General features: G+C 36.8%; 1 protein-coding gene across 2 annotated transcripts; it reads left to right on the plus strand.

The window, feature by feature from the left end:
* Nucleotides 1–25,333: 25,333 nt before the first annotated feature.
* Nucleotides 25,334–35,356, plus strand: LOC127790215 (uncharacterized). 2 transcript variants are annotated; one of them, XM_052319537.1, is made up of 10 exons: nucleotides 25,335–25,821; nucleotides 30,783–30,848; nucleotides 31,053–31,233; nucleotides 31,337–31,533; nucleotides 32,036–32,086; nucleotides 32,187–32,278; nucleotides 32,478–32,578; nucleotides 33,702–33,796; nucleotides 33,961–34,065; nucleotides 34,901–35,356. In XM_052319537.1, exons 1-10 carry the CDS (start codon nucleotides 25,501–25,503, stop codon nucleotides 35,036–35,038), a joined length of 1,347 nt encoding a protein of 448 aa, XP_052175497.1. In that variant the 5' UTR covers nucleotides 25,335–25,500; the 3' UTR covers nucleotides 35,039–35,356. The 2 variants fall into 2 exon arrangements, with proteins under 2 accessions (XP_052175499.1, XP_052175497.1); XM_052319539.1 differs by lacking the exon at nucleotides 30,783–30,848 and having other exon boundaries at nucleotides 25,334–25,821.
* The last annotated feature ends 36,733 nt before the right edge of the window (nucleotides 35,357–72,089 follow it).

Genomic DNA, 72,089 nt, shown 5'->3' on the forward strand with positions numbered 1-72,089 from the left:
GTACATATTTTCCGTGTTTTGGATTCAAAATGGCTGAAAACAACCAAAACGCAATTTGAGCATTTTGAGTTTTGTGTGTAATTTCTTTTTTGTCTTTTTTTTTTGTGTGTTTTGGAAAATGCATTTTTTAAAATGAGTAAGGAAACACATTTTGAGTGTTTTGAAAAACTGAAAACAGAAAGCAACCCGAAAACAACAAAGAGAACAGGCACTTAGGGTTTCATAAGAAAAAATGAAAAAGTTAAAGGAAAAAAATATGCATTTAGCTAAAATTTATTGTTGGGACAAAAATGCCCTTTTGTATGTAAACTCCCTCAGCACACACACACACGCGTGCACTCTCTCTCATCTTTTCCTTTTACCACCCACCATTAACACTGAAAGAAAACACAAACCTGAGGCTAAAAACCAACCTCTTGTGGATCAATGCAAGGATTAACAGGTTTTAAAATATTTTTCAAAACCAAAACAATACATTAAAGTAGCGCATAGCAGAAGCAAAAACAATCCTTACAAGACCTGTTATTCATCACCCATATGCAAAAACATAAAGCCCATGCTATATAGGGTTTATCATTATACCTTTCATGCGTGAAATTCGGTGCTAGTTGTTCAACGCAGTAGCCGTTTCTTACTATCTAGATAGCTCCCACAAACTTGCAATGCTGGGTGACTAGCCCACTTCCCCAAACGCAAAGGACCTAGTCGGTTCACGCCTGAGATGCCACAAAACCCTAGAATGGAGTCGTGCTAGAACCCTTTCAATTGAAGTAACCCAAAGCTATATCGCGGTCCCTTCTTGATTGCACCATGGCTATCCAGTAGCCTATCTATGTGGGAGAAGATGAAGATGAAGCTGCACCAGCCAATCTAGGAGTAAGAAGAAGTAATGACCATAGCTATGGGAGGAAAAAGAAGAAGCAACCAATAAGAACAAAAGAAGAACAAGAAGAAGGAAGCAACTCATGTGGGTTAGCCTTCTCAAACCTTCTCAATCTCTCATTTTCAATTGCTGCCCCATGTCTATGCTTGCTCATTCCTATTCCCACTTTCATCAGAGCATTTATTAATACTCTGATGCAAATGCTCTGATGCGACCCAGTGGCATACCATTAATGAGGCAAAAAGTCAATTGCATGAAGCACTCGATTGACTGCTTTAGGTAGTCAACCTTCGTTGTGCGCCAGTTGACAGCATATGACTGATCGACAACATGACAGCATTAGTCGAAATGCACCAGTCGATCGATTCCTGCCAACAACTCTCCAGCTTGGTCATATTACACATTAGTCCCCTTATTATCCTATAATAGCCTTTCCACTAACTCTTAATGGAACCAAGGCCCCGTTAACTCTTAACAGCGTGTCTCGCTAACTATTAGCAGCCTCACATATCCATAGATTTATGTGCCTAACACTCAATGGAAACCAACATCATTGACTCTTAATGATGAGGAACACATTAATAGTAACAGATCATTAATCCAATACATCACTCAGTATGCGTGTGACTTTCTAGGTTTACAATCATGTAACAATCAAGACACGTCAACTCCTTGACGCTTACCAAACCATTCGACCTATTAAGAGGATCTCTCTAAATCCTCATAGCACCCTAAAACGATTCTGAATATCCTCCAGCTAGGATTCAAGACGATCTTAATGGCAATGAAATCTCAACTTTGAATTAACCTATTATGCCTTTTCGATTATCGTGCACTATAGTCATTCTACTAACTAACATCCCAATTGAGGGAGAGCCATAAACTGATTAAACTCACAAGACTCGATAATTATGCCAAATCTAGTACGGTGTGATTGAGGTAGCACATTAGAACTCTTCTAACACTAGAACTCTTTCCAATCTCATGCCCATCCTGGCTAAAAGATTTCCAATCATCACCAATATGGACCACATAGGATGTTTGCCCCTATCTAATAGAGGTCAATGGATCCCATCAATGAACATTTACCTCCATACACCACTGCACAAAGACCACACACAGAGCATCATCACCTCTTATACTAAATGGTTCCGCTCAACGACATATCCCTAACACTAGTAAACAAGACAACTCTGTCACCTCTAGTCAAAGGACCAGATACATAATCAGAAGCCATCAACAAATTACTAATCCTTAAGCATGTGATCTATCGCAGACATCACATTCAGCGAATGTTCAACTAACACCTGTTAGTGTAGGTGCTCTAGACCCAATCAGATTGGACATGTAGTACACTGACAATTACAATCATATTTATTATTGAATAATGAGTTATTCAATTACTTAATAAGTCATTCTATTAGTTTCTTATTATTATTGTAATAACCAAATGAAACTAGATAGAAATCCATATGATGTATACTATGATTAATCTATTAAGATGTGAGATAATGCATCACAATTTCTAAAACTCATTAAATGTCCCAAACCGTAGCAATGTCAATAATGGACATTAACAATTGCGGTAAGACTTGTATGTGCTATGTTTTTACTATGTGATAGCAATAGGGGTCTCACACCCACAAGTATGGAGATGCCTAGCTAGATAAGTACATAGGTGACTGATGTTGGAGAACGTGTCACTGGACATGACTCACCATAAGAATCAATTTTGATTATATGTTGATTGAATTCTCATATGAGATAGGTGTAACTAATCCTTGGATCTGAAGTTGTCACGGTCATCTTATAAGAGGACTGATTTAACATCGTTTCGATAGGCCTAAACAAAGGCTGCATGTAGGCGATCGTTGGGTATATTGTGAGGTTTATGGAGATTGGTGTATAACCAAGATGGGACTTGTATATCCCTTGATAGAGGATGATGTATCTAAGACACATTTGGTAGAGATTCACTTTAAATCCATGGCCATGGTGAAAGAGATCAATAAGGAGTTATTGATTCACTTTCTATTAAGTGGGGATATCTAGAGGATCGAAGAGAATTCATGTGATCGTAATCAAGCAACACATAGCTAGACTTGAGATCATAGAAGATACATTGACGAGATGATCGAATTACATGGTAGCCATGCTCATGAAATGTTATTTGCGGATTATGAATCATTTTGAATAATTGGATAGGCATGATGCCTTGCTAGAGGCCAATCTTGTTTTATGTGTTCATACCGACACATTGCCAATATATTTGGAAGACTAATGAGTCATATGCAATAGGTTCGGTCTGTAGCTTAAATCAGGAGAGCAGATGTATGGTTAAGTGAGACACTTTAGCAAGAAGTTGTGTTATCATAGGTTCTCGAGGAAAAAGAAAAAATAGATGTAATCACGTCGATATGACGATGGGTCGTCATAAAGAAAAGAGTTTCCTAAGATGACAATTGATTAAATTAGGAAGGAATTTCTAATTTAATAATTTTTTATTTGTTAGAGTGGAAAATAAGAAATAAAATATATTTGGACTTAAATTAATATTTGGACTAAATTAGATTTGGGCCAAATATTAAATTAAATATTATATTTGGGCTAAATTAAATTTGAACTAAATATTTTATTTAAATTTATAATTAGATTTGGGTCATTTAATTTAGTTTCTAGTTGGACTAAGATAAATGGGTCGGCTCATATCCATTAGGGTTTAGGAAACCTTAGGAGGCCTTTCTCCTCTATAAATACCCTTTTATGGGTTGGCTAAATTAACGAATGATTTTGTTGTTATTTTCAAGAGTTAAAAAATATATTACCATTCACTCTCTCCCGTTTCTTTTTCGGCATCGATTCGAAACGAGGAGATTCTTTTCGTCCATACACAAGCCATAAAAATGAGAGGGAGCTAGCACTCCAATTTCGCTCTCCTCACCAACGGATGCGTGCCACGTATCACAAGTTAGAAACTAGACGCTTGGATGACTCCAATTTGCAAATGACTCAAAAATTTAAAGGTTAGATTTATTTTATTATGTATGTGATTGTTTTGATTTCAACATTGATCCAATCATCAAGATCAGGGTAAGGTTCAAAATTTTTGAACTACGCTGTTTGCCCCCGTAACGATCTTACTTTACTTTTAGTGGTATCAAAGCCAACGTCGAAATCTTTAAATTCCTTATTTGTGGATTCGATTATATTAATATTTGCGAAATAAATAATATTGTTACGTTTGTATTTTTTTGGATTGCAAAACGTGTATTGTTAAAGGGCAAAAAGATCGTGTGTGACACTAAAAGGGCGAAACAGGGATGAGAGGTGCATACAGATGCACCGGAGGGTCGAAAGGCGCAACCATGCAGGGCCTGCACATGCAGGGCACGACAAGGGGCTGCCCACGCATGCGTAGGGCCCAACCTAGCGAGACAGTGCTTGACCAGGCACGGCCATGCGGGCGTAGGGTACGGACAGGAACGACCATGAGAGCGCAGGGTACGGACACCCCTTACTGCCTATGCGACCTGCGCGCCCTCGGTGGCCCTATGACTTGGTAGCCTGTGCGACAGGCGTGGCCAGCGGTCACGTGGCCCCCTGCTGCCTCAGGCAGTGGTTTGGTCATTCCTTGGGGTGCACAAAAAGTACCCTGGCTAACCCGTCAGTGGCCCAGTGCTTTCCATGCCCTCGGGTGATGCCCGACCAAATTGTTTGGCATTTTTTGGTCTTTTGAATTCAATCCATGAGTGTATGAAGCTTAAGGGCCATGATTGAAACTATTTTTTCACCATTGCTATCTTTGCCACCACCCACCTTTGGATCTATCACCACTATCTCCCCTATCACTCACTACTCTCAAATCCGTCCCCCACCAATCTCTGTTGATTTATTGTCCATCACTCTCCCACATTTCTATTTTTACTTTCCATTTTTGGCCTAGATCGATTGCCACCATAATTGCCTCTACAACCACGATCACTTTATTTCTCTTTTTTTCTCTCTTTGATCTCATTATTATGTTTTTTTTCCAATTTTTTGGTTTTTTTTTTTTTTGTTGAGGATATTTTTTTTATTTTAATATAAATGTAATATATAGTTTTGTATAAATTTATACTTCATGGAAGATTGTGGAGCAGTTTGGTCATTTGTTGTTTAGCTCCAACTAATACATCTTTCACATTTTAATAACCAAACATAGAATAATCATTACCTTAAGTAATATCTTTTTTATCAAATGCGATATAATATTAATTTATCTCATCATTATTTTATCCTATCAATAACTTAATCTCATCACTACTTAATTTGGATACCAAACATCCTATTAGGTGGTATTAACTCCTTTTTAATATCTTCGTACCAAACACCTCATAAGTTTATGGGTCTAATTCACAGTTATATACTTGTATTAATGTTTGGCTTATCTTACAATATTGTAAAATTCATTGATTTAAAAGAGAATGACTAATGATGTTGTCAACAATATCTTAAATTCTGAATAAGTTATAGGCAAAGTAATGTATTTTTTAGTACTTTTCAATTCATGATAAGGTAGTTATGGAATCAAATTCATGATAAGGTAGTGTGGATAAGGGAACATCTATGGTTTATTGATGTGACAAAGTGAATTAACTACCATGTTAGTCATGTGATAAGTTTCTCCACTCTCTAGATATATCAAAAGGCCAAAAATGGTATTAGTTTTGTTGTAGCTGTTGGAAAACATGATCTGATCATACGTAGCGGAAAACAAAATCTGATTTTATTGGTATCACATTTTTCAAATCTTACGGTTAAATTGAAGACATAAAACGAAAAGTTATCTCGAAACGAAATCTAGTTTCGTAGTCAATAACCCGCCTGAAATCTCCCACGTGTGAGATGTCGAGTTTGTCCACCCGAAACCGTCAAGACTTCAATAGACTTGAGAGAAAAAGGGACTCGAAAATTTTCTCTAAAATTTTCGTTTTGATTCAACTAATTGATTGATTGGATTCTGGGTTTAATGTTATATTTATAGACAAGAAATCCTAAAACCCTAAGTGCTATTGGGCCGGGCTTTAGGTGCTAGCAAAAAGCCCAATCCAAATTAATAATTAAATAAATAATCATATTACTTATTTAATTATTCTTATTTCTTAAATAATTACACTTATAATTTAGTAATTCCATAATTACTAAATTTACCCCCCTTTTCTTTTAAAACGATTTCTATTGGGTGGGACTTTCTGGGTTCACAATTAAATTGGCAACGAGAATTAATCAATTATTAATTCTCGTAAATCACGAGTGACATCTAGCAATATGTCATGATTACCCAATTTAATGTGAAGTGGGAATATGAACATTACACTACGGTGCCCTACAATACAATCCCTCTATCATACTATATCCTGATGAGATATGAGATCACGGTCAGCAAGTCAAATCTCTCGATCTCGTCGTATGACCAAATCCAATAATCACACTTGACTAATATGACACAACCTCTATGGAATCCAAATTTCGTCGTCATATTACCTCGGCCAAGGATTTATTGTCAAGTGACTACTGGATCGCATAGGATATCCTCCTCCTATATCTTGAGATGATAGATTCCATGTCTGATGCACACATACCTCGTGTGTCACTGAACTAGGCACATAGATACGTACGGCTATCCCTGATTAGGACAGCCATATAATATCGTTGATATCCTAATCCACTAACACACAGATATCCATGTCATCACAGGTCTAAGGACTAATGCAAATCCGTAGTTAATATTAAATCATTGACCCGTGAGATAAAATCCATGTGATTCAATATTAATAGTCCCGTTTAGTGAACTCGTTCCTATAACGAGCACCTACTCGTCTTCCTTCTGTATCTTATACAGAGTGGTACGAGACCCACCAATCTTGTCTTTCGGTATCTTATACCGAACAAGAAGGAAGATGATGTGCCGGCCTTTGCGAGTTACTAATTATCCAAGTTAGGAACTCTATGGCCAGGAACATATTTATAGTATAACGTATTGTGGATTATCCATCTCGATTATTCTTAATAATTAAGAATTGTATTCACTCCTTATTATACTAAAAGATATTTATATGTTCAATTCAAATCATATTGCAAATTAAATTAAACATAAAACTTGCCATTAAATAAGGTTTAAAAAATTACAAGATCAAGCCCTATTATGTCACTAGAACTGGTCTAAAGGGCTTATATCTAACAGTAGCATCGCCTCTAGGGGGAGTTTTCCCAAAGAAGGCATCAATCTTGAGAGGATAACTTTTTAAATAGCATATTCGGGACCATCTCTCTTGGAGAAATATCTTACATGTCGTAATTCACTTGGTCAAGCCAATTTATTGGGGAAGAACAAAGGAGAACCTTCTTTTGCACAACTAGGGCCCACGTTATCCCGCATAATGTGGTCTACCTAAAGTGGGCTCTCATTCATTTGAGGAACTATTCATCTGAGAGGAGCTTCTCATGAAAGCCCTCTTTCAAGCTTAACTCCAGGACAATCGTGTGCAGCCAAGACAGCACTGCATCTTACAATTACGAAAGCACCACGTCCTTTGTGTCATGAAGGCCATGTGTCCCAGTCACAAAGTCTAGAAATACCCCAAGACCCTTTATATGTAGAGACATTTCTTTTGGATCCTTTTTTTGACCCCTATTTTCAGCAAGTCTGAACTTTTACCTTTTAGAAAGCCTTATAATCACAGTCCTTTGAGAGAAATTCCTCTCTCGTGGATCTGTCACAACACTGCATAACATACTAGTGCATACTTTATGTTGTATCTAGACTTCACTTTCTAACTTAATATTAGAGAGCGTATGCAGGAGAAATCCTTGTGTGCCTTCTAACTTGATCCTATCTTGTGGGCCATTTTCACTTGAACAACTCTACTAGACAGTGGATGAAGCCTTTCCCAACACTTCCTTGGATGACCTTGTTCTTCTACTAGACCCTTTCGACTTCTTGCTGAGATTTCCCTAAAATAAATTTTAATTCTTGTATTCCATGCAACAATAATTTGGTGTCATTTAAGGGAAATTGATAAAAAGTCAAAGCATAGCAAGGACAAGGTCCACTTGTGCTAGATTATCATCATAGTAAAGAGAGGAAACCCCTAGAACCAGAACAAGTCCTCCTGGACAACTTGTGGCTTCTCCCAAAGAACACCTTTGTACAAGTTCTTTGGGAGAACCCTCAATAAACCACACTAGTCCTCCCAAACCCACACTTGAGGAATTGGGGGCTAATTTGTAACTCTTCTCGGACAATTCCCATGAACAAGTTCCCCTAGCATCTAGAAATCAAGGAGGTTGAAAACTTAATTGAGTATCAAGTGATTGATCAAGTGTTAATTGAGTATTGCCTATGAAAATCTGGCTTAGCCTTCATTTGAGGACATTACTTAAATATCAGAGTTTAGTACTTGAGTAATTACATTAAGAAGTTATGGTTACAAAGTATCAAGAAAAAGTTAATTGAGTAATGCTTTAATTACTTGAGTAACATGTAGAGAAACTAAGATCTTCAAAGTATTAGTCGAGTAACTTGCATAGGAACTGAGATCTTCAAAATATTAGTTGAATAATTTTGTACATTACTTAAGTAACCTGTAAAGTTACTGAGATGTTCAAACATTACTCGAGTAATGTGATATATTAACTATGTAATCTTGGCGCCAGTCTTAAAATTCAAAATGTGTTTAGAACATTACTCGAGTAACCCTCTCACATTACTTGAGTAAGACAACCTTTGAAACCTAAAATTCAAAATTTATAATGGTTGGGACATTTAATGCTTTCAAATCAAATCACCGATATATTTGCTTTTAACATACTTTTAATTTCTTAGAGATTATGAGTACTAATATGTTTTATTTGTAAAATATAATGTTTTCTCTATGATCATCTATAGATAAATAAGCTTCATTTGCAACTTGAAAAGTTGAAGGCCTGTATATATTTACTAGCGTATACCCGTGCCTAAAGGTACAGTGTAAATAATATTAAGATTAAAATGTAATTATAATTTAAACGTATTATATTAAAATTTGTGAAGAACTTGTAATAATTTTGTTTATATTAACTGCTCTACAAAACTAAAATAAGAAACAAAACATATAAGATTTATAATGTTCACTAATATTACAAATCAAAATATAAAAGCAAGTAAAAAAAATTGTAAACACTGAATAAAAAACAAAAATTAAAGTTATTATATACTTGTTAATGTTTTATAAAGCATATAAGTAAGTGCTCTATAATCTGAATAAATTAAATTAAAAATTAAATATCAAACAATACATACCAGCTATCGCCGACCGCCATGGTTGCAGGGAACCCCGGTTCGGGGTCGAAGAACCTTGGATTCCCTGACCATGTGTGGTTGAGAACACTTTGATTTTTATATTATTTTAATTTAAAAAAGATTTTATTGTGCCTAAAATAAAAAATAGAATTAATAAAATAAAAATAGAATTAAAAAAATAAATTATTTTTGAATATTTGCATTTTTAAGTAACTCGATAGGATACATTAACCAATTTCACATTTTTTTAAGTCTCAAATATTTAACACCTAAAGATAAAAATATTAAATTTCGAATTAAGCTTCCTACTTTGATATCATTATTTGAATAAAGTTTTATACTAAAAATAATATTTAATCATCAATGATTTAAAAAAAAAGTTTTTATTTCTTTTGAAATCGAATCATCCATGTTAAATTTTAAATATTAAATTCTTATACATTAAAACTTACACTGTTAATTTTGTTATTTAAAAAATCTTTATATATATTTTCATTTAGTAGTTATTGCATTAATAATTTAAATTTTTTAATTGTTTTAAAATAATAAGTACTAATTAATATAAAATTAATAATAAATTTTAAATACATAAGTTTTTCAATACTAATCACGGGTTTTACAATACATTATTATGTGAATATTAAATATTTAATTAATTTGTCAATTAATAAAAAATAAATACTATTTATAAGGAATATTAATAGACACTTGAAGTATTAATTAAGTCATAGAAAATTATCCATTAAATAAAATCTTATTTTTATATAATATAATAATATATAATATTTTTATATATATAAAAATAGGATAGTTAGCAAAAGAATTTTTTCTCTCAAAACTTGCATTAATTACTAACAGTAGTAGTAATTAAATGCTTGTGTTTTCCCATAAATTAAAGATAGTAATTAAATTAAAAAATTAAGCATGTGTTTCGAATTGTATTTATAATATTTCTTTATAACTTAATTTTAAACTCAATTAATCTTATCATCAATTAATTCCTCAATTAATTAAAAATAAGTATTATTTTCTATCAATATCATTAATTAAAAATATTTATAATATTATTTTTGATTAATTCCTCAATTAATCCCTCAATCAATCAAAAACAAATATTATTTTTGAAGAATATAAATAGACAAATTAAACTATTAATTAAGTCATAGAAAATTGTTCATTTATATAAAATAAAAATAATTTACATTTAGTACTTATTATTTCAAAACAATTGGAGATCTCCTATAAAGTATCTTAAAACTTTTCATTATCAATTAAAAAATATTATTAATAAAAAATTTGAATAGACAATTTAAATTATTAATTAAGTCATGTATAGATATATAATTTCTCAATGAATTAAAAATAATTTTTTTTATAAATATTATTAATAAAAAATATTTATAATATTATTATTAATTAATTCCTCAATTATTAAAAAATAAATATTAATGTATGGGTTTTTCAATGGTAATTAAGATTTAATAGATTAAATTTGCAAGACCATGCAAGAAAATTAATACATAGTAAAAAAAAAATAAGTGAAAATTCATATTTTCAAAGTTCTGTTATCATTGCAAAAATTAAATTTCAAGATAAAAAATTGTTGACACACATTTTTGTAACACCCCGCATCGAGTGATAGGAAGGTCCAGGACAACTTACCCTGATGGGCCTATGTGAACTTCCTATGGGGGTCACTCATTCTTGGATTACCCCAGGTTAAGCACGCTTAATTTGAGAGTTTTCTGCCTACATTCAGTCCAAAAGGTATCCACCTAGTGTTGTTTCCTTCCTTACTTATTCTCGATGTATACTACCCTTCTTTTGGCTCTTGGGGTATTACAAACATCGTGTCATTATCATGGGGCCCACAGTTGCGGGTTAGCTTTCAACTATCGCTTTTCAACGACCAGGAGGCATACCGCACTTATGAGCCCCTCAGTGGTTGCCCTCTGGGCAATCGATGTGGGATCGAGAACAGGTGCTTACAGCACCACCTCCAACCCTCCCCCCCTAAGTGTGGTGGCGCTCATGGGCGCGGACCATCTTAGGGGTGACATAGGGTGGTTAGGGTCAGGCCCCGTAGGGCTCAGGATTTCCCATAGATGGCGTCAAATGTTGACACACATTTTTGTAACACCCCGCATCGAGCGATAGGAAGGTCCGGGACAACTTACCCTGATGGGCCTACGCGAACTTCCCAAGGGGGTCACCCATCCTTGGATTACCCCAAGTCAAAATGTCGATGTTCAATTTCAGCCGACCGTGATTCGTTTTGGACAGCGATGAGTGAGTCCGAAAATGCCAAGAAGAATAAAACAAAGCTCTCGGATATGGGTGAACACAAGCAATTTTCACGTGATTCGATCAGAATGATGTCTACTCCACGACCGCACGCTGATCATTCTTTCAGAATGACGATATCTGATTATTCTCCTTACCCCCTTGTGATATATCCGACTCTTATTTATGATGAGGGGGCCTTTACAATTTAGATAAGATATAGAAATATAAAGATGATATAATGGGGGACGAACAGTCCTTATTATCTGCATAAAACTGGGAGTGGGATCCTCATTTCGAGGAGTATGGTTCATTTCAGATAAAGTAACTAGGCTCTTCTTCTGGCCGTTCGGCAGCTTTGTCTTCTATGCGAGCTAGATTTTTAGGCCAGCGAGTTGATCGATCCAGCGAACTAGTGGTTTTATTGAGAGCTCGTCAGGTCGATTGTTGAGTCCTCATTAGGAGTTTTGCCAGAAGCTCGTAAGGAGCTCGCTTTATGAGCTTCAGAATTCGGTAGTGTATGAGCTTTCTTTGACGAGGTTGCCTAGAATTTCTAGGCTCCGGGCGATTAGGCCGGCCTATTGGACTGAGTCTGGCCCATAATGAGTGGTGCGGGAAATACATATAACAGAAATTAAAATTTTCAAATAAATTTTTAATTAGCATTGAAAAATCCATATTTCCTTACATTTAGAAGTTTTAATTTATATTTATATTTAGAATTTATAAATAAATATATAATATAATAAATAATTTTATTTTAATAATTAATCAATCACTACTTTTAATTTAATGCAAGACCAATGCATGAGTTTTTCGATACTAATTAAGATTTAAGATATTGCATTTTCAAGACTAATATATAAAATTTTCAATATTAATTAAAATTTAATTTTTAAATTTATTGTGTTTACACCTCTCGTGCATCGCACGAGTGAACACTAGTTAAGTATTAAAACTTATATAATATTTCAAAAAATTACTTACACCGTTGATGTTTAGAATACTTAAAAATTAAGTATTAAATGATTTAAAAATTAAATTTTAAAAAAAATTAAAAATATCAAAGATTCAACACCTAAAGATAAAAATATTAAATTTCGAATTAAGTTTCCTACTTTGATATCATTATTTAAATAAAGTTTGACACTAAAAATAACATTTGATCATCAATGATTTAAAAAAGAGATTTTTATTTCTTTGGGAATTGAATCATCCATGTCAAATTCTTATACATTAAAACTTATACTTGTGGTATTTTTTTTTATTTAAAATTTACATGATATTTCAAAACTTATATGATATTTCAAAAAATTTCAAAAACTTACACTGTTGAATGCTTTAAAATTAAATTTTAAAAAAATTGAAAGAGTCCCCGACCTTGTATATTAATTTAAAAAAAAATAAAAATTTAAAAAAAATTGGAATCCCCGACTATTGCTTGTCAGGGGCCCTAAGGGTGAGCAGAAATGAAAATAATGTGAGAGAGAAACAAATCACCAGTTGTAATAATGAGTGATGACATGAAAATACCAACAACACCAAATCCCATGATGGTTAAGAAGTTTTTAAAGAATTGTTTCTTCTTGACTTTAAATTTGTTGAGAGAGACATAAATGTAACCCACAGACACAATCACTAAGCCCCCGTCGTCGCCGATTGGGGGTGATTGGTCGGTCGCTACCAGTGGCCAACCGATGCGAGCACCGTCGTTGCCCCCCACCATCGCGAGCAGCGTTTGCCGTCCGTTGCCCCCTACCCCAAGCACATCGCACGCGTGTATGTGTTTGTGTGTGTATATCCGTATGTGTGTGTGTATATATGTATGTGCATGTGTGTGTATATATATGTATGTATATGTGTGTGTGTGTATATGTATGTGTGTGGCTGGGGGCGATGGGAAGGGTGACAATGTGGGGCTGGGCCGAAATGGCGGAGAGGGGCGGCGCCGATGGCGAGGATGGGGCAAGAAAGGTGTAGCGAATGGTGGAGGGAGGGGTGTTAAGGAAGGGCCAACAATGGCGTGAGTGGGTCTATGAGAAAGAGAATGAGAGAGGGAGAAAGAGAGTGAGTGAAGGAGTGGGTGGGTGGGTGGGTCTGTGAGAGAGAGAAAGAAAGAGAAGCAGTGAGTGAGGAGTGGGAGAGAGAGAAAAGCTGGGTGGGAAGTGAAATTCATCTCAGCCATAGGATCAAAGTATATCTCTGATACATTTTAGATATTTTCAAAAATTATTTTGCTTTATTATATAGATATATATACATCCAAATTAATTGCATGAAAAAAATGATGAGAAGAAAAATAAGAGAGCAAGAAACGAGGTGAAAAAAGAACAAAAGCTTGAGTGAAAATCATCATTCTCATCTACAAAGAACAAGTTCTTTAATGTTGTTAATTTTTTATCTTTGTGAGAAAACTTAGAGTGTTCTCCTATTTGTGTTAAGCTAATTTTCTGAGGACCCCTAGTATTGAGAGTGTTTTCTCTTCATTTGTATTTCATTTTATCTTGTAAAATTATTGTTTCACCCTTTGAAAATGTATTGTAAGTGGGCTATTGTTTCAACCTTTAAAAAAGTATTATAAGAAGGTTAGTGCTTAAGTCTATGAAAAAACACACAGAATGTTAGTAATTGAATCTATGTAAAAAGTACATGATATGGGATGCCCTAAGAAATTCCTAAAATCTCAAAATCCTAGAAAATTTTTAAGTATTTTGCTTATCCTCCAATGACCTTGGAGTCTCTTGGAAAAGTGTCCCCCGGAGAGTCTCTAGGACGGTTGAGCCTCAACATTGCATAACCCGAAGACTTACCCAGAGTCTTCCGACCCTAGTTCACCATTGGGTGAGTCTTCGGATCCACCCGAAGAAAGCTCATCGAGGCACTCTCATCCTAGGGACTCTCCAAGCCCTCCGATCTCACCTAATGCATTTCTTCAAAAAGTTTGAAGACTCTCATTCGTGGACCCCACCAAGTGTCTAGAAATAGTCGTTTGCTCCAAGGCAAACAAATTCTTTTTGGATTCTTTGGAACCTTTTCAGACCTCTCGAATCTTTTTACAACTCTTTCTGGACTCGAAGACTTAAGACTCTAAACCCTACAAGACTTATCAAGAACTAACTCCCTCGAAGACCTACATTGGACATACTAAATACATTCATTCATGCATTTGTACTTCATTTTCTGGACATCAATGTCTAATTTAGGTATCAGAGGGCATATGTGGGGAAGATCCCCATGTGCCTTCTAATCATCCTTGTGTTGCAGTTAGCAGGAAAACCCCGAATAAAGTCACCCAAAAACCCTTTTGACCCATCCAAAGACCGCTCCCCGAAGACCCCTCGAGATCCTTTTGCCCTGAAGACTCCTAAGACCTTATGAGGACCCTCGAAGCCTCAAGGTGGATACTAATTTTCGTTGACCCCCGACAACCCTCTAGATTTTCTCAAAGACTATGCCTTGTCTATTCCCAAGATAAATAAATTTAACTATTGTAATTAGGTAACAACATTTTGGCGTCATCTGTGGGAAATGAATGAGAATTCATCAACCTTGAGACAATCTATGAAAACTAGTAGTATGAAAATGCCATTCCAGTATGGCAATCCTCAACAACACTTTCACCTCAGTATATAGTACTTTCTTGTGGCTTAGTTCCCAAATCCTCTTAAAAACCACTAGGGAGCTTCCGCAAGGTTTTTCTCCTACTATTATGGGCCTTCCAAGGATTTTACCCTACTATTATGTCAGCCCTCAGGGAAAAAGCATACCTCCTCACCTTGTGTCACGTATGTTCTTCAAAGTAAAGGACTGCTCGAGAAAGGTGGGGAGGTTAAGGAAATGCCCCATTTATTGCTCTTTTTAAATACCAAGGTTGGGAGGTTGTAGCTTCCTAAGCTTGAACTTAATGATGAAGGCCATTTTCCCAAGTGTTATTGGCTCTCACAAGAAGAGTGTTGCCCCAAAGTTTGGAATTAAAGTAACCTTTTTCTCTAGTGAAGTCCTCTTAGAGTTATTTCTGCAAGAGGGTCTTATGAACCCATGAGGCGATACCTCGAGCTTATCAGTTTCCTCAGATATAACTTTCCCCAAGCCTGAGGGTGTTCTGGAGTAAATAGGTGCCTCTTAGTTTAAGTGGAGGTAGGAGTTAGTGAGCTGCGATAGGTGCCGATGAGATGAGATTAATTATCAGCATTCTCTGTAACAACTTGTTCTATAACCACTCATGTCTCTCAATTGCTACACCTACTCCCTTGGTTGACATATGCCTTGCATTCAGAACTAGTCTCCTCAAGTCCTACGCAAGTGGGACCATGCAATCGATGGAAAAAAAGTCCATAAATGCTTCAAAGGCAAAAAATGACTAGAGTCATCAGTAGTGTTATGTTGATCACTTCAAAAAGGCCATATTTAAAATATCATAAGCATATTATTCAAGATTGTAAATCGAAGGTCACCAGTATGCAAGCAAAGCACTAGAGTAAAAACAATACTAACTAAAAACCAACTTGTTGTAATACGCTGATGTAGATGTATGTATCAAACCGCTTAAACAAAATACATTTGTATAGGAATATGGTAGTGATAGCGGGTGTGTACAATGGAAAAATGGTTTCATGTATTTTGTCATCATGATCAATCAAACTATATTTTTATACGTAAAGATTTGCACAAACAAGTATTATGATGAAATCTCCTAAATAATTTTCAAAAATTAGTCTTGAACCATTGGTCAAAATGAAGCTAAAGTTTTCCAAAGGTAAAAGACCATTTGTCAACCAGTTCTAGGAACCTATCGATCGACAAAATGTATGTTCTTGATAGATTGATGTTTTTACCTTTGATATGGATTTAATGATAAAAATCAACTATATTTTGATGATGAAATTATTGTGTCAATGGTTATTATTTTTGTGCTCTAAATTATTTTTATATGATCTATTAAGTACTAAAATAAAAATTAATTTCATCATGGAATTCAATGTGAAAAATCTTATGATAAAATTTCTTGATGATATTTGGAATATTATCTTTTTATTTGATTAAAAAATGTTGTATCAAAATACTTATAAAAATAATTTTGAAGTGGAGAAAAAGTTTTAAATTGATTTTTTGACGGTTGCTACAGTAATTTTCGTTTGCTATAATAACTTGCTACAGTGATTTTTCGTTATTGAAATTTGTCGATAGTTTCTTATAAACTATCATCCGTTTCTCTTAAAACGTCGACCGTTTTTGTAATATGTCGATCATTTTTATTTAGAAAGTCGATTAAATCTTATAAATTGTGACCATTCCAAAACTTGCTTTCAGTTTTTAAATGTCGACAGTCTCTGCTTAAACTAACTATCTACAACTTTGCTTAAACTATCAACCGTTGTTTGAATTTTTAAGCTACCTATCAACCATTTCTTTAAAACTAGCGACCGTTTTTGTTCCAGAATCTTCCAATGGTTAGTTTGACAGCTTGTTCAAGATGCTCCACCTTCCACCAACAGCTATATTCTTGAAAGAGCTCATGAAGCACTACAAATAGAGAGTAAAGGGATAAATCAAGATAACCAAGAGGACTGATTTCAAGCTTTCAAGTGTTTATTCTTTTAAGAGCTTAATTGTTTCATTTGTTCTTCATTTTTATCATTTGTATTATTTTGTTTAAGTCTTGTGTTTATTTTGAGAGATCTTATAACTAAGAGTGTCTATTCTTAAATCCTCTATTTTGTATCACTCTTGATTTTCCTAGCAAGATTGGTAGAAGGCCTAATTTGATTGTAGAATGTTGTATTTCCTAGCTTATTACAAGAGGGCTTACATTAATTGTAGGAGGTTGCATTTCCTAACTTGTTTCTAGAGAGTTTGTTTGTCTATGCGAGATGTTATAAATTGTTATCTTGTTGTTAGAGGGCCTATCTAGAGATATGTGAGGATTATAGTAGATTGATTGAAAAATCCTTAATGAGAACTTAAGGTAGTGCATTGGGTTTAGTTTAACTCGAATCACTATATATTGTTTGTATCTTTCTTGTTTTTGTTCTTGTTTTACTTATAGCTCTAAGCAATTCTCTTACAAGTATTAAAATCTCATCTTTCACTAAAAAGAATTTCAAACTTCAATCAAATTTTTAAATAACTCAATTCACCATCTTCTTGAGAATTAGTGCTATTACTATACAAACCTAACAAAGCAATCGACTAATTTGAAAACAAGCTAAGCATTTACTCAATTGGGCTTAAAGAATATTTGATTGAAAAATATTTTCAAAAGTTTCACTTGATTAAACCAAAAGCTTTATTTGATTTACTCTCACAAACACATATTTGACTATTCTGAAAATATACCCGAGTTATAATATTATCAAACTTAAGAGTGTTTCAAAATGTTTTAAAAATCATTAATAAACCAAATTTACTGAAAATATATTTTCCACAAACTATTTTTTCAATAAATCAAAACACAAATTTCTCAACACAACCTAATCTTAAGAGGCATCCTTTGGAATGTCATGAATTATTTCTCTCCTCTCGTGGACTGGACGAGATAAAAGCAGTGCAATATGGAGGTAGTAGGTTCTACCCCTCGCTCTTTGCACAGAGTAAAAAATTCTGCCAGCATAGCCTAGTCGTTCGGATGAAGCTGAGCCAGCACAAGCATTTCCTCATCCAAAAATTGCATCCCAAAAGTGTGTTGTAGAATCCTTAGTCTTGCCCTAAGGCTATTCAAATGAATCGCTCCCTTATCTCCCTTAACAGTAACCGTAAGCTCTGTTGCTCTAGGGCCGCTTGGGTTCCATGATTGTGGGATGCAGTAAACCCGTGCAAATCCGTCCACTATATTTCCTTTTAGAACTGAGGGTTGTATTCGTGGAGAAATGGTAGTTTCTGAAGGAGGTTGGGAAGAAGCCATTGGGGTTTTTACCACAGAAGTGTTTGATATTCGAAAGTGAAGATAGTTTTCAGGGGCAAGGAGTCTTCCGGAGACTTAGGGTCTTTAGGGCCTAAGAAAGCTAAGGGTATGGGAGAGTCAACAAACTTTTCGACTGCTCTAGATGACTCTAGCTCTTTGGGGAGAAAAAAAGTAAGGTTGGCCCATCCGGGACCACTATTTATTTATAGCCCAAGTCTTCGGAAGTTCTAAAGTTGTTAGGAATCCCCTGGTGACTCATAATTGACATCCAATCAAATATCAAATCATCCCTTATCCTAATTCTTGGGTATTGGGCACCCACTTTGTATTCTTCCATTTGCCTTTCAGCCAAAAGCAAGAGTGGGGAGTTTTTGTTGTGGGATGCCCTAAGAAATTCCTAAGATCTCAAAATCTTAAAAAATTCCTAAGTATTTTGCATACCCTCGGATAGCCCCAGAGTCTCCCGCACAAGTATCCCTAGAGTCATTAAAGAGTTTTCGGGATGATTGAGCCTCGACATTGCATAGCCCAAAAACTCACCTAGAGTCTTCTGGGGCTAATTTACTTGATGGCTTCGAAGAGTCTTTGGACTCACCCGGAGGAAACTCATTGCGGCACTCTCACCCCGAAGACCTTCAAGACTTTTCGGCCTCACCCGGTGCATCTCCTTGAAGAGTCTAAAGACTCTCATCCGTGAACCCCACCAATTGTCTATAAATACTCGCATATTCCAAACAAAATAGATTATTTTTGAATTCTTTGGAACCTTTTCAAACCTCTCGGATTTCTTTACGACTTTTTTTAGACCCGAAGACTTAAGACTCTAGACCCTACAAGACTTATTGGGAACCAACTCCCCCCAAAAGCTACACTGGACATACTACATACATTCATACATGCATCTCCACTTCATTTTCTAGACATTAGTATTTGACTTAGGCATCAAAAGACTCGTGTGGGGAAGATCCCCATGTGCTTTCTAATTGTCTTTGTGCTACAGTTACCCAAAAATCCCCAAAGACAATCACCCGAAGACCTTCCAAACCCATCCAAATACTATTCCCTAAAGACCCCCCGAGATCCTTTTGGCTGAAGACTTCTAAGACTCTCCGGGGACCCCGAAGCCTTGGCCTTTCTCAGGTCGGATCCCAGTTTTCGTTGACCCTTGATAATCTTCTGGATTTTCTCAAGGACTCTGCCTTGCCTATTCCTAAGACAAATAAATTTAATTGTTGTAATTAGGCAACAACAATACAAGATCTCTTAAAAGTGATTGTATAAAAGATAATGCTTGCCTTTTCAAAAAGCACTCCAATAATGGATTTAAAAATCTATGGTGATGAGTTCAAATAGTAGACGTAGATAAGTTACCGAACCATTATAAATACCTGTGTTATATTTGTTTGCTTTTTTCATTCTAATTCATCTTTGTTACAGACATTAATCTTGCAAAAATTTGTAAAACTCAATTCAGTCCATTCTTAAGTTTGAATACTTGACTATTTGTACTTGATTTTATTATTTTCATATTTCACTCACTAAACACAAAACTTACAATACTATTGAAGAGAAAAAACAAAATTTTCAAGTACCCAATTCAGCCCCTTCTCAAGCTACCTCATTACTTAGGCTAATATTATTAAAGCACCAAGATCACCTAATACCCTTTCTTTCTATTTATTCTTTCTTTTCCCATCAAAATAACTTAGAGTGTGTTTGATTGCACATATTTTCCATGAAAAATATGTAATTATTACACATTTTCTATGGAAAACAATCAAACACTCTTAATTTTTTCATGGAAAAATATGTATGGTACAACCATTTAAAGCTTCTTTTCATGGAATTCATTTTTCAAGGGGGTGAGGTGATTTTTGTTTTCTAGGCAATATTACCTAGAATTAAATTCTAGGTAATGCAATCAAACACACCTTTAGTTCCTTGAAAGGAACTCATGCAAAATGTTGATGAGTCCCTCCCTCCATGTAGAAACCTAGATCTGGGTTTCTCCAAGGAGGAATGTCAAGCACCACTTGTAATTTTTTTTTAATTACAATAACGAGAAAAAAAAGAGGCATTTTTTAAATTTAAGAAAAACTAATAGTAGCGTATTAGTTATTTGGATTATGAAATTGAAGAGAGGCATACGTTGCTTTAAAATATAAAAATAATTGATACTTTAAAATAAAAATAATTAATATTTCTTTTATCAATCTTAAAAAGTTATGTTTTAAAATTTATCCTACAAAATAAAAGGCAAATGGTCGAGTAAGATGGGAATGTGAATGGCAACGAGTCAATAAATGAATGTCGTTTATAATTTAAAATTAAAATATTTATAAAAAAATTATATTTCAAGTCAGAGATAAAATTTATTTGAATACTTAATTTTATAAAACCCAATTACTTATTTAAAATTAAAATAAATTGAAAAATGTAAATATAAAATATATTTTAAGCAATTATTAAATTAATATTGTTGTTGCATAGATATAATAATGAATTTGGTAGACTGAAAACGTTATCGTCAAGTCGCCTGAATCTACAAAAATAAGAAAACAATTAGAGGGCGCGGGAAAGTTCTCGCTCAAATACTCCGATACTTAAGTTAGGCATTGAGTATGATGAGAGAAATTATATTAAAATCAATATTAGAGACATCCTTGTTATTGTTGTTGTACCTTTTCAGGAATGAGTGCATGTTTATTTATGGAGAAATATGGAATGATCTAAAGTGTAACAGAATTAGAATTCTTATAGATAACGTTTATCTTGATTAATCATAGTCTGACTGAAAATATATTTGTTATAAATGACATCTATATTCTATAGATGATGTTTATCTTGCCCTTTTTTTGGGATGAAATTTCTTAGGGATGATATTTATCCCAGTATTTCGAAATCAGTTTAGAATTAGAATTATTTATAAATAATTAATTATCTTTCCAGAGAAATTTTTGAATATCAGAGTTATCTTGTTTGCGCGTATGTGTGGGACCCTTTCGCGTATAGGAAATTTATGTCTTTCAGCTCAAAATATCGTTTTGGGCTCTTGGACTTTTAATGGGCTTTCGCTTATAATACAACAATTTCTCTCTACTCTTTTATTCGAGTTTCACGAATGGAAGAGTAAACTGTCCCATGGCTTGTCGTTATTTTTTATGATAGATTATTATTTCACTTTTTGAGTTTTTGATTTATGAACCATTCACACTCTTTTTGCGTTTTTTTTAATCGTTCTTATGCCCTCATGCTTCGGTCTTTAAATCGTTCTTAAACGTTTGCACTTTGGTTTTTTGAACATCTGCATGTGTCTGGGGCGAGTCCTTCGTCCGTCGACACAAGTGACCCCCAAACATCTTGATGACCTTCAATATTCGTATGTGTTCAAGGTGAGTCTTTCATTTGTAGATGCAAGTGACCCCCAAACATCTTAACGGTTGCCACATGTGTTCGAGGCGAGTCTTGTATGTCCACTGACCTCCAGACATCTTAATGAACTTCAACATTGGCATGTGTTTGGGGCGAGTCATTTGTCCGTCGACGCAAGTGACCTTTATCTTAACGGTTGTCACGTGTGTCTAAGGCGAGTCTTGTTCATCTACTAACCCCCAAACATCTTAATAGACTTCAACATCCGCATGTGTTCGGGGTGAGTCCTTTGTCCATCGACATAAACGACCCCCAAACATCTTAACGGTTGCCATGTATATCCAAGGCGAGTCTTGTTCATCTATTGATCCCCGAATATCTTAACGGTCTTTTTTGCTATGTGTGTCTTAGGCGAATCTTTTGTCCGTCTACACAAACGACCCTCAAACGTCTTAACGGTTGTTGCGTGTGTCAGAGACAAGTCTTGTTCATTTACTGACCCCCAGACATCTTAACAGATTTCAACATCCGCGAGTGTTCGAGGTTGAGTCTTCCGTTCATTGATGCTTTCGACCCCCGAACATCTCAACAATCTTCAACATCTGCATGTGTTCGGGGTGAATCCTTCGTCCGTTGACCCAAGCGACCCCCAAACATCTTAACGATCTTCTTGAAACAACTTTTGTCATAGCTTCCCAATTTCGTGTGTATATACTTGCTAAAATTGTGGGCAACACCTGCAATTATAAAAAATATCAATATTTTATTTTCGTAGTTTGGCGTGATGCCTACGTCCGTAATTAAATAATATCCATATTTTATTTTCGCGATTTGGCGTAACGCCTATGTCCGCAATCAGAGAGAATAACCATATTTTGTTTTTGCAGTTCAACACAACCCCTACGTTTGCAATTAGAAAGAATAATTGTATTTTATTTTTGCGATTTGGAGTAATGCCTATGTCTGTGCTCAAAAATAATATTTTATTTTCATGGTTTGATATAACGCATACGTCCGTAATTAAATAATATCCATATTTTATTTTTGCGGTTCGACGTAATGCTTACGTCTGCACTCAAAGTGAATTTTTATATTTTGTTTTAGCGGTTCGGTGTAACATCTACGCCCGCAATCAAAGAAAGTATTTTGTTTTTGTGGTTCAACATATCGCCTATGTTCACAATTAAAGAACATAACTATATTTTGTTTTGGTGATTCGACGTAACCCTTATGTCCGCAATCAAAGAAAAAAAACTATACTTTTGTTTTCACGGTTCGGCGTAACCCCTACCATGTTCGCAATCAGAAAGAATATCCATTAATAAGATTATCACATAAGTGTAATGTTTTCCTTTTCAATTGATTTGATTTGGCTTTTTACAACTTGAAATCGTGTAAGAGTCGTAGCATTTTTAGGCTTTTTGGACGTTTCCCACAAATGACATCATTTGTTGTTGTATGGATACAACAATGAATTTAGTTGACCGAAAACATCGTCATCAAGCCGATTGAATCTACAAAAATAAGAAAATAATTAGAGTGCACAGAGAGATACTCGTGCAAACATTTCGATACTTAAATTATACATTGAGTATGATGAGAGAAACTGTATTGAAATCAGTATTAGAGACGTCCTTGTTGTTGTACCTTTTCGAGAATGACTGTCTGCTTATTTATAGAGAAAAATTGAGTGATTTAAAATATAACAGAATTAAGATTCTTATAAATAACGTATATCTTGATTAATCCTAATCTGGTTGAAAATATATTTGTTATAGATGATGTTTATTTTGGCCTTTTTTGGGGATCAAATTTCTTAGGAACGATATTTATCCCATTATTATGAAATTATTTTAGAATTAAAATTATTTATAGATAATTGATTATTTTTGTGGAGAAATTTTTGAATGTTGTAGTTATCTTGTTTGTGCGTTTGTGTGGGACCCTCCTATATATGGAAAATTTATGCCTTTTAGCCCAAAATATCATTTTGGGCTTTTAATGAATTTTTGTTTATGACAACAAATATCAATACTATTATATAAGTAACAAATGCTGTATTTTGGTTAGGGGTGTGTAATCGATTATAATCGAATCGAACCGACCAAAAAATACTAACCGAACTGAACTGACCAACATATGATAACCGAACTGAACCGAACCGACCAACCCTACTAACCGAAACTGAACTAACCGAAAACTAAACTGAATTAACCGAACCGATAATCGATTATGCAAAATCATTATAGAAACAAACCATTCTATCAATTTGTAGAAATGAAATACAAGAACAGCATATACAAAAGCAGCAAAACCATTTAGAGATTGAGAGAATACAAATTAATTTGTGCAAAAGAAGGAAATACAAATGAAAGGAAGAAATATCAAGAAACTATCTCACTGAAACTAAGAAACTAACCTCACTGAAATATCAAGAAATTAATCCATAACAAGGAAACGAAGGGGACGACCGATCACCACTGAAAGTAAACAAATTGAAAAATTAAAACCCTAACCTAACATCAATACTAACTTGTGTCCGATGGCCGATCATCGTTGGTATGGCCGTATGTGGTTGATCGTCCAAGCACAAGGGAAGGAAGAAATAAGGAGACGAAGGGGACAACGATCGACAAAGGGAGTCTGGTCGAAGAGCTTCGACGCGCATGTCATCGTCGCCGATTGCCCCTCCGCCACTTCGGCAGCTGCCGCCATGGCCCAGATCTTGGAATAGCCCTCGTTGATCGTCCAAGCACAAGGAAAAGAAGAAATAAAGGCGAGGAATGGTGGGGTGAGGGTTAGGGTTCAATTCGGTCAGGTGTGGGTTCCGTGTTTTGGGGCCGTCAGAATCGATCTTACGGTCTCGCCTGTGAGTGGGAGAGAGAGAGAGAGAGAGAGAGAGAGAAGGGGGGTGCAGTTTCAGCAGCAGTCACAGGCTAGGGTGGGGGGAGAGAGAGAGAAAGAGAGAGAACTGAGAGGGGGGAGTGAGTGTCGTGGGTCGGGTGGGTTCCGTGTTTTGGGGGGGGGGGTCGCTGAACCAGTTAGGTCGATTAGGGGGAGTCGGGCGACTGAACCGATTAGTTCGCTTAACCGAATAATCGAAAATTGGAAATATTACTAACCGAACCGAACCGTTTCATAAAAAAAATCGAACCGAATTAACCGAACTAAATTATTTCATCAAAAAAATCGAACCGATCAATTCGGTTCGGTTAGTTTGGTTTAATTGAACTTCTGCTCATCCCTAATTTTGGTGTTATAAAGCCATGTTAATAAAATATCTTTTATGTTTCTTCCTTTAAATAAAAAAATTAATTATATTAACAAAATTATAATTCATAAACTCTAAATAATAACTATTTTTAAAAATAATTTTACCACTATATTAATATTTATTTTGTTTAAATTTTATTTAAAATAATTAAAAAAATAATTATTAAATACTATGTAATAACTTTTATTTATAATTTTTTATTTTACCACCCACCCTTTGGAAGAAATAAAAAAAAGACGCGGGGGGGGGGGGGGGGGGGGGGCATTGTGATTGTTTCGTCGTTGGATGATATTTTGGAAGCGCAAACATTCAGCATTGTTTTCTCTCGGCAGTCAGCACCACATCCACAAGCGCGGGTTTTGGAAGTACTTGCATTCCCACACCGGATAAACCCTCTCTCTCTCTCTCTCTCTCTCTCTCTCTCAAGCCCAAAACCCCAGAGCTCAGCAGGAGAAGCTGGTTGCTATATGGCTTCAATGTCGATGGACATATCGACTGCTTTCATTCGAGTGGTCAACAATCAAGCCGCTCCACTCTGCAGGGTCCGGACCTCGCCCTTGCCCTTTCTACGCAGATCCAGACCTCACGCCGCTCGGAGTTTCTGGATCGTCGCTGTCCAGCCCAGGTTTCAGATCCTCTCCTTTGACTTCTCCAAGTCGAATCGATTCCGTCACCGCTTCGCCGCCGCGGCCACGGCGCAGACTGAGAGCTCCGACGTTTTGACGAAGATTCCACCCGATGATCGAGTTCCCGCCACCATAATCACTGGTTTTCTCGGTTCTGGGAAGGTCTAGAACTTCCCCTTTTCTTTTTGAATAATTTTTCTAACGCAATTTGGGGGACATTTGATTACTTGGATTGATTTGATGCAATTAGGATTTACGCAAACTAGAAGAGTTGCTTTCGTTAGGTTTTGACATTGGGTGTATATCAGAAATTCAACATGCCGATCTTCAAAAGTGAAGAGAGAGAGAGAGAGAGAGAAGCAGGGAGCTTAAAATACTAGGACCCTTTGGGATAAAGTGAAAGGATAACAAACTGATTTTACCTAATTATGTTTAAGTTCTTTGATGATTTAAAAAGAAAGTTATGGCACATAAATTCATCATATCTTTTTTTCTACTTTCTGGAATTGGAAAATATAGCTGGCTTTATTTAGAGGCTACACTTAATTCTGGTTGCTGAAGGACTAGAATAGTGTAGATTTCTTCCATTTCTTTTTAAATGTCCTTGCAAGTTGACCAGATGAATGGGACATGCTACGTGGGTTCTCTGGGGTTAAGGCAATAAATTGAAATGAATAAAACAAAGAAAAATTATAATATTAAGATTGGGAAGAGGTGTATCATGGTGCATCAAAGTAAGAGGTTCTTCTCACAATTTGATTTATTATCAAAATCCTCCGACCATGAATAACGGTTTGCCTCAAACAAAAAAAAGAGTTTTCACTATCACACTGAAGCTTAAACATGTCCTATCTAGTCTCTTTGAAAAATTCCAGCTAATGTTGATTATAGTTACTTAGGTCGAAGGGGTTTACTGAAACGTGAATTGCAAGATTTATATTATTATGTAGACATCGTTCAAATAAGCATGGAATAAAGAAAAGCTTTTGGAATACAGAGGATTGTTGAAATGACCTTGATAAATAAGCAACTAAGTTGTAAACAAATTATCTCACTAACTTGAATTAGTTACAGAGATAATAAATAATTCATTGTTGGGGGGGGGGGGGGGGGGGGGGGTTATGGTTATCTCTTAGGGATTGAACCTCCATCTGAATCTTCAAGTGCCAACCTCATGATTAGACATGTAAATCTCTATCTGATTTGAATTTCAAATTGCTAGTCATGCTTCATAAATCTCTGTAATTTCTCCTTCCACCAATTGAGGTTGAAATGAGCAAGGTATGCATGTGATGCCCTACCCTACCCGTTGTCTGGTGAAGATGCTTGAGTGACCTGGGGTTAGGTGATGGAACTCTTGCTTAAGCCTCCAAGCATTTTGTGACACATTATTGGCTGCGCAAATGGAACTCTTTTTCAAGTGATTGGTATTGCCCACTTATGCAAGGAGCATCACATCATCTCCTCCAGCGCTTTATAGCCCAAGATCCTTGTTACTGCTTTCCATCAGGGATGCTTGTGACACCTTGGCAACTCTACTAGTGGGACTCTTTGATTGAGTACTGGATTTACCATGTAGAGATGAGATTTATTACAGCTACCTTGACCATTCTAAGTTGCACTCTAGAAGCTGATTTCTATCTCCAATTATAGGATGACTCCCAACAATTTAGACTGACCTAGATCTATTTTTGTTTGTAACTCTTAGGACTTGTAGATTGTAAGTTAGAGTTATGAGTTTTTTGATTTGTTGAGAGTATCACTCTTCCCTCGAGAGAGCTCATTCTTGACCAGCCGTGAGAGGATCCCCTTGCATTGCAGTCATGTTTGGGTGCTATGGGCACATGAACATGACCATCTCCATGATTCACAATGCCATCCCCACTACCAGTGTGTGGGGTGACAATCAATTATCCACGTCTCTTGGACATTACTATTGCAGCTTGAGCTCTTCATTATAAGTAGGGGAAATCAATCATCATTAAACAGAAAAACATCATAAAAACAAATTTCTACTCTGCCTTTAGTAGATCTAGAATCTCTTGTCCGTATTGCCACTCTCTACTTAGTGATTGCTTAATGAGTTAATTCGATCATTTCCTGGCTTTGACAATTTCAGGGGAAGTTGATTTTTTCATGTTTCCTCTGCCAACTCATCTTCTGATTTTGCTACATTATATCCACTAAAAGGAGCATTATGCATGAACACTTGTGTATACTTAGAGCCTACCGGATCACATAGGATTCTATTAGTCCATCCATGAAAGAATTTTCGATAAATTTCATTTCTTTGCTTAGCTTTCCCCAGCTATCCTGGTTCTCTTGGGCAACCCCCCCCCTCCCGGGAGACAAAAAAAAGAAAAAGAAAAAAAAGAGAAAGCATAAAGACAATAGAATACAAGATAAGTGATGATTTTTCTGATAGAAAAGGTGAACAGATTTTGATAAAGGGTGTGCTCAATTGGAAATTATGCTTGAAAAAAGTGTTTGTAATAATTGATTATAAGTAGTAAAGAGACATGAGAAAACCATCATTTGAACCATGCAATACCATGAAATCTTCATGGTTCAATTTTTCCATAATAAAGTAATCTCATACCATCCAAAAAATATAGGTGCTAATACAGAAAAATAAAGATGAAAAGTGAGGCTACCAAATATATGCGAGAGCAAAACTTGAAATAGATAGAGATGTTTCAGACCAATAGCGCATTGTATCATTGATCTTTTCATTCCAATACTCTATCCAAGAGTTATTAATATTAGCAAATTTGTTCCTATTTGACAGAAGGCCAAAGGGGCTATAATCAGAGATACTATTTTTTTAGGTGCTTAAATTCCTGCAAAAATGGGAAATGTGCTCCCTTTTACTTAATTTCAACTATAGATTTACTTAATTGGAAATAACCGATTAAGTTTACAACAAATCCTAGAAATTGATAATTGATCCTCCCATTGAAGAAAGAGGGAAATAGAATATGAGACTTATAATGGGAATGATCAAAATACCTTTCTTTTCTTTTCGGAGAAGTTAAAAAATACCACCATGGTTCCACTGTGTTAGATATTTATTAATTTGTTTGGGAAACCAAAGATAGGCATTGAGACCAAACATAACACCCCCCCCCCCCCCCCCCCAAAAAAAAAAAAAAAAAAAAAAAAGGCACTGCAAGTGAAATAAACCATAGGGGCAATAATTAATAGGCTTAAAGGAAAAAAATATTATCAAAACATACGTTATTTGGAAAGTGAACTTTTCTAATACATAGAACAAGAAGATGGGATGGCATATATTCTAAAACCTGATAAAATAGGGGTAAGCTTATATGTTTTACTGTTGAAACCCATGGTATTTTAAAACCATTTTCTTTTTAACAATTAGAAAGTAATGAATTATGCAATCTGGTCTGTTTAGTTTGTACAAAAACACGTTTCTTAAAACTAGACTGCCATTTATTTACAGTTTCTCTGGCCAATAACGCTAGTTTCTATGGAGTTGTAGTTCGTTGTATTTGAGTTTTTCTCCTCCAAAGAAAAACAATTTTAGAGAATATAAATATACAATTTTAGAGAATATAAATATCTTTGGGTTCTTTTTGATCATTGAGTTCACTATTATGGAATGAAAGCATGTCATGTTCCCAAATGTGTATAGCCATTTGCAATTTGTAGTGTGTTTGTTTTTCCCAGTGGCATAGATCTAAACAAAAGAATGGACTGAAACAGACTTAGTGAAGAAGTATCTTTAAACACACATGGGAGCAAAAGAAATGATAAAAAGTTGAAAGCTGAAGCAGTTACTTCATTTCAAATGAATGGCTGATTTTTTCCACTCACATTAATTAGACTTTAGGTAAATTGAATTGTAGTTGAGGTGCTTGTTGGTTGTTGTTACCCAAATAAAATATTGACGCAACTTCAAAGTCAAGGTGACATCAAATGAGATTCTCCTTTTATAACATGGTAGTGCCGAGCAAGCTGATTTGCATGGCAGTTATTTGTTCACAACAGCCGATGGGTTAAAAATCATGCTTAGGGATGCCTTAAGAAGCATAATGAGAAGATATATTATTAAAAAGTTGCAATTGACCCTATTTTTGTTCTGAACTCAATCATTAAATTCATGAAATGGACAGGTTAATCTTTTTAATGTGCTTATAAGGAAAGAAATAGATGGAAAAGAATCTAATGGAGAATAGTCTGGTTTTTCTACATTGAATTACCACTCATAAGACAGATGGGATTGCGGGATAATTACTGATGATGGATATTGCAAGTTCCAATGATGAACTTTTATTTTTTTATTTTCCATTATTTGGATGTGTGTGTGTTTTATATGACAAAGATGAAGTGTTAGCAGTTGAGTTCCAACTGTTAGTTAAATCAATGTGCACTAAGCATAGAAGGCCTATGGAGATTAAGTGCACGCTTAAACAAATGAAGCCCACATAAATGAAATAATGGGTATAAGATTTTATAAGCATAATATAAACTATTAAAAGGCAATCATTAAAAAGAAAACTAAATAAAAATGAGAGCTGCAAAGATGAAAGGTCTTTATTGAAAAGAAGAAAAGAAAACAAATGAATATGCTGAACTCTTTGTTGAAAAGAAGAAAGGTCAGAATTCTTCATCTTCTATCAGAAGTCTGGGCCTTTCTGGGAATTTTAGAGTTTTTTTTTTTTTTTTTTAATATGTATTTGCTTTTATTTAGATCATTTTAAGATATGATGACCATTCTTCTTGGGTAAGGATTCCATACAAGCAGCCACACCATAACTCAAATTTAAACAAATCCAACAGCCCATATTAAAAGTGCGCTTTATATCGCTTAGTTCTGATAAAAAGTGCAACTTATGCTGGCTTTGACTGCACTCAACTAAAGTCTCTAGGCTTTGTCCCCAAAAACCTTTGAAGGAGTTGTGCTTTGTGCTTAATTCGTGCTTAAGCGCACTTTTTAAAAGACTGGGTTCAATTACTTAAATGCGCTAGCTTCTAGGTTTGCAAGATGACAAGGCAAAGCTTAATTCAAATGCTTAACCACTTCTATTTGTAATTTATTTTCCTTTGAAACTTATGGGATTCTATTTCACTTGACCTATTCTTTCTATGATTGTGAGTAGACAACTTTATTGAACCACATATTGACTGCGGAACATGGGAAACGCATTGCAGTGATTGAGAATGAGGTATGTGGTTGATTGTTTGGTTTAATATTGATTTTGCAGAATTACATTTGCCATTATGGTTGGTGGTAATTTTTGCAGGAATTTGTGCTAGCTTTCCCCTCTTTTTCTAAATATTTGATGTTCCCTTTTTAATATTACCGGTATATATAATACTTGGTTTTGTTATGGTTACCAATAAATCTATGTCTTTTGTTGTATTTGCAGTATGGTGAAGTAGATATTGATGGTTCATTAGTTGCTGCAAAAGCTGCTGGGGCTGAGGACATAATTATGCTCAATAATGGATGTCTGTGTTGCACAGTGAGAGGTGATCTTGTGAGGATGATTTCTGAATTAGTCAGTAGGAAGAAAGGGAAATTTGATCATATTGTAATAGAGACTACAGGTACAGAAGGTTTATTCAATAGGGCATTTGTTCACGTTTAGCTAGAGCTATTGTGCTTCTCTGGTTCTCATTGTGCTTCATTTGTCATTTTGCAACTTTCCAGGATTGGCAAATCCAGCGCCAATCATTCAGACATTCTACGCAGAGGACGAGGTTTTTAATGAAGTTAAGCTAGATGGTGTAGTCACATTGGTGGATGCTAAACATGCTGGTTTCCACTTGGATGATGTTAAACCAAAAGGTGTGGTCAATGAAGCAGTAGAGCAAATTGCTTATGCTGACCGCATTATAGTAAACAAGGTCCTCAATTTCTCTTCTTTATGCATTGTTATTTTAGTTATGCCTCTTAGATAAAAAGTTAATTTTAGGATCCCTAAATAACTCAATCCATCTGCTTGAGGACAGAGGACCACAGAATAAAACCATCCATATGAGCTGAAACGTTAAGATCTTTGAGGTTTGCTCCCTTCATGTCTCCTTTTGGGTTTTAATTTGGAGCCACTTGTTGGTTCTGGTCCATTAGGCTTACTCCCTGAACCATGTTTCAACTCCTGAAAGTAGCATGCTGCCTAGTTTGGTAGTAGTTTCATTGGATGGGGACTAAATTATTGTCAGTGGAAGAAATCTTCGGTTTTGATAAATTCAAGAGGAGCTTTATTGTGAGCCTATGATGCTATTCTTATGAAATGAGAAATTATCTATTTGAGATGGAATAATGTTGTAGGATAGAGCTGTTTCAATTTTGATCGATTGATTGTTCCTCTAAAACATCACTAACTCATCTCCCAATGTTTGTTGTTAGACTGATCTTGTTGGTGAGCCAGAAGTTGCTTCATTAATTCAACGGATAAGGGTTTGTATATAAACAGCTTGCTTATGTTGACACATCCATAGTTCATTATCTACTTGCTTAATTTTTAGCTAACCTTTGATGTGAAACTGGCTGAACACAGAATATAAATCATATGGCTCATATGAAGCGGACCCAGTTTGGGAAAGTTGATTTGGACTATGTTCTTGGGATTGGAGGCTTTGATTTGGAGAGGTAATTCCACTTAATTTGTAGAATTTGGTTCAGTAGCCCTTTGTCTGATGGCATTGTTTTTAGATGTAGCTATCAATTTGATGTATCTTATTAACTTACTACACAGTTTTTTGCTTTCAGTTGATGACTTCTTTCAGTCTTATGTTCTTTTTTAAATATTGATGTTATGCGAAGCTTATTTCTGTTGCCCCTTTACCAGAATTGAGAGTGCTGTTAACAGTGAAGGTTCTGATCATGATAGTCATGGCCACGATCATGACCACCACCACCACCACCACCATGATCATGACCACAAACATGGTAATTTCATTCTTAGCAAAAAGAAAAAAACATTGTAATTTCATTTCATCTTTTTAAATATCTTCAATAGAACGAAGCTTTCATTGAGTGCTTGAAATTATTTTGTTAAGATCAATGATGTTGTGTATCAAATAACAAGGTGTCGTTCAGTTGCTTTTTATCTGTTTTGTGTGAAACTAATACTTAATTTCACCTAAATGGCTGCTGCTTTTATCTTGCTAGTTGAAATTCACATTCCTTGTTTGCTGCATCTATATGTTACCCTCTTTATTATGTGAATCTGTTTACTTTCTCTTATGCATACATGTACAAATGCATCAAACAATGCCAGTTAACATGGATGGTGCATCTTATAGTTTTACATGTTGGTTATATTGACAATATGTTTACATAAAGTTTTTGCCTAAGAAGTTACAATTATAGAAGAAAGGATGGTTTAGTTGAATGTTGGTTCTCATGCAATACAACATTTTCTTTAGTATGCAGTATGAAGGGTTGTCTTAGGTGGAGCACCATATGGGATTCTGGTTTGATTTGAAACTGATTATTTATATAGACACACAAAACTTAAGAGCTAAGTTCCAATAGTTAATTGAATTGAGAACGAGTTGGTGAGTTTTGATTTTACCCTAGCATCATAATCAGATTCTTAGTTTTAGGTTCCTTTTGATTTCAGTACCCTGGAATTTTTCTTTGATTTCTTTAATCATATTATTTGAAACTGATTATTTATATAGACACACAAAACTTAAGAGCTAAGTTCCAATAGTTAATTGAAATGAGAACAAATTGGTGAGTTTTCATTTTACCCTAGCATCAAAATCAGATCCTTAGCTTTAGGTTGCTTTTGATTTCAGTACCCTGGAATTTTTCTTTAATTTCTTTAAATCATATTTCTTCTAAATCAGGTTTGGTCTATGTTGTAATCTGGTGCACAAATGCACCCATAATCATGATGGCAGGATCCAGATCGTGGTTCCATGGGATCCCTGCAATTCCAGTCTCACTGGTTTAATTTACCATCCAAGATTTAGTTGTAATCTGAATATGACACTTCCTTCTATCCTTCTACTTATGGTAATGGTACATGAAGTATTAATGCATTCAGTACATACCAATGCAGAGCACCATGATGATCACCATTCCCATGATCATACTCACGATCCTGGTGTTTCTTCAGTGAGCATAGTTTGTGAAGGAAGCTTAGACCTTGAGAAGGTACATTATTCTTCTGCAAATACACTAATTTGCTTTATAGTTCTCATAATTTGGGTCTAAGGATGTTGGGGCCACATTAACATTTGGCAGATTTTTCTTTCCTTCTGGATAGAAAGAAAGCTGATGGTCTTTGATTATGAAGCTGTTATTGTTTAATTTTTCAGGCTAACATGTGGTTGGGTACGTTACTTTTAGAAAGGAGTGACGACATATATAGGATGAAAGGTCTCCTATCTGTTGAGGGTATGAATGAGCGATTTGTCTTCCAGGTGATCTCTCTCTCTCTCTCTGAGCTTAACTATTCTCTTACAAATATAATTTAACTATTCTCTTACAAACATAATTTGGTAGATTGCTTGCTATTATCAGTTTGATCAAGTTTGTCTGCAAATTGAAAAATTTTACATTGAAGTAGAGGTTCAACTTAAGGTAAATCTTTGTTTTGGTATGCACTAATCTCAAGCGTCACTTAATCTAGCCCCGCTTTATCTGTGATTGAAAAGGTCTTCTCTCTCATCTAAACCCAACCACTTATGCCTAGTAGTCTCTTCCATCCTTAATATTGTGTCAGTCTCCAACCATTCAAGTGTTTGTTGGATGGAATTTTGTTTCAAATGCAACTGTCAGTGAATCCAAAAAGACTGGCAATTTGTCCTCTCATGAGCATGCTATTTCTAGTTTCTCTTGGTCTCTTTCAATTCATTCCAGGATCTTGCTTGTAGGAGTTTACTTTTATGTGCCAATCCCACCATTCATGGAAACCGCACCTATCTTGCTCCAGTGTTCTGCATCATTAAAAACCAACATAAACAAACTGGGTCCATGCTCCCGAAGATATTTGATTTAGAACTTTTTTTGTCTTCTATATTCACCAAGATTAGTTAAATACATTTTACTGGTTTCTAAACCTGCCAAAGGATTGTGTATAGTCTTACATCCCAAAAATTGTTAGAATCATTTTAGTTGGCATTTCCAATCAGTTAATAGTTTATCTTAATATCATCTTTCAGCACTGTCAAAGGGGAACATAAATTCAACTTACTGCAGGAGGTGTGATTGTTTCTGACATACGTTCTGCATCTGTGTTCTGTGTTCTTCTAACAGGGGGTTCATGACATATTCCAAGGTTCACCTGATCGATTGTGGCATCCCGACGAACCAAGAATAAACAAGATTGTTTTCATAGGAAAGAACTTGAATGCACGGGAACTAGAGAAGGGTTTCAAGGCCTGTTTACTGTGATATATATACTAATCATACCATCCAACAGTAAGTCTGAATCTCATGTGGTGAAATGAGTTTTATGCCCTTGATTGGATTTGGGAGTCCAGTTTTGTTGATAAATGCCGCATGGTTTATTGGCCTCGTGGAGAAAAATTACCCAAAGATATGCAGTATAGCATTGCCTTTTTACTGTTAATGTGCCAATTCAATGTCTAGTTTGTTCAACCAATTCAATGTCTAGTTTGTTCAACTGGATACACAGAACAATGTACAATCCCATGCAAATGAATTGTATGTACCATGTACTCTTTAAGGCTCACTTCTACATTGATTCAATCGTCCGTTATCCTACCTAACTATGAATGATTAGCGAGTTTTAATTCATATAACTGAGCTCAGATTTTGCATGGCTGATGGGATGGGATTTGATCATTTGAGTTTTAATTTATGTAGCTGATATCAAATTTCATATAGTTGAGTAACTAATCTAATGGGATTAAAACTTGATAGATTGTATTTAGCCTTAATACATATGCTTATTTAATAATTAAAAAATATAATATTTAGTTTTTAATGTGTAAAATGTTAAGGTTTTGTATTTTAAATATTAAAAATTATTATTTTAAATCTTTATTGTGATGAAATGTTAATGGGCATATCAACGCACCTGTTTGAATAAGCTATAATTGGTTTATTAACCTTGGTAATATCGAAGGGTTAAATTAAAAAATAAAATAAAATGATAGAACATCTCGTCATTCTTTTCATTGTTCTCGTTAGTTTTTCTCTAGCTTTCCTCCAAATTTTTCAGAAGTTCTTTTTTTTCATTCTCCTTGTCAATAAGGATAAAGCATCCATTGTCTGTGTGGTTGTTTGTAAGAGATTTTGGTTGGTTGTTTTGCATTATCACAAATCGACAATTTCAAGGGTTTTGTGTCTGTGCGCTTGCCAATTTGGTTGTTTCGCATGAAAGGTTAGGGTGTCCTTTTTTGCTTTTTATTTGACTTGATTGATGCAAAAAATCTGATCAAATGGGGACCATTTGGGTTTATGTGTTTGTTTTTGGGATTAATAGCTTGCTTTATCTTGAACTTAGAGACATTTTATAATTTTATCATATTTTAAATTTTATTTTAATTTGATCATTGAACTTTAATATTAGTTTTAATTTTATTCTCAATCGGCCAGGTATGTGTCTCAATATACGTGGAGGCTGAGGTGGTGCTGCAAAATGACGTGATTTTGTCGTGCTGATGCTGGCAAAATGACTCCATTTTGGCTTGCGCATAAAATACCCTAAAGACAAAAATTGAAACCACCAAGTCAACGAAGAAAAATCTAGAGTTTCAAAAGATGAGAGGAAATCAATGGACAATGATGACGACACATGCAAGGGAGGTAGAAGGTGACACACAACGAAGAAGTGACGTTCAGGGAAGCGAACCACACTGACGCTGATGGAATCGACACATGACTTTTACTAGGCATCAATTTTTGCTAGGAATTGACACAAGGCTTCGATGGTGACGGAATCGACAGCGATAGCAAACATTGACAACTGCTAGGCATCATCTTCTTTCTCTTTGGTAACCCAGCTTCTCTCTCTAGGTCACATGCCAAACTTAACTAACTTGACTTCTCTCTCTTGGTCAAATTGCATATATGTCCCTTTGTTTTATACAACACATTGCTGCACTTTAATCATAGTTTTTGATAATATGTGTTAGGTGAAGCCTGTGGAACTTCGTGAATCCATGGTCTCGAATTTGTGATCCCCTATTTATGTCTTGTTCTCAACGTGGGAAAAAAAAAAAAAAAAAAAAAACAAGAGGATAAGAATCTATGGCCCCCTACCTATGTTTTGTCCAGTCTTCCATGTTTTGTCCCCTAACTGTAAGAAATTATTAAAACATTATTTGATAATTATGGTCCCTTTATTGTGGTAATTGTTAAGCATGTTTTGTCCATTACTATTAATTGTAAGACATAAGAGTCCCTCTACAGAGCCAGACGCGTTTACCGACGGGTTTACAGAAGAGATATCTCGCGATATTTTGGTTGTCAAAATATCGCGAGATATTGGGGTAAATTTTGAGGGCTTACCGAGATCGACTTTTCTTCCTTCAACTTGCGTTTGCACATATCCCACTAAAAGAAGGAGAGAGCGCTTACCTTACCGACGACGATCTCGATCTAGCCGCGACGTTTCCTTCGGCGATCGAGACCTTCATTCGATGATCGAGATCAACCTTCCGCAATAGAAATCGATCTTCCGCGATCTTCCCAGTACTTCCAGCAAGCGATGGAGACCGATCTTCCGCGATCTTCCGCGATGGAGACCGATCTTCAGTCTCGTCACCGTTCTTCCTCGCCGATGTCAGAGCAAGGTAAGCTAGACTATTATAATCCTCAGAAGGTTTCTTCTTTCGGTTTCTTCCTTCGGTTTCTTCCTTCAGATTTTAGTTTGTCAAATGATGGCCTTTCTGTAAACCCGTCTGTAACTTCTTTCTGGCTGTCTAGAATTTTCCAAGACATAATATATATGTAACAATTATATTATTAAATTATTTGATAAATGTTTTGTTCATTATTGTCCATTACATTGTAATACACATGGTGAATTTTCGATTCAAAATTATTTAAACAGGCTTGGAACTAAAATTTGTATGGAAGAATAAAAAGGGAAAGAAAATAGACTTTATTATATATATATATATATATGTGTGTGTGTGTAAAAATTTGTGTACACAAAATTTTGCACCTAATTAATTTCTCTCATATTTTATGCAAGATGCTACCAATTCTAATACAAAGATGTTTCATATTTAGAATAAAAAATTGTCTTTCACTCTAGCTTCCCATCCTTCCTCTGTTATCATTATATGTTGTTGTACTTAGCCTAGTTCAAGCTCTTTTGATTTTTTTTATCTTTCTGCATTGAGGGTATTGTTTCCCATTATATAGGGTTCTGGGAGTGGGCGTTAATGGATGTTCAGGGGCTACTCTTTGAATAGGATATGGGTTATGAGCAGCTTATGGTGTGTTATATTAGGGTTTGTATTGGGGAGCCTCTAGTCTGGTTGTATTCATAGCTATCTTTGACTAAATTAATATTAGAGAGTACATACAATTAAGTTCCATACTACTTAAGTGAACTTAAACTCAATATAATTAATTATGCATATCTCAAATTTATTTAAGTTTAACCCTAGTAATGGATGAACTCACTAAAGATATTCAGACAGATGTGCCATGGTGTATGCTATTTGCAGACGACATAGTGTTGGTGGATGAAACAAAAGAAGGAGTGAACACTAAGCTTGAGTTGTGGAGAAACAATTTAGAATATAAGGGATTTAAATTAAGTAGAAAGAAAACAGAATATATGGAATGCAAATTTAGTAAAAATGCAAGAGTGGATGATGTTATAATAAAATTAGAAGACCAAATCTTACAAAGAAAAGATCATTTTCGATATTTGGGATCAGTGATTCAAAAAGATGGAGAAATCTACGAGGATGTCGCACATAGAATTAAGGTAGGTTGGCTAAAATGGAGAAATGCATCGGGGGTGTTATGTGATGGTAAAATCCCATTAAAATTGAAAGAAAAATTTTATAGGACAACTTTAAGACCAGTCTTGCTGTATGGCTCAGAATGTTGGGCAATCAAATACCAGTATGAGCAAAAGACGAGTGTAGCGGAGATAAGGATGTTAAGATGGATGTGCGGACATACAAGAAAGGATAAAATTAGAAATGAAGTTATTCGTAATAAGGTAGGAGTAGTGCCAATCGAGGAGAAGATGAGAAAGACTAGACTAAGATGGTTTGGTCATGTGAGAAGGAGACTAAGAGATGTTCCTGTGAGGAGAGTTGATGAAATGGAACAATTAGTCACAAAAAGAGGTAGAGGTAAACCCAAGAAGACTTTGGGAGAGACATTAAAATTTGATATGAAATATATAGATCTAAATGAGGATATGACAAAAGACAGAAATACATGGAAGTCTAGAATTTATGTAGCCGACCCCACATAGTGGGATAAAGGCTGGATATGTTGTTGTTGTTGTAATGGTAATTGTAAGCTTCCTAAAAATCATAACATATAGTTTTCATGGTGACAGCATGCCTATGGAGTTATGGCATGGGGGTACTTTTGTTTGTGAACCCATTATGATGTATGAAGGTGATGGGGCTATTTTGATTCAAAATATGGAAGGTTTGACATTAAGTGTAATGACCCATTAGCTGGTTTAGGTCGTTTAGTCATTATTAATGTATATGTTGCATTTTTTTTATTAATTGGTCAATGCTTTTAAGAATTTATGTGTGATGTTTGAAAAGTTAAAAAAAAAGATATAAATGAAGTTATAATGATATGAAAAAGTTAAAAGCAAGATAAGATTATGATTTATGTTGAAACGTTGATGGGATTATGATTTATGTTGAAAAGTCAAAATTTAATTGGGATTTGAAAGAAAAGGGGCTACCGTGTATGTATTATATTAATAAAAAGGGGTTGTTTCATGATATATATATATACATATATGCGAATGTATAAATAAAAAAGGAGAAGTAGGTTAGGAGTCTTGATGTGAAAATGAGTCATTTTCTTCTATTGTCTTTCTCATTTCTCGCCTTGGTTTCTGAAGACTATAAGAAGGGTGAGGGTATAAGCCATAGGGCATTGGCGTTTTCTCTTTTTCTTTGGTTTTCGAAGCCCTTGGAGGTGGTGCAAGTTTCTGCTTCTTTTTCCAGCTATTTGGTTCTGCCATTTTCTTTCTTCATCGGCTCCGTTCTTGGTTCGGTTCGTGGTATTTATATTCATCAAAGGCAAGTTCTTTTTTTCCTTTCATATGCAAGTTCTTATATCTTTTTCCTTTTGATGCAAGTTCCTAAACCCTTTTTTCATGTTAGAAATTCATTCCTTTCATTTCGAAATGTTTGTATTTGGGAATTCTTATTTTTAGATAGATTGACCATGTTGTACATTTGGGGGTATAACTTTTTGTGGTTATATCCGATTTACAATCCTCTTATTGTTTCGAAAACTAGAGATCATGAGCTTCAATTTAGTCATATTATTTACAGTATTTGACCAAGTTATGAGCTCGAAACAGGTCATTGAAATCACCACTTGTAATTTGGAATTTCTGGAATTTAGCTTATTCGATTCCTTTTTGTGTTGGCTATGCTTCCTATGTTTAATATTATGGTTCTTGCCTACATAATCATGTTTAATTTTGTTGTTCTTCCTAGATTCTTGATGAAACTCGTTAAAGGCTTCAATGGGGTTTTGGTTCACCCATATTTCCTAAGGAATGGTGCTTTCTTGATTAGTTCCATACAAGACTTTGGTTATCTTATCTTATATGTATGTTGTACCGTGTGCGTATTGTCCTATTGCAGGTTCATGTTGGTGTTAAAGTATTCATTCATTCATTATTTGTATGTTATGATTAATCATTATTGGGGGTAAAAGTACATTCATAAGTATGATGATGAGTGTATTACATATCCATGTGTGAGCATGTGTTTGGGAATATTTTTAAGAGTATGGTCGTGTATGCATACAATAATGAATATGCTTTGAGATGCTTATGTGTGCACGATAATTATTTTGCGCGATTATTATGTTCGGGTGGTACCTTGAAGCTCGGTAGGCATTTTCCTGACGCGAGGGAGTTTTGGTTCAGATGTTACGACTTTTATGTCGGAAGCTTAGTAGACGCAAGTCTGATGTGAGGAAGGACTTTGGTCCATAGATTGATGGTTACATTGGCAGATACTTATATGGGCCTATGGGTTGTATGTGGGCACATATGCATGGATATATCTTTATATGATGTGGTGAAACATAGCATGGGTGCATGTGATGTAATGAGTAATTCTATATTGCCTTGATTCTTATTACTTTAGGTTCCTTTCAAATTATACTAGCAGAGCCTTGTGACTCATACTTGCTTTTGCATCATTCTAGGTAAGGGGAAAGCTATGGCTGAGGGCGAGCCTAGTGGAGCTCGATCCTTGATGGGGTAGATTTGTGTACAGAGCCTTCCTGACTAAGAGATCTTTGGAGGATGTTTTCTTTTTCTTTTTATTTAGAGTGCAGAAGGAAACAATTTTTTTTTGTTATGTTAGATTTTATGGTATCTTCTGAGCATGATAGGTGGTTAAACCCGAATGTGAATGATTAGATGAGTTGTGATTTAATTATCATTTATTTTGCTTCTTTTATTGAATGAGAAAAATTTTGGGAATGTTTTATTTAAGTTTATATCTCTATCAATCTTTTTGGCACTTCCTCTTAGATTTCTTGGTTGCGGGATCTCCGAGAGTGGGGTCGTCACAGTTTGGTATCAGAGCCAAAGGTTAGGATGAGTTTTTGTACACATAGGAATGTTGGGTAGAGTTAGGGTTATTCCTAATAGTAGATGTGAGTTTAGATATGGATCTATATTATAAATATTTTGGTTGTGTAGGAAAATGAATACTCGCCAAAAACGACCATCAACTTAGGGCTAAGGCAATGGTCAAGCTGTTCCAACACTTGCACTGGTCACACCGAAAGAGTTTAGAGGAGATTTACGCTAGGAGGTAACTGAGATACGAGGGACCCTATCAGGGATATTACGAGTAGTGGATATGTTCGCTACCAACCAGTTGAGGCAGGACCAAGGACAATAAGAAATTGATGGTGATCCAACAGGAAAGAATGATGGTTAGACTTCTAATCCTGTAGCTTGAGTAGGTGGTAATGTTGAAGCGGATGGTAACACTGGAGGCCAATTGTTAGGGAACTTCATGGCACTTTGACCTCTCGAGTTTTATGGATAGGTAGAAGTCTCGCCTGCAGAGAACTAGATGCTATCAGTGGAGAAGCACCTTCGGTCTATGGGGTGCAATGATATATAAAGAGTGCAGTTAGCTACTTTCCTGTTAAGGGGGTGATGCGGAGAGATGGTGAGAAATCATCAGATAGAGGTATACTGGCAGAGAACTGTCATGGGTAGAGTTCCAAGAATTATTCAACCAGAATTATTTTGCCAAATGGATCTGAGAGCAGAAGACCTATGAATTTATTGAATTAGTTCATGTGGTGACTTAGAATGAAGCTGAGTTTATTTCTTTGGCTTGACTCGCTCCAGAGTTAGTGTCCATAGAGGCTAAGAAGGTTGCAAAATTTTAGAGGGGTGTACGTTCTACAATAGTGTAGAAGGTATACGCAATAGAACGAGACATGAATGAGTTGAAGATTGGGCAAGTAGTTTTAAAAGGAACGAGTTCCTCTTAGGGCCATAATAATGAAAGGAAGAGGAAGTGGGAAACAGGTCTAGTAAAAAATACAGGGGGAATCCCTCTATGTAATGTTTGTGGAAGGAGGCATAAGGACCCATGCTGTTTTTGTAAGGGAGCTTGAGACAGGCATACTCGGAGGGACTGTCCTTGTAACCCGGATGTGACACCTACCCAGGAGATGACTTATTTTCGATGTGGATGAAAGGGGCATAAAGCGAATTATTGTACACAACTACCCCATATGGAGGCCAGAGGCCAGGAGGACAGGGTTAGAGATCTAATCAGAGGCTCGCCGTGCCCAGGATGCAGGGAGCATCTCCACAGATGGTATTACCATAGGTATAGCACCCTGCTAGTGTTTGCTCTGTCAATAGTTAATGCGGAAAGAGGGAATGCCACTATTCAAGGTATTTTCTCTTTATATAGTACTGATGTTCATATGCTCTTTGGTACAAGTTCTACGCATTCTTTTATTACACATCATATTGTATGTCATATCCCTATCCCTAGAACTTCATTGCCATACTATTTAATTGTGACTACGTCAAGGGATGTGGTATTGATGGGTAGCGAAGTATTCAAAAATTGCGAGATTAAGGTGTATGATAGGGAACTACCTGGCGATTAAGTAGTGCTTGGTACACTACAAAAAAATCAACATTTAGCGACGATTTTTTTTGTATTTTGCAGCGGTTTTTTCGCATTTTGCGGTGATTCACGTAATTTAGCGGCGGTTTTGAAAATGCCGCTAAATCAAGCATCGTGAAGCATTTAGCGGCAGTTTTTAGCAACCGTTGGAATAACCGCCGCTAAATACTATTTTTTACGGCAGTTTTTAAACTGCCACAAACTAAGTATTTAGCGGCGGTTTCGAAATCGCCGCAAAAAAAATTCAAAATATTTGAATTTTAGCGGCGGTTTTAAAACTGCCGCAAAAAATTCAAAAATTTTGAATTTTAGCAGCGGTTTTAAAACCGCCGCAAAAATTCAAAAAAATTTGAAATTAAATTTTTTTTCAAATTTTGTAAGCCTTGTGCGTGCAGCCAGGAAGCGCGCGCGCTTCCCGCCCACGAGCATGGCCCCCCCCGCGCGCACAAGCGTGCCTAACCCCCCCGGTGCCATGTGGTCGCATGTCCGCGTGCCACGTGGCGATGCTGGAAATTTTTCCAGCATCTTCCCCTTCCCCCAGACTCGAACCCGAAATCTCTCCTGTGTGCGTACGCGCGCGAAACCAACTGAGGTACCAAATCTTGTTATTAAATGTTCACGCTTATAAATTATATACTAACATATACAACTACTATTTTCCATAATTATAATTTATATTCTTTATTATAAATTGAAAAACATAAATTAACTGAATTAAATTAAATAAATTAATTGGTTAAAAAATAAAAAGAATATTTTATATATTTTTAAAATTTATTTTTAAAATAATTAAAATTTTATGCATTAAAATTTTGTTAAATTTATTTTTATTTTCTTAAAATTAAAATTTGTAATGAATTTTGCTGTGATTTTTTAAAATTATTTAATTTTATTTTTTAATTATTTAATTTTTTTCTAAATTAAAATTAATTATTTAAGTTTTTTTAAAATTAAAATTTTTAATTAATTTTGCGGTGATTTTGAAAAACTGCCGCAAATGTTATTTAATTTTAATTTTTAATTATTAAATTATTTTTTTGAATTTAGCGACGGTTTTCAAAAAACCGCCGCAAAATTAAAATTTTAATGAATTTTGCGACGATTTTAAAAAACCATTGCGACGGTTTTAAAAAACCTCCGCAAATATTAAAATATTTTTATTTTTAATCAAATAATTATTTTCTAAATTTAGCGGCGGTTCCCAAAAATCGCCGTAAAATAAATTTTAATTTTTAATTTTTCAGCAGTTTTCAAAAAATCGCTGTAAAATTAAATTTTTAATGAATTTTGCGGCAATTTTTTGAACTGTCGCAAATGTTAAAATATTTTTATTTTTAATTAAATAATTATTTTCTAAATTTAGCGGCGGTTCCCGAAAACTGCCTTAAAATTAATTTTAATTTTTAATTATTAAATTAGTTTTTGAATTTAGCTGCGATTTTTTAAAAATCGCTGTAAAATTAAATTTTTAAATAAATTTTGCAGTGGTTTTGGGAAACCGCGGCAAAGAATGTATTTTGCGGTGGTTTGTAAACCACCGTAAAACATGGTCTTTTGCGGTGGTTTTAAAAATCGCCGCAAAAAATCAAATTTTTTGTAGTGGTATAAAGAACTTCGACCTCATCTTAGGTATGGATTGGTTGTCTCAACATTATGCTAAGGTCGATTGTCGACTGAAATTGATCCATTTCAAACTACCCCAACAGTTAATCATTGAGTATCGGGGTATCAAGCTGATGGATTTGACTTCAATGATTTTGGTGATGAAGGTGGAGAGATTGATACACCATGGTTGTGAGGCATACCTCACTTTTGTGACAACTGGTATGGAGAACAAGGTAGAGTTATCTGAGATTCTAGTGGTTCGAGATTTTCCTAATGTATTTCCGGATGAATTACTAGAGTTACCACCTCAAAGAGAGATTGACTTCTTGATTGAACTAATACCAGGTACCCATCCTATTTCTAAAGCTCCTTACAGGATGACCCCAAATGAATTAAAGGAGTTGAAGAATTAGTTGCAAGAATTAATCAATAAGGGTTTTATTCGACCCAGTGCATAGCCTTGGGGTGCTCTGGTATTGTTTGTACGGAAAGATGGATCAATGAGATTGTGCATCGACTACCGTCAACTAAATCAAGTGATAATGAAGAACAAATATCCACTTTCACACGTGGATGATTTATTAGATCAACTTCGAAGAGCTTCAGTCTTTTCTAAGATTGATTTGAAGTCTGGTTATCACCAAGTATGAGTTAGAGAAGAGGATGTTCCAAAAATAACTTTTTGTACCCACTATGGACACTTTGAGTTCGTAGTTATGCCATTGGGGTTGATGAATGCCCCAACAATTTTCACGGACTTGGTGAATCGGGTCTTCAGGGAATATCTGGATTGCTTTGTCATTGTATTCATGATGATATCTTAGTTTATTTGCTAAGTCTTGAGGAGCATGAGACACATCTTAGGAGGGTTTTGCAAAGACTTAGAGAAAAACAATTGTATGCAAAATTCAGTAAGTGCGAGTTTTGACAGAAACATGTGGGGTTTCTTGGACACACAGTGTTTGGAGAGGGTATTTCAGTTGACTTTGAGAAGATTAAGGCCGTAGTTGACAGGCCGAGGCCTATTTCAGTGACTGAGATCCGAAGTGTTCTTGGACTTACAGGCTATTATCGGATATTCATAAAAGGTTTTGCTTGTCTATCATTACTAATGACTAAGCTGACACAGAAGGGAGCAAAATTTGATTGGAATGAAGCATGTGAGAATTGTTTCCAAGAATTAAAGTAGAGGTTGACTACAACTCCTGTTTTGTCTATTCCTAAGAGTGGAGAGAAGTTCACGATATACCACGATACTTCTTATATTGGATTGGGTTATGTATTGATACATGATGGACATGTGAATGACTATGCCTATAGGCAATTAAAGAAACATGAGATGAATTACCCTACGCATGATTTGGAGTTGGCAGGCGTAGTGTTTGCACTTAAGATTTGAAGACACTATTTGTATGTCGAGAAGGTGGAGATTTATACTAATTCCAAGAGCCTAAAATACCTTTTCTCACAAAAGGAATTGAATATGAGACAACGACGATGGGTGGAATTATTTAAGGATTGTGATTGTGAAATTTTATATCACCCGAGGAAAGCTAATGTGGTGGCCAATGCTTTGAGTCGGCATAGAGCATCTATTGCATCAATGATAGCATAGAATTGGATGTTATTGGAGCAGATGAGCGAGCTAACTATCTTTACTTTCGAGGAAAGACTCGTTGTGTACCGTGCCTATATGAAAGTGTAATCAGACTTGATTAATCAAATTTGAGTCCAGCAGCACAATGATGTGAAACTAACAAAAGTCTGAATAGATGTAGAGAAATTTATTTCCTTGGGGTACAGTCAAGGAGGTAATGGCTTATTTATGTGTCACGGACAAATTTGTGTGCCAAATAAGAAGGAGATAAGACAAGAGATTTTAACTAAGGCCCATAAAGCATGTTACACCTGTTAGTGTAGGTGCTCTAGACCCAATCAGATTGGGTATGTTGTACACTGACAATTGTAATCATGTTTATTATTTGAATAAGGAGTTGTTCAAATTCACAAGAAGTCATTCTATTAGTTTCTTGTTATTATTGTAATAACCGAATGAAACTAGATAGAAGTCCATATGATGTATACTGTGAATAATCTATAAAGATGTGAGATGATGCATCACAGTTTCTAGACATCATTAAACGTCCCAAGTCGTAGCAATGTCAAGAATGGACATTGACAATTGCGGTAAGACTTGTATGTGCTATGTTTTTGCTATGTGATAGCAATGGGGGTCTCACACCCATAGGCATGGGGATGCCTAGACAAGTACATAGGTGACCAATATTGGAGAACGTGTCACTGGACATGACTCGCAATGAGAATCCATTTTGGTTATATGTTGATGGAATTCTTATACGAGATGGGTGTAACTAATCCTTGGACCTGAGGTTGTCACGGTCATCTCATAAGAAGACCGATATGCTTTGACATCGTTTCGATGGGCCTAGATAAAGGCTGCACGTGGGCGATCGTTGGGCATATCGTGAGGCTTATGGAGATGGGTGCATAACCAAGATGGGACTCGTCTATCCCTTGATAGAGGATGATGTATCTAAGGCGCCTTCGGTGGATATTCACTTTAAATCCATGGCCATGGTAAAAGAGATCAATAAGGAGTTATTGATTTACTTTCTATTAAGTGAAGATATCCAGAAGACCGAAGAAAACTCATGTGATCGTTATCAAGCAACACATCGCCATACTTGAGATCACATAAGATACATTGACGAGAGGATCGAATTACACGGTAACCATGCTCGTGAAAGGTTATTTGCAGATTATGAATCCTTCTGAATAATTGGGTAGGCATGATACCTTGCTAGAGGCCAATCTTGTCTTATGTGTTCGTACCGACACATTGCCAACATATTCGGAAGCCTAATGAGTCATACGCAATAGGCACGGTCCCTGGCTTAAACCAGGAGAGTGGACGTATAATTAAGTGGGACACTTTGGCAAGAAGTTATGCCGTCGTAGGTTCTCACGGAAAAAGAACAAATAGACGTAAATGACGTCGATATGACGAGGAGTCGTTATAATGGAAAGAGTTTCCTAAAATGGCAATTGATTAAATTAGGAAGGAGTTTCTAATTTAATGATTTTCTATTTGTTGGAGTGGCAAATAGGAAATAAAATATTTTTGGGCTTAAGTTAATATTTGGACTAAATTAGATTTGGGCCAAATATTAAAATAAATATTATATTTGGACTAAATTAGATTTGGGCCAAATATTAAATATTATATTTGGATCAAATTAGATTTGGGCTAAATATTAAATAAAATATATTTGGGCTTGAATTAGTTTTGGGCCATAATATTTTATTTAACTTATAAAAGGATTGAGCCATTTAATTATATTTCTAGTTGGACTAGAATAAGCCCACTTAAGATTTTAATTAAATTAGAATTAATGGGCTAACCCAATCCATTAGGGTTTTAGAAACCCTAGGATATTTCATTATAAATATCCCTTTATGGGTTGCCCAAAATAGAAGTGATTTTTGGTGTCGTTTTTCAAGAGTTGAAAAACGTATTGCCTTTCACTTTTCCCGTTTCTTTTGGCATGATTTGAAACGTGGGTGTTCTTTTACCGTCCATACACAAGCCGCGCAAAGGAGAAGGAGCTAGCACTCCTATTCCGCTATCCTTGCCAACGGACGCGTGCCGCGTATCACGAGTTAGAGGTCGGACGCTTGGACGGCTCGAATCTGCGAACGACTCGATAATCTAAAAGTTAGATTTATTTATTTGTTTGTGAATGATTTAATTTCGACGTTGATCCAATCGCCGGGATCGGGGTAAGTTCAAAATTTTGAACTACGCTGTTTACCCCGTAGCGATCTTGCTTCACTTTCAGTGGTATCAGAGCCATTGTCGAAATATTTCAATTCCTTATGTGCGGATTCGGTTATGTTGTTATTTGTGAAATAATTAATTAATTGTTGCGTTTGTATTTTTGGATTGCAAAACGTTTTTGGGTGAACGGCAAAAGATCGTGTATGACACAAGAAAGGGCGAAACTGGGTTCGGGGTGCATACGGATGCACCGGAAGGCCGAAAAACGAGGCCACGTGGGGCCCGCACGCGCTGGGCGCGGCCAGGGGCGGCCCAGCGCGCGCATGGCCCTGGCAGGGCGCGGCCTTGCGCGGCCGCGCGCGCCTTGGGGCTGCCAGGCGCGCCCGCGCGCGCGCGCAGGGCAAGGCCGGGCGCGGGTGCGACCCGCGAACCGCGCGCGGCCCGCGGGTGCGACCCGCGACGCGCGAGCGGACCCGCGGCCAACCCGCGCGGCCCTTGCGCGCCTGGCGCGGCCCCAGTGGCCCGCGCCTGCCCCCCAGCGGCCCTCGCGGCCGCGGCCAGCGCGCCTGGCGCGGCCCACACTCGCGCCAGGCGCGCCCAGCCCGCGCCAGACGCGGCCCAGGCGCGCCCAATGCTGCCCCAGCCTCGCCCTTTGTTTGTTTGGGCTGCCTAGCCGCCTCCCGGCCCCTCCCGCTCCCTCAGGCTTGGGTTTGACCCTTCCCCGGAGTTCCCGTGAAGCACCCGGGCCGACCCTTCGGTGGCCCAGTGCGTTCCGTAACCTCAGGTGGGGCCCGGCCAAATTGTTTGGCTATTTTTATTATTTTTATTCTATCCATGAGTGTATGACACCTATGGGCTGTGATTAAAAATAGGGCGGGGTTGTTAATTAAATTATTATTAATTATGGGCTGCTAGTGTATGTTTGACATGCATTGGTTGATCCAAGGCCTGTTGAGCCTTGTTAGTTAGACTAATGGATGGAGTCCAAGCCCAACACAATTAAAACAATTTTGTTTTTCCAAAATTATACAAAATTTTCAATTTATTGAAAGAGTTTCATTAAGATTAAAATAGATGCGACAATTAATTAACATAATCTAAATGAATCAATTAGATTGATTGCATGGGTGTATGGTATGGATCGAGTCGACCATTTATTTTATGTTGGGAATGAATGCTTGTAAATTTGGTTTTTGAAATAGGGTCTGCGTGTCCTGTCCTTTTTATACTCTAATGTACATTCTCTTCTCATCTCACTCCCCCCGAATGTAACTCGGGGTTTCTGATTTTATGTAATGTATGTAGAATAGAATAGAGTAGTGATAGTTGTAATTTGTATGAAGAGCAAGAGATGGAGCCAAATTGAAGACAAGATTCGAAGACCAATGAAGGCTTGAAGAATGTGCTTATGAAGCAAGATGTGATTCTTCACCTAGGTTTGACCCGCTAGCTTCCCTTCTATGGCTCGAGGGGACTAGCCGTAGTTCTCCATACCATACATCGGTTTGAGTCATTTATTATGCATTATTAATTTGATTAATTGCATGTGATGAGACCTAAGTAAATAAATAATAAATCCCTCATTAATATTAAGCCAACTTGCCTTCCATCATTATGAAGCATTAGGTTTCTAGCTGGCACTTGATTTGTTGAGTCACTCAAGGTCATGTGTCACCTATGATTCCTATGCTTCATGGGCCATGAGATGTCCCTGAATGATGGGTCTGACTTAACTAGAAAGGTGGGGTTTGTTGAGTCACTCAAGGCTTTACTGAGTATAGAGGCAAAGATTGTGAGTCACATATGATGTGCTTGACAAGGAGTTGTCAACCCAATGAATCTAGGAGTTGCATGGAGATGCAATTGGTAGCAAGTACCTACCTAATCGATCCTAACACAATTTGTTGAGTCACTCAAGGTTGTGCGAGGGGAGATGGGATCCTAGCCTGCTAGGAAATCTTCCAACGGGATTTCTCGAGTTATGTCTAGAGGGTGGCAAACTCGTAGAAAATAGTGGGAGCAATCATAAAATGTTACTTCTTGCAATTTATGATTTCGTATTCAATATGATTATAATAATATCTCTATTCAGTTGTTGATCCAGAATGTCTGGAAACATGTCGATAAGATCGATACTCGAGGGCAATAATACCTTCAATGGACTAATTTCTATGACTGAGAGATCATCTTGAGGATAGTCCTCACGTATGATAAGATTCTTTATGCGATAGAGAGCTGTCTTCTTACGAAGCCACTAGTTAAGGAAATAGTAGCACATTAGGCTTGAACGATGCACAAGGTTGATATGATCATCGCTTGGTGTATTGTCTTGGCCGCCATGACCCCAAAACATAGGTCGCATCATAAGAGTTATGATGCCTATGAGATCATGGCTAGGCTTAAGGATCATCTATTGAGAAGCATATCATGGAGATGATACGTTTTATCAATAGGTTGCTAGAGCTGAACTTGGGTATGGATGCCGAAACTTACCCTAGACTTGGTGCTATAGTCCCTCCCTAACAGTTATGGAAAAGACTCTTTGAGAGTGGTTGTCCATACTAAGGGAGACCGAACCTGAAATTGATTATAGGTTAAGGGAAGTGTTCTCTTAGTTGAAGGGCCCAAGGCGCACAGGGGCAAACCCAAGAGTAAGAAAGCCAAAAGGAAGAAGAGTTCTTCCATAGCGCAATCTGGAAAAGTCCAGAAGACTAAAACCCAAAGGGAAAAAAGGATGCAATCTATCTCCACTGTGATAAACCGAGAAGTGTAGAGTAAGAAGAGTTCTACTCAAGGCACTTCAGGTATTTATGTTATTGGAATTAATCTATCTACTTCTGATCAATCCGCATGGGTATTAGATACTGGATCTAGTGTTCTATTTACACTTTTGTGTATGGGCTTAGGAGTACGAGGAGATTAATAATAGGAGAAGTGTACCTACATGTGGGAAATGGATCAAAAGTTGTTCCATTAATTGTAAGGACCTATTTATTAACATTGCCCATAAGGCTTGTATTGGAGTTACATAACTGTTACTACAATCCTAGTTTGACTAGGAGTATAATTTCTAATTCTTGTTTGACAAGGATGGATATTCGTTTTTTATTTAAAGGACAATAGTTGTTCGTTTTATAAAAATGAGTTGTTTTATGGTAAAGCAACAATATGTAATGGTTTGTATGTCCTTGAGCTTGATACTCCTATCAGTAACATAAATACTAAGCGACTTAAATCAGATGATTTAAATAGCACTTATTTATGGCATTGTCGCCTTAAGCCATATAAATGAGACTCGCACATCCAACTTGTATAGAGCTGGATATCTTAGCACATTTGATTATGAATCATATGGTGCTTGCAAATCTTGTTTGCTTGGCAAAATGACTAAGTCTCCTTTTAAAGTAAAAGGAGTGAAGGCCACATAAGTGCTAGGGTTTGTGCACATTGATGTGTGTGAACCCACGTCCACCCAAACTAGAGGTGGATATGTCTACTTCATAACCTTTACTGATGATAGATCATGTTTTGGTTATGTGTATGTTATGGGGCACAAATCTGAGACTTTTGAAAAGTTTAAAGAATTCAGATTTGAAGTAGAGAAACAAATTGAGAAAAGTATCAAACTACTTCAATCAGATCGAGGTGGTGAATACTTGAACAGTGAGTTTTTAAATCATCTGAAGCAGAATGGGATTCTCTTACAATGGACTCCACTTGAAACACCAGTGATGAACGGTGTGTCTAAAGGAGGAATAGGACCTTGTTGGACATGGTCTGGTCCATGATGAGTCGCGCTGAACTCCCTATTTCATTTTGGGGATATGCACTCCTTACCGCGATCTTTGTTTTGAACAGGGTTCCAAGTAAATCAGTTACTCAGACTCCATATAAGATATGGAAAGGAAAGAAGCCAAATTTCTCTTTCCTTAAGATTTGGGGTTGTCAAATTTATGTTAAACGTGTTGACAGTAATAAGCTACAACCCAAATCGACGAGATATCTGTTTATGGGATATCCAAATGGATATTACTTTTACCACCCATGTGAACAAAAGGTGTTTTGTTGCCAAGCATGTGGTATTCATTGAGAAGGAATTCTTAGATGCTGTGGCTAGTGGGAGGAATGTTAAACTCGAATAAGATTTGAGGCGAACCACAAATAAATACTCCCCTCCAGGAACTCGAGAAAGATAACACACAAGAACTTGTGTCAACTCCCCAACCTTCTACACAAGAACCTCATAGGTCGACGAGCGTTCGTCGCGAGCAAGAGAGATATGGATTTCTCATTTCGGCACATGGAGATGTGATTCTAGCTGAGAACGATGAGTCTACTACCTATGATGAGACAATGTCTGACATTGACTCTGGGTTATGGCAGATGGATGACAAAACAACTTTCCTTAATGGAAATCTGGTCGAGAATGTGTATATGACACAGCTTGACGGTTTTGTTACTCATAAACATGCAAATAAGATTTGTAACTTGCAAAGTTCCATTTATGGACTAAGGCAAGCATCCCGGAGTTAGAATCAATGTTTTGATGAAAAGATCAAAAGGTTTGATTTTTCACAAAAGGTAAGTTGATCCTTGTGTTTACAAGAAGGTTAGTGGGAGCGTGGTGGTCCTTTTAATCCTATATGTGGACAATATATGGCTCATAGGGAATTGTGTTCCCATGATGCAATTAATTAAAATATGACTTTCAAAATATTTTCTCCATGAAGGATTTGGGAGAAGCAACCTATATTCTGGGAATAAGGATCTATAGAGATAGATCCAAGAGGTTGCTAGCACTCTCCCATAGCGCGTACATTGATAGGGTGCTAAAGAAGTTTAGCATGGAAGATTCTAGGAGGAAAAGTCTTCCCATGTCACATGGAATACATCTCTCCAAGGCTATGTGTTTAAAGACACAAGATGAGAGAGATAGGATGAGTCGAGCACAATATGCCTTGGCTATTGGCTCGATCATGTATGCCATGTTATGTATGAGGCCTGATATCGCATATACTATGAGCATATGTAGTAGATATCAAGCTGATCCAGGTTAGAAACACTGGATTGCTATGAAAACCATTCTTAAGTACTTGTGAAGCACTAAAGAGATGTTTTTTGCCATATGGAGAATGAGAGCATACCATGAAGGGGTTCATGGATGCCAGTTTCCAATTTGACCATGATGATTTTAAATCACGTGCAATCGAAATTTATATTCTGCCTATATGGCTGGGTCATGAGTTGGAAGAGTTCCAACAAGAGATAGTGGCAGATTCAACAACTGAAGTCGAATACATAACAACCTTCGAAGCAGCTAAGGAGGTTGTATGGATCCGTAAGTTCATTGATGAACTTAAAGTGGTGTCCAGCATTGTTGATCCAATAACAGTTATTGGGATAACAATGGAGCCATCGCGTAAGCGAAGGAACCACGGTCTCATCAACGGACCAAATTTGTATTGCGACATCACCATATGATAATGGAGATTATCAGCTGAGGTGACATATAGAGAGAAAGTGTCGACGGATGACAACGTCGTAGATCCCTTGACTAAAGCTCTGTCCCAGGAGAAACATGAAAGTCATGTTCGATCATCAGGTATAAGATACATGAGTGATTGGCTCTAGTGCAAGTGGGAGATTGTTAGTGTAGGTGCTCTAGACCCAATCAGATTGGGTATGTTGTACACTGACAATTGTAATCATGTTTATTATTTGAATAAGGAGTTGTTCAAATTCACAAGAAGTCATTCTATTAGTTTCTTGTTATTATTGTAATAACCGAATGAAACTAGATAGAAGTCCATATAATGTATACTGTGAATAATCTATAAAGATGTGAGATGATGCATCACAGTTTCTAGACATCATTAAACGTCCCAAGTCGTAGCAATGTCAAGAATGGACATTGACAATTGCGGTAAGACTTGTATGTGCTATGTTTTTGCTATGTGATAGCAATGGGGGTCTCACACCCATAGGCATGGGGATGCTTAGACAAGTACATAGGTGACCAATGTTGGAGAATGTGTCACTAGACATGACTCACCATGAGAATCCATTTTGGTTATATGTTGATGGAATTCTTATACGAGATGGGTGTAACTAATCCTTAGACCTGAGGTTATCACGGTCATCTCATAAGAAGACCGATATGCTTTGACATCGTTTCGATGGGCCTAGATAAAGGCTGCACGTGGGCGATCGTTGGGCATATCGTGAGGCTTATGGAGATGGGTGCATAACCAAGATGGGACTCGTCTATCCTTTGATAGAGGATGATGTATCTAAGGCGCCTTCGGTGGATATTCACTTTAAATCCATGGCCATGGTAAAAGAGATCAATAAGGAGTTATTGATTTACTTTCTATTAAGTGAAGATATCCAGAAGACCGAAGAAAACTCATGTGATCGTTATCAAGCAACACATCGCCATACTTGAGATCACATAAGATACATTGACGAGAGGATCGAATTACACGGTAACCATGCTCGTAAAAGGTTATTTGCGGATTATGAATCATTCTGAATAATTGGGTAGGCATGATGCCTTACTAGAGGCCAATCTTGTCTTATGTGTTCGTACCGACACATTGCCAACATATTCGGAAGCCTAATGAGTCATACGCAATAGGCACGGTCCCTGGCTTAAACCAGGAGAGTGGACGTATGGTTAAGTGGGACACTTCGGCAAGAAGTTATGCCGTCGTAGGTTCTCACGGAAAAAGAACAAATAGACGTAAATGACGTCGATATGACGAGGAGTCGTTATAATGGAAAGAGTTTCCTAAAATGGCAATTGATTAAATTAGGAAGGAGTTTCTAATTTAATGATTTTCTATTTGTTGGAGTGGCAAATAGGAAATAAAATATTTTTGGGCTTAAGTTAATATTTGGACTAAATTAGATTTGGTCCAAATATTAAAATAAATATTATATTTGGACTAAATTAGATTTGGGCTAAATATTAAATAAAATATATTTGGGCTTGAATTAGTTTTGGGCCATAATATTTTATTTAACCTATAAAAGGATTGGGCCATTTAATTATATTTCTAGTTGGACTAGAATAAGCCCACTTAAGATTCTAATTAAATTAGAATTAATGGGCTAGCCCAATCCATTAGGGTTTTAGAAACCCTAGGATATTTCATTATAAATATCCCTTTATGGGTTGCGCAAAATAGAAGTGATTTTTGGTGTCATTTTTCAAGAGTTGAAAAACGTATTGCCTTTCACTCTTCCCGTTTCTTTTGGCATCGATTTGAAACGTGGGTGTTCTTTTACCGTCCATACACAAGCCGCGCAAAGGAGAAGGAGCTAGCACTCCTATTCCGCTCTCCTTGCCAACGGACGCGTGCCGCGTATCACGAGTTAGAGGTCGGACGCTTAGACGGCTCGAATCCGCGAACGACTCGATAATCTAAAGGTTAGATTTATTTATTTGTTTGTGAATGATTTAATTTCGACGTTGATCCAATCGCCGGGATCGGGGTAAGTTCAAAATTTTGAATTACGCTGTTTACCCCGTAGCGATCTTGCTTCACTTTCAACACCATTCATCTAGGTACCACAAAAATGTATCAGAATCTACGATGTCAGTTTTGGTGGGATGGCATGAAGAAAGATGTGGCACAATTTGTCTCAAGGCGTTTTGTGTGCCAGCAGGTGAAGGCAGAACATCAGAAACCCGTAGGCTTACTATAATCGTTACCGATCCTATAGTGGAAGTGGGATAATAATGGATTTTGTTACAAGCTTGCCTAGAACATTGAAGGGTTATGGTACAATATGGGTTATAGTTGATAGGTTAAGAAAATTAACTCACTTTTTGCTTATTAAGAAGATTTTTCCTTTAAATCGCTTGGCTAAGATGTATATTGAGGAGATCGTGAGATTGCATATTATTCCATCAAGCATAGTATCTGATCACGATCCTAGGTTTATGTCAAATCCTTGAGGACTTGACATTGATCAATTCGAAGCTTTTCTAAATTGACACTGAAAGCCAAAAATTCAAGTGAATTTTTGGGAATGAGACGGGCAAATTGATAGAAAGGAGAGAGAGATCAGAAGAATGCGAGAGAGAAATAGAGAACAAAAGTTTGGAGGGAAATTCAGAGAATGATCTATTCAAATTCTCGATGGTTTCTCCATGAGGGGTGGGGTATAATTTATACCCCTTACCTGTGTACATATAGGCGTTCTCGCCAAGGCTGTTTACAAAATAACCTAACTACATTATGTTCTTATTCTTTACTACTCATCCCACTTGCACCCTTACATTTTACCTAAGTACCCTCTAGGTACGTGACAATACCCCCTCTTTGAGGTATTTCTTATCCTCAAGAAATAGTCAGTAAATTGGATGCTTGCGGGAATTGGTTGAGCAACTCTAGAAGGTACTCCTAGGTGTTGTCATCTTCATGTTGATTGGTTCATCTCACCCGTACTTGCATTATGGGTGCCCCTTGGCGGTAGATCACCTGTCTATTCACTATAGTTGCTGGTTCTAGAGCTCATTTGGTCTCCTACACTCCCAAAGGTAAGTGGGAACTCACCCGCTGTTCTCCTACTGCCTTCTTTAGCAATGACTCATGGAATATTGGGTGTATCTGAGTGTCCCTGGGTAACTGTAGTTTATAGGCCACTTTGCCAATCTTGGCTAAAAATGGAAAGGGCCCAAAGTATCTCAGACTTAGTTTGGAGATAGGACTTATAGTTAGGGACTTTAGGTGAGGCCCCATCAGTTTAATGTACACTTCCTCTCCTATTTCAAATTCTCTCTCATTTCTTCCCTTATCTTCCATTTGCTTCATACAATTATGTGCCATAGCTAGGTTTTTCTTAAGTTATTGTAGGACCTACTGTTGTTGTTATAGGTGCTCATCCATTACTACCACACTGGTAGGCCATGGAAGGGCTGGTAGTAGTGGTGATTTGTAGCCAAAGAGAGCCTCGAAAAGGGACATTCGGAGAGCACTGTGGTGGTTGGAGTTATACCACCATTGTGCTATTGATAACCATTTGTGCCAGCCTCTTGGATTCTCAAAACATAGACAACGAAGGTAGGTTTCCAAGCATTGGTTGACCCTTTCCGCTTTCCCATCTGTTTGGGGATGATAGGCAATGAAAATGTTCAATTTAGACCCCAAAGATTTCCACAAGGTCTGCCACATAAGGCTGGTGAATATTTGCCCCTATCCGAGATAATTGTTTTAGGTACCCCATGCATCTTAACCACTTGATCTAGCAGAATCCAAGCTACTTCCTGGGCAGTATAGGGGTGAGTAAGGCTTAAGAAGTGACCAAACTTCGTGAACCAGTCTACCACGACAAGGATGTAGTCCTTCCCTTCTGACTTAGGTAAACCTTCTATAAAATCCATCGACATACTTTCCCATGCTTGGCTTGCCTGGGTAGCCATAGTCTCGTGTTTTCACCGTTTACACACTTCACAAGCCAACACGTATTGCATTACTTCTTCCTTTAGCTTTGGCCAATAAAACAACTGTTTCACCTTGTGATAGGTGTTATGCACGTTTGAATGTCCCCCCATTGGAGTCTCATGCAGAGTCTGGAGTATTCTCTTCTTCAATTCTTCACTGTCCCCTATCACTATCTACCCTTATATCAGATCACTCCATTTTCATGGGTGTACCATGGTTTACTTTTTGGTTCTATAATTAGTTGTTCCAAGAGACTTTTCACTCGTTCATCCTCCTCATAACTTCTCACTATCTCCTGGCACCAATTAGGTATCATCACTGTAATAGCTGCTACAGTTCCCTCCTTCATACACTTGGATAGGGCATTTGCTGTAACATTCTCTTTTCCTTTCTTGTATTGAATTACATAATCCAAGCCTATAAGCTTTGTCATCCCCTCCTTCTGTAAATGGGTGTGGAGCTTCTATTGTAGTAAGAATTTTAGGCTCTCGTGGTCGGTTTTAATGATGAATCGCCTACCTTCTAGGTAATGTCGCCACTTATCTACTGCAAATATTACTGCCAACAACTCCTTTTCATAGATACTGAGGCCTATGTGCCTTGGAGCCAAGGCTTGGCTTATGAAGGCCAGGGGTCTCCCCTCCTGCATCAGGACAACCCTTATTCCCACCTCACTTGTGTCTGTTTCCACTATAAAAGCCTTGTCAAAATTCGGTAAGCTTAATACAGGGGCTTCACGCATTGTTTTCTTCAACAACTCAAATGCATCCTCTGCTGCTGGACCCCATACAAAGTTATCCTTTTTTAGCAAATCAATCAATGGTTTACTGATTGTTCCATACCCCTTCACAAATCTTTTGTAGTAGCCCGTCAGCCCTAAGAATCCCTTCAAGGCCTTAATTGATGTAGGCCTTGGCCAATTGATCATGGCTGCCACCTTGTTGGGGTCGGTGCTCACTCCTTGCCATGATATCAGATACCCCAAATATTCCACCTGGTTTTGTGCAAAGGCACATTTTGACCTCTTGATATAGATACTATTGAGTTTTAAAATCTCAAATGTAGTCCTTAGGTGCTTTAAGTGAAGTTCAAAGGTGGGGCTGTACACCAAAATATCATCAAAGAATACAAGTATAAAGTCTCGAAGGCGGGGTAAAAAAAATTGGTTCATGAGGGATTGGAAGGTGGCTAGGGCCTTTGTTAGGCCAAAGGGCATTACAAGGAATTCGTAATAGCCTTGGTGGGTGCGGAAAGCAGTCCTATGTATGTCAAAGGGGTTCATCTGGATTTGGTGATAACCAGATCTTAGGACAAGCTTAGTGAAGATGATAGCATGGCTTAGTTCATCTAGTAAGTCCTCAATAAGGGGAATTGGGAATTTGTCTTTGATTGTAACTTCATTCAATTAGCGGTAGTTTATGCAAAACAACCATGTACCATCTTTTTTCTTTACTAGCAATACAGGGGGGCAAAGGGGTATGGCTAAGCCTGATGAGGGATTTTTGAAGCATCTCTTTAACCAGATTCTCTATAATTGTTTTCTAGTTAGGAGGGTATCAATAGGCACGAATGTTAATTGGGTCAATGTTGGGTTTGAGGTGGATGGTGTGGTCAATAGGTCTGGTTGGGGGAAGGGTTATAGGTTTTACAAATAGATTTTAAAACTCAATAAGTAGCATATTAAGGAGGTCAATTTGATGTACCTCTTGGTTATCTTGAGGAGTGGTGCTAACAGTCAGCATGAATTCTCCCTCTTCCAACTCTTCATTCCCCATTTCCACAGCCTGGGTTGAAAATAATTGGGTCACCTGATTCAGCTTTTGTCAAGCATCTTATGTAGTCTTCTCCTTGTTATCATCTTACACGTTGCCCATTCTTTGTTTCCTATTAAGGTTATTGGCTTACCCTCTTCCTCTTCCCCTTGTTGGAGGGGGGGAGGGGTTTCTCTTCTTCCTCTACTAACTCTTCTTCTTCTTCTCCTTCCAAAAGTAGGAGTTGCTTCCTACATTGGTGACCGGAGAAGTACCTCTTCCCACACTTGAAGCATAGGTTGGCTTATCTTCTCTGCTCCATGGTCTTTCCATATTGGATAGTAGGGGCTGGTAGTGCCAAATTCTTTCCCTCGGGTGGCCCCCTACCCACTTCGTTTCCATAATTCCTTCCTAATGGCGGGCCTCCTTGGGCAACCCCTTTAGCCTCTATCCTCTATTTCTTCATCAGCGCCTCAAACGTTTGCTTGTGGAGCCTAGCGTTATTAGCGGCATGTTTAAGAGTTCTGGGATAGAGTACTTTCACCTTTGGCCTCAGTTCTTCGTTCAAGCCACTTAGGAAACTTGAAACGAAATAAGCCCCCATTAGTTGCGGATTGTGATTGAGCATTAAGGCCTTGAGCTCCTCAAACCACAATTGGTAGTCCATCACCGAACCTACCTGCTTGAGTTTATTGAACTCTTCTACCATATCAGATAGGCCTCGATCCCCAAATCTCTCGCATAACTCTTTTACGAATTCCTCTTACCTGCACTTTCCTCTAACTCTAGACCACCCTTAGTACCATGTGTCACCGGTGTCATTAAGGTAAGCAGCCACTATTGTCACCTCCTGCCTCTCGGCCACCCCATACCTCCTGATCCACCAACGACGGCTAAGGCTGTCTAATAACGAAATTTCTAATTGTGGTAGGGGCATACCTTGTTGGTGATGACCAACAAGAGTCTCTGGTAGCCTTTTCCATCCCAATTCAACACTCTCTTCGTCGCCTTTTGATGTCTTCGGTGGTCTCTGGTTTATCCCCTGCTCTCTCATTACCGATCCCATCCTTACCTGACCTGGTAGTATGGGATCCTTCATTTCCCTTAGAAGAAAATTAGGTGAGAGATGCATATGGTTCTGCCTTGCAAACATTACTACAAATGTCTGCATTTGTTCCTTTATCTGGACTCCTAGATCATCGCTGATTTGTGCGTTTGCTGCCTTCAATTTCTGATCAACCACCAAAATGGCCTCATGATTCCGATTGGATCCTAATTCCAATTGATCAACTCTGTTCTGCTGATCGTTCGCCATGGGTCCAATCTGTTGCATCTGAGTCTCCAGACTCTTCATTCTCATTCCCTCAACCATCGCTGATCACTTCAAATTCTTGCAGCCCAAGCACTGCTTTGATACCAATATTGTCAGATCCTCGAGGACTTGGTAATGATTAATTCGAAGCTTCTTCCGAATTGACATTGAATACTAGAAATTCAAGAGAATTTTCGGGAATGAGACAGACAGAGTGATAAAAAGGAGAGAGAGATCAAAGAATGAGAGAGAGAAATAGAGAACAAAAGTTTGGAGGGAAATTCAGAGAATGATCTATTTAAATTCTCAATGGTTTCTCCATAAGGGGTGGGGTACAATTTATACCTCTTACTTGTGTACATATAGGCATTCCCGCTAATGATGTTTACAAAATAGCCTAACTACATTATGTTATTATTCCTTACCGCTCTTCCCACTTGCACCTTTACATTTTACCTAAGTACCCTCTAGGTACGTGACAATTTACTTCTCATTTTTTTGATCCTTTGCATGATGCCCTATGAACTAAGTTAAAGTTTAGTACTTCATTTCATCTGTAAACTGATGGGTAGACAGAGCGGACTATATATCCAGACTCTAGAGGATATGTTGAGTGTATGCGTACTAGATTTTCATGGCAACTGGGATGATCACTTGCGGTTGGTGGAGTTTGCCACAATAACAGCTACCGCTCTAATATCGGGATGCCGCCTTATGAGGCATTTTATGGTAGACCTTGTAGATTGCCTATATGCTGGGAAGAGGTTGGAGACAGTGCTCTAATAGGGCCATAGGTTATTGAGTAGGCATCTAAGAAGATTCACACCATTAGGGCCCGAATGAAGGTGGCTCAAGACAGGCAGAAGAGTTATGTTGATAAGGGGTGATGCGACCTAGAGTTTGTCGTCGGGGACCATGTGCTGTTGAGGGTAATGCCAATGAAGGACGTGCAGAGATTTGGAGTTTTTGGGGAGCTTAGTCATCGTCACATTTTGAGATATTGTAGCGAGTAGGATTCTTAGCCTACCGATTAGCCTTGCATCCTCAATTGACCAATGTGCATAATGTTTTTCGTGTGTCTATGTTTCAAAAATATGTGCCAAACCCTCAACACGTCATTGATTACCAAACCCTTGAGGTTAAGAAGGACGCATCGTATGAAGAATTGCCTGTTAGTATTTTGGAATGAAAAGAAAAAGTGTTAAGGAATTGATCCATTCCTTATGTAAAGGTTCAATGATAGCGTCATTCTCCGGAGAGGCTACTTGGGAACTTTAAGAGGAAATGAGGCGTCTCCACCCTTAGTTATTTGATTAACTAGGTAAGAATTTAGAGGACCAAATTCTGTTAAGGGGGCGAGAAATTGTAACGACCCATTAGCTGGTTTAGGTCCTTTAGTCATTATTAACGTGTGTGTTTCATTTTGTTATTAATTGGTTAATCCTTTTGAGGATTTATGTGTGATGTTTGAAAAGTTAAAAAATAAAAAAATATAAATGAAGTTATAATGATATGGAAAAGTCAAAGCAATATGGGATTATGATTTGTGTTGAAATATCAAAGTAAAATCGGATTATGATTTATGTTGAAATGTTAAAGATGAGATCATGATTTATGTTTAAAAGTCAAAATTGAATTGGGATTTAAAGGAAAAGGGGCTACTGTGTATGTATATGTATATATATATGATATATGATATTATATTAATAAAAAAGGGTTATTTATGATATATATATATATACAAAGGTATAAATAAAAAAAGGAGAAGTAGGGTAGGAGTCTTGATGTGAAAAGGAGTCCTCTTTTTCTATTCTTTTTCTCCTTTCTCATCTTGGTTTTCGAAGGCTATAAGATGGGTGAGGGTATAAGCCATAGGGCATTGGCGTTTTCTTTCTAGTTTTTGAAGCCCTTGGAGGTGGTGCAAGTTTAAGCATTTCTGCTTTTTTTTTTCTAGTAGCTCGATTCCGCCATCTTCTTCCTTCACCGGCTCTGTTCTTAGTTCGATTCGTTGTATTTATATCCATCAAAGGCAAGTTCTTACTTCTCTTTTTCTTTCATATGCAAGTTCTTATATTTTTTTTCTTTTTGATGCAAGTTCCTAAATGTTGAGCCAACTTGCTCATATTAATTAAGTTTTGATGATTAATAAAAATGGTATTTTTAGTATACAAATAATATTGTTTTAATGATTAACAAAAAAAGTATTTTTTTTACATATATTAATTGTAGTACCGAATTATTTTTGATTAATTTGTAAATTTTTTTTTGATAGCATATGTATTACCAAAAATATTATTTTCTATTTAAATTATTTAATAAATAATTTTAAATGCATAAAAAAATATAAAATATTTTTTTTCAAAATCTAGATTGAAAGTCGACTCTTGGAAAGCCAACAGTCGACTTTTGATGCCCCAACGATCGAATTTTTGATCGTTACAAAATCTGCCAAAAGAGTGTCAGCGAAAGTCAATTTTTGCTGAAACGAAAGTCACCTCTCGTTCAAGTAAGAGTCAACTCTAGATTCTCAAAGAGTTGACTCTCACCCCAACGGTAAGAATTTTGACCATTGCAATAGTGTCTAAAATGTCTATAAATACCTCCAAAACTCATTTTGGAGATAATCAAGTGCTTCTATTGCATATCCAAAGCAACTGAAAGCTTTCAAATGCTTTCAAACAAAACATCCAAGCAATCTGAGGCTCTCGAAGTATTATTGCACATCCACTGAAGATCCACAAGGGAAGAGGAGAAAAAAAGATCGAAAAACTGAATCTGATATTCTCCAATCAAACCAATGTCACCGTTTATTTATCTATTTAAATATTATTGCCTTATATATTTTGTACTTAATTGCTTATTTGTGTCCAAGTGTGGATAAATTATTTGTAAACATTTAAATTATCATTGAGGATTGTATAGGTTTTCTAGAACCATTAAAATCTAAGTGAATATACTTTTCAAGGTAAGTTAGGGTGAAAACCTTGGTGTAATGATTGTCTAGAAATCGGTGTAATCTAGGTGTATATCTAGTTTCCAAAGTAAGCTAGTGTGGAAATGTAACATCCCAAAAATTTGGAGATAAGTAATAATAATTTTAGTATTTGAGGATATTTTGGAGTATTTGGAGATTTTGGAGAAAATATTTATTTATGATATTTTGAGGAAATGGGAAATTAAGGTAGTTAATTATTTTATTTGGGAATATTTATGGAAATAAGAAAAGATTAAAATAAATTAAATTGGGAGATTTCTGGAAATTTTAGGGTGGAAGTGAAATAAACATAAATTATAAAGCGGGGGTGTGCGTAAATCCTGGAAGTTGGGGACTGTGGTGCGAATTTGGAAAGTGGGCTGAGGGTCTCTTTAAATTTAATAATGTGCATATATATACTAGAGGTGGCAGCCAGCCCAGCGGTCGCGGGCGAGGGGTGCCTGCCAACAGGCGCGGATTCGAGTCACGCTGGGGGGGATTTTGCTGAATTTTTCAGCACAAGAGACCCCCGAAATGACATCATTTTGGGGGAAGGGGTGGCTGCGCGGCAGCCACTGGCCTCGCCACGTGGCACGCTGTAGGCTGCCCACGCGCCTTGGCCAGCAAACAACCTCTATTTTGCTTCATTTTTAAGCCAAATTAAGCAATTTTGAGGCCATTTTAGTGCTGGAAGCAAGGAGAAAAATGAAGAAATAAGAGGAAGCACGAGCAGCTCGGGGAAGAGGAAGAAATTGGAGAAAAATAAGAGATTTTGAGTATTATTCTGCGTTTAAAATAAGCTTGGTAAGTGGATAAAATTGTTAGAAGTGTTATATACTTGAGTTATAGGTTTTACACGGTTATATTATGCGAATTACACAGTTAGATTTAATTAATTTAAGCCATGATTTTATTAATCGTAGTAAAACATTTTACTTCACAGCAGGAGTGCTAGAGAAGCTAGGACCTACTATTTTCAGGCAAGCTCCTAACCCTATCCTCGTGTTTTTTATTTTTCGTGAAAGCCTCCATGGTTTTTCTTATTTTATTCCTTCCCTCACCTTGACTCGGTTTCACACATTAATAATAATAATTCGCGTGGTAACCACCCTATGACTTGTAGTTTATTAATGGGTTTACTGTAAATGGAGTGAGCTAAGCAATGATGTCTTGGTGTCTTTCATTTCGACCATTATGGAGCTTTGTATCGCTCCGCTTCTTTTGAGAATAATGCCGAACTCGTTGGGGCTAGGTTCTTAGAAAGTGGCTATGGTCAAGATTATGGGGTTATGTTAATAATTTGTTATGAATGTGGAGATGGTTTCCTGGGTATGGTAAGAGATGAGAATGTGAATGACATAATGGTGTCTATGTTGTCATGAATAGAGTGTGCGAAATGATAAGTATAAAGTATAAAAGTTTAGTGCTGTCTATTTGGGTGTCTAAGGGTATGGGGTACAAAGCCACTGACTGTCAATCGTGGGTCATGGAAGTTGATGACTGGATGTATGGGCGCCAGTCATCGGCTGTTACGATAAGCGCTAGACAGGCCAGAAGAGCTGGTACTGCCAGATTCTTGCCTTGGTTTGTGCATGTTATGATGTGTGTGTTGCATAGGGATTGGGTTGCATTCACTGAAGGGGCATGCATTGTGTGTGACGGGATGTGTGAGCATGTGCATGACTCGGTTGGTTTAAGAGCCAATTTGGGTTCTCTAGGTGAGCCGGTGCATTTAAAGCATATCGCATGTGTGAATTCTTATGTGGGCATAGCATGGCTTGATGCTTGGTTTATAGGGGCCTTGTCATCACGTTTATGCTGCAAAAGCCGTTGCATTTCTTAATTGTTGCATTGCATGGTGAGAATGTGCAGTTTTGAGTGATGAGTATGGGTGGTGGGCATGGCCCATGGTAAGACTCTGGGGTGAGACCCACGGCAACAGTAAGACCCTAGGGTAAGACCCACAGCAACAGATTATGTTGAAAGTGATAGGAAGCGACATGTAAGGGAAATGGTATTTGGACTTAGGCGCCAATGTGTGTTGGATATAGGCCCCAAGGACCTTTTTTGTGAAGTTTATTATTTATTTATGAATCTAAAAATAAGGCCGATATTGGGCATGGCATGTTATGATGTTGCATTGGCATGAACTGCATGGGGTGTTATGGGAAGAGTTCCGTCTGTAACTTACAACCTTTCTTTCTAGAGCTTGCTGAGTCTTGTGGCTTACATTTGCTTTCTATCATTCTAGGTGATTGTATCCTGAGATCGCAGGTGTGTCCGACAGGGTTTGGTCTGGATCGTCGAGTTATGATAGCAAGTGCAGAGTTCTCCCAAAACTAGATCCTCGGTGTCATGTGTGTGGGTCAGGGTAATGCTTTTAAGGTAGGTGTAGGTTATGTAAGCCCAAGTGGGCCCAAATGGTGAATGGTTATGTATGATAATTATGAGATGTATTATGATAAAAAGGTTATGGATTTAATAAGGGTTGTGTGTGTGAGTGTAGCTGCGTTATTGTTCGATATCATTCAAATAATGACCCTCTCACGGATCCTCTTGGTGCACGGGGGCTTCGGGAGGCGGGCCGTTACAGGAAACCTTTGTAAAATTGGTTTAGTGGAACCCCAAGGGTGATTAGACCTTAGAAAAGTGGAGTAGATGTTTGTGGAAACACCGAACCACTATAAATTGTTTTGTGCCTTATTTCATTTATTCTTATTATATCTTGTGGCTTGCATTTAATATTAATCTCAAACATAATTTATTATATTTATCAAATATATATTCTTCAATAAATTCATTAATCAAGAATATTTATTAAAATTAAAAAAAATTTAATCACGCAATTCACTCCCTCTTGAGTGGCCATATCCTAAGGGATCAACAATTGGTATTAGAGTAGATTTTTATAATAGTTGAAGCCTTAGTTTATACTTCAACTTAGAAGAAGATCTAGATGGCCTCATTTACTAACCAAACCATAGTCGAAGGACCTTCACCCTCTGGACCACTATTCTTTGATGCCACAAATTTTGTCTATTGAAAGATAAGGATGAAGTCATATTTATTTTTAATAGATTATTATTTGTGAAAAATAGTTAATGATGGTTTTATTACATCTAAACCCGAAGAAAAAGATTGAAACGAAGAAGATATTAAAAAACACCAAATAGATCATAAAGCTAAATACATATTGTTTTGCTCAATCATTCATAGTGAATATGAAAAACTATCTGTCTGTTCTATATCACATGAAATTTGGAGAAAATTAGAAGTAGTGTATGAAAATACCGATCAAGTAAAAGATATAAAGATTAATCTTCTAATGTCCCAATATGAAGCATTTAAATTATTTCAAAATAAAAATATTAGTGATATGAATGGTAGATTCCAAAAGATTATAAACAATCTTAAAATGTTGGGAAAAATAATTTTGGAAGAAGATCAAATTAAGAAAATTCTTAGTTCTCTAACATTAGATTGACAACCTTTAGTGATTGCAATTTCCCAAGCTAAGAATTTGAAAGAATTAAAAATAAAAGAATTAATAGGAACACTTTTAACTTATGAATTAATATTAAACAAGACCAATGAAGATACTAAAGGTAAGAAAACCCTAGTCTTAAAAGCAAATAAAGAATTTGAGTCTAGTGAAAAGGAAGAAGATGATGAAATAACTCTTTTAACAAAAGCATTTGCTAGAATAATGAGAAAGAGAGAAAATGAGTGTAGGAGAATGTTTCCTACTTGCCTTAAATGTAAGAAAAGTGGGCACATGCTATTTGATTGCCCAGAGGATAAGAAAGAGAAGAAAGTAAAAAAGAAAAGATCTAAACAATCAAATAAACATGCATTCTCAGCCTGGGATGTGGATGCTACAGGCAAGTCATCCCAATTCGAAGATGAACAAGCACATATGTGTTTCATGGCTATAGAAGAAAAAGAAGAAGAAGAAGAAGATATGGAGTTTGAAGAATTACAAAAGGCATATGAAGAATTATATATAAAATATTAATCTATTAAGAAAGAAGTAAAAATCATTAAGAAAAAAATAAAAAAATTAAAAAGTGATATAAAGAACTTAGAAGATAAATTAATTAAACTTCAAGAAAAAAATAAAATATTAAAAACTCAAAATAATAAATTATTAGTAGAAAAAGATGCCATAGAGAAAAGTTTAGTCACATTGGTTTCAAAGAAAAATTCAAAACCCAAACCAAGGTACAAAACACCTAAGAGAGAATGGAAACAAGCTAAATGGAGACCCCAACCTAAGAAAAATAATATAGTGCAAATGTGGATACCCAAAGGGGTAGTACAAACAATGAATGATTTAGATCATAAAATTGTAAATGTTGCTTCTCATTCAAATGCATCAAGAATAATTAAATCATTTAATCCAAATGAAGAAAGATTAAAATGACCTGTTTATAGATGGGTACCAAAATGTAAAACATGATCTTTTAAATATGCAGATCTGCGTGAGGACCATAATGGGCAACAAGTGGTATATGGACAATGGATGCTTATGGCACATGATTGGTGAGAGAGATCTATTCTTAGATCTCACTCCCAAAGATGGAGGATCTATCATGTTTGGGGAAAATGCCAAAGGTAAAGTGGTTGGTATAGGTACAATTAGACAACCACATTCCATTACTATTAGAAATGTTCTCTTAGGAGATGGTGTAACGCCTTAGCCCCAACCTCCGGGGGTCATCGTAACCCAAGGTTACACCAAAGGTCTACTCCAGAGGCTGGCTATGCCCTAACTATAGGGGAATAAAATAATATGGGAGCCCTGGGTGGGGACCAGGCTTTGTTGCCTTCGGCTAATGAAAACTCTAGACCTAAATTTCACAAGCAACGGAGAGGCACTTGAGTCTCGCTTCTGACCAGTCCTTATAAGCAGATTAATAAACTACAATTTAAACATATTTCTGGTCCACACATAGTGTTCATTATAAAAAAAACCCAACTGACATACATAAGTTATTGGAAGCTTAGACATATGCCAACATACATAGACAGGGTTTGACACAACTATTAAACGTAATAATTACAAGCCACTTGACCCGCACCCCATCATGGATTGCTATAGTCACCAACTAGCTAGTCATCAACACACACTATAATACCCAAAAAATTCTGAAAGACTCAAGAGTAATTTATCTAGGGGTAAAAAGGAATTTTTCAGATAAATGAAGGATATAAGGGTAATTTATTACCGTATGGATGACCGAATCGATTATAGGGAGTACCCTAGAGCCGAGATGTCAAAGGAAAATGATGTGGCATTAGCGAGTATCTCGAGATAGGATTTATGGTATTGAAAGAAACTGGATCGGGAACGATTTTTGGTATAACTAAAATACAGATACCATTTAGGCTGCAAAATCAAATCGTTGAAGGAGACTTTCGGGAAGTTAATGAAAGCTTGATTGGGTTTCGGTTTTTCATAAGGAACAACCCTTTAGCGATTTCAGGAAGAAACGAAAGGATTTAGGGCCAAAATGAAGATTCAGGCCTAAGTATAATTTTCTGAAATTGCTAGAAGGAGGTCAAAAGGATGATTTCTTGGAATCTTTGGGGGTCAAATTAATGTTTTAGGACTTGAGGGTCTTAAATGCAATATTAGAAAGTTCAGAGGCTAAGTAAAAAGGGCCAAAAAGGTAAAGGCCAAAAGTTGAGAGGTCAAAGTGCAAAAAGATGAAAATATTAGCAATGGGAAATTGACTAGCATCTTGCCGGTCAGCCATGATCGATTTTGGCCATAGGGTTTGCACGAGTAATGGTTAGGGATGACTTTTTGTAAAGGAAGATTCTACAACGGCCACAAGGTTGGCTGGAAAAGCAAGAAAAAGCGACTGAAAGTTTGGTCTGTTGGTCGCTCTCCTGCAAATCACTTTTGTGGTCGGATAAGGCTCGTTCGAGGTCAATCCAGGGGAGGTAGAATCCCTTAAGGCCTTGGGTTGGCCGAGAAGGGGCGTTTGAAGGTTCGAATTCGCCTATAAATAAGCGTCCATAAAGGTAAAAAATTTTAAGAGTTGGAGCTTCAAATCGAGGTTGTTTTCAAACAAATTGGGAGACCAAAATAGAGGGCTTTTGTTGCCCATAACTTGAGGAAGCTATCTGGAGAATTTGGGGCATTTTCATGGCGGTTGGAAGGCTGTTTGAGGGTCGCTTGTGATGGGAGGTGGAAGCTTCGGCAGAGGCTTTAAGCCTCCGGTTGAAGGCCTTCCGGCCATCCTTTGGAGCTTCAAGATGGGCCAAAAGGATCAACTGGATGAGGGCTTTCGAGGGGTGGAAGAAACCAGAAATACTGGCAAGCCGTCGCTAGAGAAGACGACCGGCGCATGGCAGGCACGTGGGTGTTCCCAAAAATTTGGGAAAAATCACAGAAATTCTAGAAAAATATTTTACTGGGGTTTGTGCAAAAAGTTTTGGTGTTTGCCATCCCGATGTCTCGATTTTTCACCAAATAGCCTTGTTTTGTGTGAAAACGCAACATCCGGGTAAGTCTAGTAATTTTCCTTTGAAGTTCATTGGATATTATGAATTATTATGGAAAGAAATTTGAGAAAATAGTCTTGAGGGTATTTATTGGGATTTTTAGAAGGAAAAATGGAAGAAAATGAAGGAAAAATGAAAGAAATTGGAATATTGAGATATTTAGTGATTAAATATGCTTTTTATGATTTATGTGCTAGAGAAAAAGTGATTGGTGCAACTTTAGAGAGTTGGCATTAAAATCGAGGTCGGGCACACATATCGAGGCAATGTGCACTTTTTAAGAAAAGTCGAGTTTATCTCAAAAGGTGAGTTGTCCTATCCTAAGTATGGTTTTGTGAATGGTTTTATCCCAAGAACTTATATTTATGATATGATTGTTTATATATGCATGATATTTATGAATGTTATAATCATTTTGTCATATTGCATGGAAAGTCGTGATGTTGCATGGCACGATATTATTGGCATATTGATATTTGTGCATGGAATTGGAATGTCATCCTAAGAGTATAGCCGTAATTCCCCAAGGACAATTGATGGAATAACGTTAGGATTATCTTACTAGAGGTGCTAAGATTCTGCTTAGGATTTCGTGCCAGGCTTGTGGGCCAGGGAAGTTATACTAGGGCAAATGTTTGTTCATGTATTGCATCATGCATCCATATATATGTTTTTGGACCCTCACTAGAATTTTTATCTTCTAATGGGTTATGCCCTTAGAACATTCAAACGTTCCAGTTAGGATTTGCAACTATGGCAAGGGATGATTGATGACATGGCTGATGGGTTCGACGAGTTGTTTGGGTATATGCTCATTCGTGAGGATTTAGGACATGTTCTTAGAAGATTGTACTATATTGATGATCATGTATAATTGTTACGATTTGATGTATTTTTGAGGCATCATTAGTTTGTATTTGAGGTGCTCAATTGTTATCTCTTGATAATAAGTCTCCATTTATTTGAGTATTTAATGATATGATGGTACAGATTCCTATGATACGATTAAGTGAATTCAGATATGTACCATATTAAGTTTCGATTTTAAGCTTTCGCATTTATGATGATTACCTGTCTTAGCTATTGATTTTTGTTTAGTATGTTGGGAAGGTAGAACAGGATTGTCGGGAAATGATTTATATTGAAAAAAAAAAAATTCTCGAAATTCCTAAATTATTTAACGCTCGAAAAAGCGGGGTGTTACACACACCACCTTTTCCTTACTGGATCCCGAGCCATTTGTGTGGTTAATGGGGATAGAGGGGTGAGTCTTGGGACTTAGTAAAGGTAACATGTAATGTAATAAGTTAATAAGCATGACATTATAGATAAAATATGAAGTGCAGTGTGCATGCAGACCCGTCCATTACACCTATTTCAGGCTCTTGGTGGCCCCTAGTGGTTCTTTCTAAGACCCTATCTCGAGACTCCCACGGTCAGAAACCCACTACCCCATGCCTAGGCACTCCCTTAACATCTTATGCAAGTCATGACAAAAGTAATTTACACACAAAGCATATTAACCCTTACCTTAAAATATTTGCCACCTACTAAATGTCGTTGACTCGCTAGACTTACCAACGATGCACCCAAAATTCCCTCATTGCCAAATTCTTCACTATCGTCCCTTTCCACCGACACACAACTTTTATTTTAGAATTCTTGTAATACCCGGGATTGCATGGTGTTGAAAATAAATAATTTTTGATTATTT

The sequence above is a fragment of the Diospyros lotus genome, chromosome 14 (genome assembly GCF_014633365.1).
Source record: "Diospyros lotus cultivar Yz01 chromosome 14, ASM1463336v1, whole genome shotgun sequence".
Classification (NCBI taxonomy): Eukaryota; Viridiplantae; Streptophyta; class Magnoliopsida; order Ericales; family Ebenaceae; genus Diospyros; species Diospyros lotus.

Excerpts from the sequence above, each read along its gene's own strand:
- LOC127790215 (XM_052319537.1), top strand. The coding sequence starts at position 25,501 with ATGGCTTCAATGTCGATGGACATATCGACTGCTTTCATTCGAGTGGTC. Across the intron at positions 32,579-33,701 it reads TGATCATGACCACAAACATG|AGCACCATGATGATCACCAT; the intron begins GTAATTTCATTC and ends ATACCAATGCAG. Across the intron at positions 33,797-33,960 it reads GAAGCTTAGACCTTGAGAAG|GCTAACATGTGGTTGGGTAC; the intron begins GTACATTATTCT and ends TTAATTTTTCAG.